This window comes from Drosophila montana, unplaced genomic scaffold (genome assembly GCF_035044405.1).
Source record: "Drosophila montana isolate Dmon_TW-CO22-7 unplaced genomic scaffold, ASM3504440v1 contig_2081_1, whole genome shotgun sequence".
NCBI classification, from domain to species: Eukaryota; Metazoa; Arthropoda; class Insecta; order Diptera; family Drosophilidae; genus Drosophila; species Drosophila montana.
This window is the reverse complement of record NW_026996991.1, coordinates 1,300,859-1,372,947: the sequence shown is the minus strand read 5'-3', so window position 1 is coordinate 1,372,947 and position 72,089 is coordinate 1,300,859. Positions and strand designations below refer to the sequence as shown.

The 72,089-nt window shown below is 41.3% G+C and overlaps 2 protein-coding genes and 1 long non-coding RNA gene across 5 annotated transcripts; 2 read left to right on the top strand and 1 right to left on the bottom strand.

Annotated features, from left to right (window-relative positions):
* Positions 1-9,792: 9,792 nt before the first annotated feature.
* LOC135426645 (glutamic acid-rich protein) lies at positions 9,793-10,830 on the top strand. Its single transcript, XM_064679871.1, has 3 exons — positions 9,793-9,997; positions 10,052-10,364; positions 10,417-10,830. Exons 1-3 carry the CDS (start codon positions 9,861-9,863, stop codon positions 10,735-10,737), a joined length of 771 nt encoding a protein of 256 aa, XP_064535941.1. The 5' UTR covers positions 9,793-9,860; the 3' UTR covers positions 10,738-10,830.
* Positions 10,831-38,016: 27,186 nt separating this feature from the next.
* LOC135426685 (uncharacterized) lies at positions 38,017-43,596 on the top strand. Of its 3 annotated transcripts, none has more exons than XR_010435931.1 (2): positions 38,017-38,131; positions 43,157-43,596. It is a non-coding gene; the product is annotated as an uncharacterized LOC135426685 (long non-coding RNA). The 3 variants fall into 3 exon arrangements; XR_010435932.1 differs by having other exon boundaries at positions 38,018-38,131; positions 43,073-43,596; XR_010435933.1 differs by having other exon boundaries at positions 38,029-38,131; positions 43,066-43,596.
* LOC135426789 (cuticle protein 16.5-like) lies at positions 38,145-38,586 on the bottom strand. The gene is made up of 2 exons (XM_064680083.1): positions 38,581-38,586; positions 38,145-38,507 (listed from the first exon to the last, which is right to left on the bottom strand). Exons 1-2 carry the CDS (start codon positions 38,584-38,586, stop codon positions 38,145-38,147), a joined length of 369 nt encoding a protein of 122 aa, XP_064536153.1.
* Positions 43,597-72,089: the final 28,493 nt, after the last annotated feature.

The following is a 72,089-nucleotide window of genomic DNA, read 5'->3' as shown; positions in this document are numbered from 1 at the left end:
GGGCAAGTCACATGTTGCAGCAGCCAGCCCAACTAAGGAACTGGCACGCGGGCGTTGCCAATCGATTCGCCAAACGCAATGCACATGCCACATGGCTGTGCACTAGTTTTAAGATGTTTCTGCCATTGTTGGGTTATTAACTGGGCAAGAAGTTCAGGACCGGGTTCAGGCCACAAACAAAAATTTGTGGCGCAGCTAATGAAAAGCAATCGCACGATCTCAGCGAACTCTCGATCCGTGTGCGGGGCACGGGGCTGGTTGCGGAGACTCGGTGCGTGGCGGGGCTCGCAACACGTAGAGCCCAATTTTTAAAGCATTTCGCCAGCTACTTGTTGCGGGTCAGACAGTAGAGGGAGGGGACCGAGTGGCATCATCAATTCGCTGGCTGCCTCTCTCATAATCCCATGTTTGTTTGCATTAGGCACCACAGACAGGCTGCAATTATGTCGTTCGGTTCTGCAACATGGGGCAACGTAGCGACGTTGCGACGTTGCTGACAGCGCTTCAGCTTCAGCTAAAGCTACAGCTACAGCTTCGCAACTTGCAACTTGCAACGTGAAGTCGTCCAAAAGTCGCTGCGGTTTTTGGCATTTTGATTGCCGCAGACTTTGTGGCGCATATGAATTATGGTCCCAGTTTTAGTTTTAGCTTTAGTTTTAGTTTGTGCTGTCGAGGCACATTCCTCGGGTCTGCACTTTGGCTTTGCCCATCGATTGGGATTTGCGATTGCCACTGCGATTGCGTTTGCGTTTGCCATTTGCCGATTGTCGGTTAGTGGACCATGGGAAAAGCCGCCTGCCTTTAAAGTAAGTTCACGCGAGCGTTTCAAAGCGCGCTCAAAACGCGTGAACGAGCCGCGCGGTTTGGCTGCTTTTTCAGATTTATTTTAAAAATTTAATATTTTTTATATATACATGTAGAGTCTACCCAACCTGCAAACACAGAGCCTGGCCAATGTATCCTTCAAATTAGTACACGCGCGCTATAAAACGCACACGAAACGCTTCAACAAACAGTGCGCTTTGCTGCTTTTGGTATTATGTTTATAATTTTTGCGGTTTGTAATGTTTTTTATGCTACGAAATTAACACTTGGCTAGATGCACACCTACGCGCACACACACATACACACCCCTCTGCCAGCCCACACACACGCATGCATAAATTATGCCAAAAACACAGTCAACCCTCGGCTGGGTCTTGCGGTTTTTTTGCGCGTCTCTCGTTAATGAGTGAAAAGTCGTGTTAACATTTAATTCACATGCTGCTGTTGTTGTTGTTGCTTTGCATTTTTGGGCCAAAATGTTGTGTTTGTTGTTGTTGTTGTCGTTCATAATTTATGTGCCTGAAGTGCGTTGCGCGTTTTGGTCGCGTTTTTATTTTTATGCGGTCGCGTGTCGCCTGCTTCTTGCGATTCCTCTTTGGGTAATTGAATTGCGCGTGTTGTATTTTTTCAGCTCATTTTTTGCCATTTATTAAGAGCATTTGCTGCTGAAATTAGCTTCAATTCGGTCCCTTTTTCTGTTTGAGTGCATTTTCAGAATTTATGCTGAATATGATTAAATAATGAAAAATCTATATTTAATTGCAGTGCATTAAAAAGTATTTAAAGCACAAATCAAGCAGGGATTCTGCCTGAGCTTAAATTTAATCAGGTTCTAACTGACAATAGACCGTAAGTCAATAAACCGTAAATTGTGCCTATTAATATATTGATTACTATCGATTTGAGTTGGCATAAAATTTCAGTCAGACAACAACCCAAAGGACTCGAATGTATAGCACAATCATCGCAGGCTGCGCAAATCTCCATGGAGACAATTTAAATTGAGTACAGGACACAGAACTCAGAACAGGACTAACCACAGACGATGTCTTGGCGCGTCTGGGACAAAAAATTGTCTATAAAAATGGTTAAAACAAACTTTACCCGCATTTGGATAAAAACGCTTCGAATGCTTCTGCCCGACTGAATCTACAGATTTCGCATTTAAATAAAGCCCTCGAAAAGTTTTTGATTTTCGCGCGGTAAATGAGTTTGCAATTTATTTGCGAATACATTCTTTCATTTTCCCAATGCAAATAAATTGTAATGAATTTACAAAAATCATTGGCAACAGCAAAAACAAGAAGAACAACAAGATAGACATCGATAGATAAGCGCAGACATTTTCCTCTCTATATAATACGCTTTTAATGAGCTTTCCGGGCAGGTGTGAGTGTGGGGGGATGGGGGTGGTACACGTCTTACGGTGCCTTTTGTCTGTGGCAGCGTCCGCGCGCTGTCAATTAAATTAAATGCGAGACTTTTCTTAATTTCGATTGCGTGTCCTACCCCAGCCCCACTTCACCCCCAACCACCCTCGATTTGTGTGAAGTCATGCAATGACAATACTTGATTGCCATGGACACGCCAGGAGCTGGGAGAGAAATGCGTGCTTCGGTGGCTCATCAAATCGGCATTGCATTTGCGTTGGAAATCAACTTTAATTATTTTCTTACATGCAGCGTGTTTTTGTGCGTTTCACTAATTCGTTTATTCCCGTGTATAGCATGCTTTGAGGCGTCTCTTTAAGTTCTTAGCTATTGGATCTTTAAACATTTATAGAACGTTCCACTCATAATGCGATTTAGATTTTCATCTATAATATTTAAATGTCGTCATCATAAATGGGACACACAAATACGAATATAACTGCAATTATGTGAGAGAATACTCTATTGCAATGAAGTCCGAATACCCTAATAGGATCAAAATACTTTATGTTTTAATAAGAGAAGAAAACAATTATTTGTATTTTTTCATACTTTTTGCCATCCGATTTAGACTGTAGACCCTTCTTTGATTAGTTTCTATAATTCAAAAGAATGCAATAATTATTAAAAATACTTAAATTTACAAAAAGACAGCAAAATATATAAAGTCTAGTTTCTTAATTACACTTTTAATGTCATATATGCAATTTAAAATTTCTTCTTTATTTTGGACGAATAATTTCTTAATATTGATTTGAATATACTCCAGTTAACTGCCCACTTACAATATTTATTTATTTATTTTGTTTGCTTTATTTTTTTAATTTTTAATTTATTATGGGAACAACTTTAATTAAACTTATATGAATATTTACAATACAACTTATTCTAACATAGAAATATACAAAGATAGGGTGATTAAAACGTATGTTGCAAGCTGCACAACATAGTCGCAATGCCCGTTTACTATGACACACATCAAATTAAAATGCATTATAATTTTTGTGAAATTATTTCGAGTGCTTCACTGCGCCCTTTCAAAGACTTTCAGTCAGGTTTCTTATTTTCTTTTCTCTATTTTGTAAGGAATGCCGAATTTTGGTAAAAACACAGATATTTTTTGTTAGAAAGGAGTACGAGGTTAGACGCTGTGTCTGAGCTGCTTTTTCTTGATTTTGCTCCGCATGCCCATAGGAATTTGCAGTCAGTAGCAGCAGCCGCAGCACAAAGTGGAAATTATCGCCCCACACATACATTGAATAGAGAGACGAGCTGCAGAGTGGGTACACTCTCGGCTGAGGGTCGTTGGATTTGGAGTGTTTGCATTGCCTGAACACAACTTTTGCCCAGGTCCAAGTACAATTTAAGCGGGAGAGGGGTATCGGGCGTAGGCGGCGCTCCTTTAGGCGTCTGCAAATCTCAAAAATGCACACAGACTCCGCTTCATCCGTTTCCGTTGCGCCGTGGCTACACACGGGCCGTAAGCCAAAACCCGTAAGCCGCAAGCTGTACGCCGTATCCGTATCCATGAGGTGCTCTGGCGTCGTCTGGCAAGGCGATTTAGCAAATTAAAAGGTTTTTAATGCATGGAGTGCGCTTTTACTTATTTCATAATTTGAATGCCAACTGCCTGCGAATGCGGCTGAGCGAATGTCGTCTTCTCTTTTTGCTTTCTAGACTTTTGGGGGTTCTCCTTTTTTCCTCTGATTTTTTGGGGCCAGATTTGTCTTAGAGGCGCGCTAGGCGCATCGTAATTTCCGTCAGGTGGTGCGAGTTTTTTCGTAGGTGAAGAATTTATGAGCTGCACTCACAGGATATGAGAAATACTTTTTAATTGTGCAATAAATTGAAATGTCTAACACCCCCGACCACAGATATAAATAAATATATTTAGTTGGTTGGAAATGAGTTTTTAATTTCGCAAAAGGTCTGCAGTATTTGTGCAGCACTTTGAAACATTTTAAAAGCTTGTATAGGGAAGGTTGGGGCTGACTTGAGCTTTGTTTATAATTGTCCCTGTAAGACTTTAAATATGTAAATTTATATGTTCAGTTTGTGTCTATAATATCTTTTGCAGTGGGGTGTTTTATTTATTATCATTTTCTTTAACTTTCTCAAGTTAATTATATAATAAAATTATCTTGTTTGGCATCTCTTAATTTCCTAATCGAATAGCAACACACATGCAGACAGCTTATTCCGCACCTGACAATATTAAGTAATCTATGCAAAAGCCGTTGGCTCACACCCATCACCAAACCCTCTTCAAACCCAACCGCAAATTCCAAACACTTGACTGCGGCGCGCAACGTACGCCAGATCGGGCATTGTGGAAAATGGGAAATTGCGAACTTTTCGCAATGCCTGTGAGCATGGGGGTGCGTTGAGTTGGTGTGTAAAAAACAGAACAATTGTCACGTGTCGTCGTCGCCCTTTGGCGTGTTGTTGTTTTCAGCCTGGAAAATTGTTGGCAGAGCATATCAAAGATTTTCACTTGCGCATCGGAAAATTGGCAAATGGCAAGTGGCATTTGTCTGTCGAGGGTTGGGAAAACAGCCCCGCCCCCTCGCAAAGTTGCCAATTTTGCGAATTTTGGGTTATTAGGTTTTTCCTTTGTATTTGTACCTTCTGGCGGGTGTTGGTGTTGAGGCTTATGAATGTTCAATTGCGTGTTGTTTTGTGGCCAAGTACAAGAATTTAAATAGGCAGACGGTGAATGCAATAAATGACAGTTGAAATTTTTGATAAATGTCAACGCGTGTGGCATGAAAGAAGTGTGAGCAGGAGTCGTGGAGGGGGCGGGGGTGTGAGTGTGGTTGTGGATGGGTGTGTGACAGTCGTAATGATTTGATTGCTTGGAAAACTGCCAGCTAGAGTGAAAGAAAGTGCCCGAGCGGCATTTGCATATGACTTGAGGGCGGCTCTTGTCGCAAATTAAGCCAATTTGGGAAAAATTTGCATGCGGGAAAATGAAGCTAAGCTTGGTTGGGTGGGAGTTAGCTGGTTGAGTACTTAAGTGCATGATTCGGGCATGTGTTTAATGGGCTTGATTAAATCGGGCCAAGTGAATTATTAGACACATAAGCAACACGAGTTAGAGTATTTCTGGGTTTTTCTAAGCCAAATAGAAACGAAATATAATTTCCTTTTACTTGATTTACTGTGCCTGTGGCTAGCTGTATAACGAGCTGCTCAACTGCATAAATAAACGAACCCCAGTTGCAGGCATGCATAGAACCCGTCAAGGCAGCAGCCCCCAACCCCTAAAGTGGAGGCTCTAACTTAAAATTCCTGAGTCAACAATAATAGAAATAATAAAAGCATTGTGCACAATACTCATAGTGCACGCATCCCTAGTGCCTCACCCTTCAAGTGAACCTCAAGCAACGTCGCACTCGGGTTTTTGTTTATGACGCAGTAATATTGAAATCTGGATAATTGTGCAAAAGGATGTGAAAAACCGCAAATACTTTGGGCCCCAGCAACGCCCAAGCAGCAGTTCCATTCAAACCGAAGGCGAAGATATCTTGAGCACAGTTTTAGTGCGACACAATAAGGGCAGCAAGGAGTGCTCGCAGGATCCCAAGAACCAGGCAAAATGGTCAACAACTGAGCTAAAGTGGAGCCGAGTGGAGCGCAGCGAGCGGGGTGGGGTGGATGGGTGGGTTGGGGTGGTTCGGTAGAGCGCTGCCAAGCAGAAAGTGGTCAACATTTTTGCCAGTGCTATGGGCAAGAATAAAAGACGCCAAATGCAATGCAGCAAAGGTAGCAATCATAGTGCCATAGAGTCCACAACAACAGCAACAACAACAACTACTATTATAACTACTAGCAGCTAGCAGTGAAAAGTAATAATAATAACCTCCTCCTGACTTTTGTAGCCGCTTCTCAGCTTCTGCTCTTGCGGTAATAAACCAAAGACATTTCATTTGAGCTCGTAAACTCGTAAATGCGGCTATGCAAAAAGGCAAATTAAAAGAGCAGCCCAGAATCAAATTAAATGAAATATTTTTCAATAGCTCAAATAACAAAGTGCATGTTTCTGGAAAGCAAAAGAAAATCAAACTATGAGATCATATAGTTATACAAATCTTCAAGTTAATGTTTTGATAACAAACAAGGAAACCTAAGAGAAAGATTTAGAAAAGTTAAAGAATATAAAAGCCCTGATTGGACCTATTAAATGATTATTATCTAATGATTTGTTTACATTTTTATGAAATTCTTTTATTTCCAAGCTAAAGCTTATTCAAACTCCCCAGATAAGCACTCCGAATATTTGCAAGCCCTGAGCCCGATGTTTTCTGCAATGCACCCAAACCCCAAATCCTATTCAAAATTTCAGCCAAAAATAAAAATGTACAAAACTCAAGTGTACAAAATTGAACAACAAAAATTGCATTTGCTTTCATATGCAGCAGGCGCATAATTCAAAGCACCTTTGACCCCCCAAACCCGCTGAAACCTCAGCCAAAATTAGCTACAGCTATCCGCAGCCAAACCTCATCTCGGAACTCGGGTCTCATCATCATTTGCATCGTCTGACACATCTCAAAGGACTTTTTTGTTCATAATTAATGCTCACACAGGGCAAATGTTCAAAGATATTGCGCCCAACCCTGGTCTGGCTGCCCTTTCTCCCTGCTTAATGCCTTTTGTGCGAATGTCAAAAGCAGCGACAGCCGAAACAATCAAAAAATAAAATGCAAAAGCGCGCAAAAGTGCAAAAATGTTTACCTTTATTTTTGACTGAAAATTTTTTGATTTCTTTTCTGTTCTTTTTTTGTGGCATATGGATATGCAGTCCCAGGGACTGCCCCCTAATGACAGAGAGCCACACTTTCTTCGCATGTGGAGGTCGCCGGTTCTAACTGAAACTGGAACTTGTACGCCTCTCGGCTGCCCGCCAGCCGGACTGGCTGGCTGCCTGCCTGCTGCTTGGCTGTCATGATTTATTTACTCACGGCGTGCGCGTATTTATCAAACTCTAATTAATCGGTGATAAACCGATCAAGACGCTAAATGCTGAGCTACACGAAGCCGCCAACCCAGTCAAGAAACAAGTTTCAGTTATTCCAACTCTCAAACTCCCAACTCCCGACTTCAAGTTGCCCGCTTGCGGTTTCTGTTTCATAGTGTGCATCCATTACCATGTGATTTGCTCGGTTCCAGCTCGCATCCAAGTGCCGCTTTGCCCATTTTGCGAGTATTTTGTTGTATTTGCTAAAGCAATTTGCTTTACTCCCCAACAGATCCTCCCCAGCTGCCTTCTGGCCCATCTGCTGTTACCTCTGCGATTGGCGATGCAATCAATATGTGCTCGTGTCCAGCAAATAATAGACTTCAAACTGGCATTTTAAGCGTTTCTACTCATTCGCTCTCTCTCACTCTCCCTCTCTCCTCTCACTCCCTCCCGCTCCCTCTACATGGGTTTGTGGTGGGGTTTGGTTATGGGTATCTCATGTTTCCGTGTGCTAAAATTTTTCGTTCAAATGCACACATAGTCATACCAAAAATAGTTGAGTTTGAGTTGTGGCAAGCAATCGCATAATACAGGGTATTCTTTTTGTATATGTTAAGAAGTAGGACAGAAAGTGGGTTGAAGTTAAGTTAGTTAAGTTTAAGATGTATTGAAGATCCAGCCAAAGCACCCCGTTTAATACATATAAGTTCTTTGTAACCTCGTTTTACGAACTGTAAAGCATATAGTCAAGTTATCTAAAACAACCAATCCATTTATGGACTTAAGAACTGTAAGCTAAACACCCAGTATATGGGATAGATACTTAGAATCTTTATATATATAAAATAGTAAATCTCTAAGAAAAGCACCCTTGTTAAGAAATTATTTCTAATAAACTTTATTCCAGCTTTATATCAATATCACATTTAACATCACTATTTGAATTAAGTCTTAGGAATTACCTCGCTTTTAGGAGCAGAGCACTTAGAGGAGCACCCTGTTTGTGGCATAGCAATGACCTCTAATCCACTTTGGCAAATCAATTTATTAGCCATGTATGACTTATGCCTTTTTAAATGTGCGCTTGCATGTGTTGCCTCTAGTTTAAAGTTGAACGTTTATAGGTTGCCCCATGCCACCACAGCGCCCCCTCAGCCCCTGCGACCTCCTGTTACTCTCTTCTTCTTCATTCGTGTTGTTGGGGGGCAGTCCGCACAGAAGAGGCGCAACAAATTTATGTTAACATGCACTGCGTAGCGCCCTCTGGTGTGTAATTTGGCGTTGTTTAGGCATCACGATTAAAGTTTTCGCCTTGGCCATGGCCAAGACTCAGTCCCCAGTCCTTGCTTAGACCTCAATGCGAGAGTGGGGGCCATAAAATATGTGTGTGTCTAAAAGCGGATGCATGGGTGTAAGCCATGATTATCGCGGCTATAAATGATATGTGTGAGCTGGTCTAACCAAGTCGAGAAACTGAGCCCAGTTCAGGCCACATTTCGTTGTTTGTTGCCCCGTTTAGTGTCCGACATGAGCGTGTGAAATGCGCAATGGGCGTGGCCAGCGGTCAAGTTCTACGCTGGAATCGCATTTATTTATGGTTTTGTAATTACAAGTAGCCGGAGCACAGCCTTCGTAGACGGGCTAAAATATTGACTGAGCCAAAGTCAACAAACTGTAAAGTTGAGAAATAAAAACATATACAGAGAATGTATATCAATTGCGCTGCAGGCGCCACTTGTTGCCAAAAAAAGTTAAATAAACAAGTAAAAGTGCTCTAGTCGAAAGTGCCCGACTGGTAGATACTCTATAGCCGAATCGAGCTGTCGTAACTTAAAATATTTACTTATATTTCTATTTCTCTCACTATACAAATAAAATATATTAATAATATGAAGACTTGTTTTGATCTGTTAATTGCCTCTGCCCATTGCCTCCGTTGCACAACTTTGATATACTCTTTTACTTTATATATTTTTGCAAGAGTATAAAAATTGTTAGTTTTTATGGTGCAAGTTGTGGGCTGCATGTCTGGGATTCTGGTCGTTTGGGGGCGTCACTTTGAATATAAACGTTAAGTATAAAATTGAAAAAGCCATTTTGCTGCCAATTTAGCAAACACTTAAACCAATTTTGCACTTCAATCCACTGACGCACACAAAAAACCTCCAGTCCAACACACACCCATTTGCACATCCCAAAAACTGAGAGCTAGACAGAGCGGGACATGCAGGAGGAGGCTTCTGCATTGGCATTGACGCCAACAACAAGGACAATCCGAGAGGTCGCTTGACTTGGCCCGAAGTCGCGCCAGGCGAGAGCACCGCAGGGCTCGCCTCTGCCACAGCAGAACGTTGCCAACAAAGTGTGAAAATGTCAAGTCGTAAAGTGTTCATGGGGCACATTGGAGCTGGCATGGGTTCGGGATGAGACTCGAGCTCGGATGGCCGGCAAAAATGCAGTTACAACGATATGGAGCTGCTTTCCAGGGAGTTGTATGTTACGGTTGCATCTTGTTGGCATTGTGAAAACAATCGAAACATCTAACTTAGTTTGATTACGAGCTGCGTCAAGTTTCGACAAGCTAAAGCATAAATTGTTGTGCTTTCATCTTGATAGAAGCTCTGGAATAAAAATCTTTAAGAATGTCGTGCATTTGCCAGTACATAATTAGTTCTTCATCCTCGATAAATGGCGGCGGCGAACCTATTGCATTTCCACTGTCCAACGCGAATGAGAATAATGCAGCGGGTCCCTTAGGGCAAGAAGGGCCCTGCGATGCGTAAGTCTAAAAGAGATACTGGGCCAGGTCTAATAGCTGAATGAGATCCCTCAGCTCCATGGAGCCTGTCACAGATGATACCAAGATATCCGTCTGTGTCTCTGAGCTAGCCGATTGCCGCTCTGAGAACTGGCTGCTCAAGAAGAAGCTGGAGGAGCATGAGGTGACCATTCAGAATCTGGAGCATCTGATGACCACCATTATGAATAAGCAGCATAAGATGCTAGCTGAAGTGTTGCAGCTGCGCAAACGTAATCAGGAACTTCAAAATGAGTGCAACCTACAGCGCGAATATCACGCGATGGAGCGCAATGCGCTAATCAAGGAAATCTACGATCTGAAGAACAGAGATCAAATGTGTGCTCTGGTGAGTCTGACACTCGCCCTTAAAATGATTTATTTAGTCTAGTGCCTATCAGAGTGCTGAGGAGGATGAGTCTAATAGCTCGATGAATAGTCAGGAAGAGTATGGGGAGCAAATCGAGACGGACAGCGATGAGGCGAAGTTATGCTACGAACATGACAGCGATGGAGTGGAGAATGAGGAGGATGGAGACGATGGAGAGGATGAGGGCTCTGCAGGCTCATCGGCTGAGTCCTCGACTCCATCCTCACACAATGGTTCAATGTACTCGGCCGATTCGGATACCTACGAAACCGATGAGAGCGAGGATGAAGAACAGGAATCTCAGCATGAGCAGGAGGAGTACAGCACTGGTACTGAATCTGAATCCGACTAAATAAATTGCAATTTGTTTTAGTTGAACCATGTTAGCATGTCTGGTTGGATTATATTATTTACTCGAGAACATATTAAATTTGTTCTTATTTAATTCTGGTGCTGTTTAAACTAAATTGATTTAAGATCAGCATATCGACAACATTTCTTATTTAAAGCTTTATCATTGTTTCCCAGCCGCTCGCATTGAATAATCAAAATCACAAAAACGTGACAATCGCTCAAAACAAACGAAATAAATTTCAAAATAACGTGACAGTGCGACAAACAGGACGTCACAGTGCAAAGCACAAGGCATTAAAAACTCGACGCAAAGTATTTGCATATCAAAATGCGGAACAAAACCTTTGCCAGACTCGCAGCTTCCTTCCAACTCTCTCTGCAACTCTTGGTTGATTGAATGACTGACAAATAGAGAGAAAAAGTGGTAGAAAGGAGGCGCAGAAGGACTGGGAAGCATTTAAATCACTGGCAGAAACGTGTTAAGTGCTTACCTATCGCAAAAGTTGAGACATAAATAAAAAACACGAAATAACCCGTCTTCAAAGTAACGAGAATTGAATACCCTTTCAGAAATGTAGACGATGTGTAGTATACTTCTGTAAAAGTCATATCGTTTGGCAGCCTGATCTTTGTCGGATTTGGCAAATAGCTGTTAGCATGGAGAAGCTCGTAATTCCTGGGTTTGATTAAGATATCCCTAAAAATGAAAAAGTGTTTGTTAAAAGGTCTCAACATTCAATTGTTCTTATGTCTACTGTTAGATATAGTGATTCGATCCGGGATGCACGACTATATGAAATAAATAAATATAGCTATATCGACTCAGTTTTGTGGGTTTCATGAAATTTTCATAAGGTATACAAAAAATGAAATAGCAAAACCAAAACGCAAACTCCAGCCGAAAGCTGGCTTCACAATCACCTCACATGTTTGTCTGGGCATGGTATGCTGTTATTTTGCCCGCAGCAAGTGGCAGATAGAGGCGGTTAGAGAGGTGGGTACTCTGTGTCTGTGTGTGTGTGCGTGTGTTTGTTGCTGGGGCAATTTATCAAGCCGCAAAAGTTTTTAGCACAAATGAGTCGTGGCAAAACAGCTAAAGGTCCTGCCTCCGTTTGCCGCACAGGATTAATGAGTCTCGTGTGTTTTAGGTAAATCAGTTGCCTGCCCCGCCTCGCTCTTTGTCCCTTGCACATCCTCGAACCTGGGCTGGCAACACGTACTAATAATCCATCATCACTTTCAAGTGGCAACTTGTGGGGCTGCGGAGATCGCTTATCGCAGTTGCCAGTGTGTGCTGGTGTGTGTATTTGTGTGTGATGTGTCAAGTGTGTGGCCTGTGGCTTATCGTGTGTGGATCGGAACATGGTATAAGAGTGCCTTGGGAGCGCAAAGCGGAAAGTTGATAAGGTTAAGATTTAGTTACAAAATATATATAACATAAATTTGAAAAAATAATAGCTAAAATATAAAAATGAAATATTAAAAAAAAAAATCAATATAATTTGTTTGTTTTTTTTTTTAATGTTGAAGTTCATATTATAGAGATCTTGTATGTTAAATTTTAAATTCTTTTATATATTCTAAATATAAGTTTTAAAGTATTCACGATACGCACATATCGTATAAAATCTTAGCCTAGCTCAGCTTACCCCAGTCTCATCGTAGTTTACACAAAGGCGCAATAAAAACAGACCTCCTTTGTACAACAATTATTAATGACCGGAGAGTGCGACTCTATGCATATCGAGTCAAGAACTGTATGCGATATCATTTATCAGCTGAGAATTTGTTAAAAAAAACTTGTTGCAAAACACAAAAAAGATTTTCGTGTCACGTGAGAAACCGAACTTGAATTTGACTGGCGTGCGGCTACCGGGGGCTACCAGCGACTGAGACTCCGAACCGGGCTCCCAGCTCAAGAGATGTGAAACCGAACAAGGCATAAAAGGATGGCGACTAAAATATTAATATGCGACGTGAAGCGCTGCGATGCGGCAACCTAAACGCTATGCAAATCGCATCATAAAAGGTAAAAAGATACCGAATTGTTTTCGTTGTTGTTGCCGTCGTTGTTGTTGTATTTGTTGTTGTTGTTGGTCAGCAAAGGTGTTGCTTTGTGGCTCCTTTGTGAAAGGTTGCCACCAAGCCAGCAACAGCAACAGCAGCCGCAGCCGCAGCAACAAGTAGCACAAATTGCATGTGACCAACCCGCGCAGTGGTTGAGAAACTCTGTTTGGACTTCCTTTTGGGCTGTGGGGGCACGGCCAGCGAGTTGAGAGATTAATGGATTTGGTTTCTGAACGACATTGAATTATATTGAAAGGCTTGTTAAGAGCGGACATATGAACACCGCTACTTACAGCTAGCTGGCAACTTGACGGACAATGAAGTTGGCTTCAGGCAGTGCGGCTTGTTGCCGTTGAAAGGTCAACTGATTTGAGATGTTTTTTTTTAGAAAGGGAAGGCAACAAAATTGATCAGCTGTTGGGATGAAAATAGTTTCTAGCAAAGTGACTTGTAAAGCTCCTTGTAAATGCTCCTGTTAAGTTTATAGCTCGCATAACTTGACCAGAGCTGAAGCGATTCTGACTAAACTAAACTTAAACTTTTTGCCTAAATTCCCTGCTTTCTTTTCCATACTACATGCAAATATCAATCTGATATGTCGATAAACCAACCGATTTAATCGACAAACAAAATGCAAAACGTTTCTCCGGATCAACGCCTACCTATTTACTGGAGCGTATAGAAATCAAATGGGACCTTATAAAAAATGCCTGCCGAGAAATGCCGAGCGAAAAAAATTCGCGTGTTCTAAGCAATTTCAAACCAATAATCGTTGGGTGTCCTTTAAATTAAGTAACCAGAGCCATGCAAGAGCCAAATAATAAACCGCATGCAGGCCTTATGAGCCTTATGTTGACATGCCCGTCAATACGGCAGACTTTGACGATGATATGTGTGATGGCAAATGCCAAATGTGTGGGTGAAAGGGAGGTGTGCGAGCCGATATTCCTGGTTTTTATTTCCATTTGAATATTATTTTGAGAACTAATCTAAAATTAAAATCATTTTGCGGCTGGCAAACAAAACAACGCTGCCGCAACGATAAATGGTTCGATAGATGGAGGTACACAAAAATGAATTGATGGATGAGCGAGTGTATACGATATATGACGATTGATATCAGCCCGCCCTTCAGACATGCACACATTTATGCTCTAATGAGAATGACAAACCAACAATGCAAATATTACCAAAAAGAAAAAAATATATAAATAATAAAAACGAAAGAAATAGAAAAACTCAATTAAACAAACACACGCAGACATTCGGCTGGGTCGTGCTGGCAGTTCTTGTAGGGGCTGTTTTTTCGGTAACTCTTTCCGGGGGTGGCGCTAATAAACAGTTTGATTTTAATCAATGAACCGCAAAGCCAAAAAAAACACGAAAATGCCATCTAAAGGTAAGTGATACGCAGGGCAGACAACATTTATATATGCATTCCTTTTAATTGTAAACCTTTTCCGGTTATGCGAGAAGTTTCATTCGTTTCATTCGTGCGATTAAATAGCTTTCGTATTTATTTTTTATTTTTGCTAACACACGGCAACTAAGCAAACAACTTTCTCTGCGAGGGGGTTAGCTACAGAAATTCCTTTCTCCAATTTTTTTTCGTATTTTTATTTTAAGGGTTTGCTCATGCATATTTATGCCACTTAATTTTCGGTATACGAGCCGAACACAATTCGGTTGACTTGTAAGTCTTTGCATTCAGTTTTATTTGATTTCATTTGTTGGTGCTCATGGCGAACCCCCAACTGGGCGTAATTAGAAGTGGGCCCCACCTACCCGTTGACTCGAGGGCCCATGCATATTTATGAGTATGGATTTAATAAATATTTTTATATATTTGTCTGTTTTGTCTATGGCTGTGCTGCATAGGTGCATTAAACAGCCAACAGACATTCATTTTGGAAAGGAATGCTCAAGATATTCGCGGTGGCTGCCAACTTGTCGGCTTTCTAGCTTTACAAACCTTTTCTGTTTCATAATCAAAAACAAAATGCATTCAGCTTCAGTCTCTGCTAGCTTACGCATTGCCAGATGCTTGATTAAATTTATATTATTTGTAAAATATAATGTGAAGGTTAAAAAAACTCTTAACTAAACTCACACCAGTTCAAAGCCCTCCTCAGCTATGCGGAAATGGCAGCAAGCAACCTTTAAGTGCTAATACGAAAACCCAACATAACCATATAGGGGCCAAAAAAACACATGTTAGCGCAGCGTCTACAATTTTGTGTCTAACGAGGCGAACGTACGATAAATGCGCCTTAGACTTAGAATCATACTCATTTCGAGTAGAGAAAACTATTTTCTAAATTAGAGAAAATAATATACTAGAACATAACGTAAGTGGCGAGCAGGCGAGTGGGCAGAGGCAGAGGCAGAGGCAGAGGCAGAGGCAGAGGCTAAGTGCAACATGTGTTGCACCTAGAGTACCGCTACGATTACGATCGTTATCACCAAATCATCAGCGACGGGGGTTAATAGAGCTGTACGAACTGCAGGGCCGCAGAGAAGCCAAAGTGCGATTTCGATTAACGATCTATCCAGAGATCAGCGAAGCGGCACACATGGCCCCAGCTGTGGAGCTGGGGGCAAGCCCAGGCTTGCCACATTATTTGCAGATCTCGCACCTTGGCTACCAAGCAAGCTGGTTCGACTCTTGATCGATCCGCTGCGCTGGCTGTGCACTTGACCACACTAATCCATCTTTATGGCAAAAATGTTGTGATAAAGCCTTGGCGATCGATCGCTGTGCCATACTCCGATTACGCTTAAGTAGACAGCAGGCTGCTTAACCCGCAGCTAAAGCGGTTGACTTTGACGAGATCGCAATGATGATCGTCAGCCGATCGCGATGCCAGCTCAAAGATCGTTCAGCAGCAGCCGCAGCAGCAGCCTCAGCAGCAGCAGTTGCTCTTGAGGATCATCTCGTTTTGGCTGGGCGTCATTTTTAGTAAATTACTTTAATAGTATAAACATAATCATTTGTATTGCGGCTGGCTGCTGCAAAAGAGATCATCGTCAGTTGGCTCGATCCTCAGATCGCCTCACCTAGCATATGGCACTTTGTGCTGCAAGTTGGGAGAAGCACGAGCAGCAGCAGCAGCAGCTCGTGCCATGGCCTGCTGGTAATTTCTATCTAGTTATGACGCTGCGGTCCACCCCAATCACAGTTATCTATCTAACAGTGAAAAATTGAAAATTGTACATGTGGCCAACACGAATGTTGATGTTAGCTTCAGCCTGGCCAGCTCTTCGATGGCTGTGTACGCAACGCTCAAATGGCTAAGGCCTAATTGTAGAGAGCCTTTAGAAAGGCTTCACATGCAGCCAAATTGGCGTAGCTTGTTAAAATGAATGCCACGGAAGCCGAACAAAATTATTTCGTCAGGCTAAAGTGAAGGGCTACTTTCGTGTTTTCTTTTTACGCCAGAGAAATGAAACCTAGCTTGTAGTTTTTATATTCCTCAATTTCCGTTATGGTATGAAAAATGGCTTCTGAGGAGTATGTTTCAGAGTATATTTAGCATTGTTTAATGTACTTAGTCTTCTTTCTTTAGATTTATTCGACGCTCCCCTTTTTTTCTCTATGGACGCTACTAAGTCTTTTTTCGGGCTTAACATTCATTTTTTAGACTCTTCTACTTGAATTTTCATTCCTCAAATCTTTCTTTAAGTTTCTCACTCTATACTTTTCTCAGTCTTCCCTCCATCTGTCTTTATCTCTATTGACTCTTAGTCCTCCGATCTGTAGAATCTTTTAAGTTTCTAGATTCTACCTCTTCTGACTATTTCTAGACATTATTTTGACTTCTCTTTGTGGACTCTACTTAGGGTTCTCTCTGTAGATTTAACCCAGCTTACCCTCTCTAAGCCCTAATTAATCATTTCCCTCTAGCGGAAAGTCTTCCGATCTCTAGAATTGCCTAAGTCTCCTCTCTAAGCTCTATGTCGTCTTCTCTCTCCAGTCTCTACTTAGTCTGCCTTCTCCGCCTGCTTTCTTTTAGCCAAGTCGATAAAGCAATTTGCGTCTGCTCGCTGCGAGTTCAATAGGTTAACTGAACTTTGCCCGGAGCGAGTTCTACAAATGCGCCAACTGAAAACGCAGCTGTCGGCGTTGCTGCACCCTCCGAAGATTCAAAGGTGACCCTGGTGAGCCCGGGGTGCCGCTTCTGCAGCCTCATTTAAATATTTAATCAAACTAATTTGCATATATCGTTTACCTGAGCAGACGCGATCGATAGACAAAGACATGTGATCCCTCGATCTGACGCAGGAGGGTTCGTTTCGAGCCCTACATGTAGTTGGATGCTGTAAGCCCTCGATAAGCAAGGGTTGATATATGCATTGTCCTTTGGTGAAATAAATTTCATGCGCTGCGCTCAAAATTTTGTTTATTTAGCAAATAAAAAATGCACGCAAATTTGAATAAAACAGCATGGAAAATGTGGCCAAAAGACTGAAAAAGGAAAAGCGCGAAAACCACGAACAATTTTGCATAATTTATTGAAATTTCGTGGCACACAGACAAAGGACTTGCACGGCGCACCCAGCAAGGACCCAACGCCAGCGCCAGCACCAAATTGCATGAAATGTGTTTCTATTTTTTGGCGCTCTGCAGCTCCTTGCAGCTCCTGGCTGACTGGCTGCCTGGTTGGTTGGTTGCCTGCCTGACTGGCATTATCCTTTGGCTTGTGTGCATTTATTTTTCATTTGCATGAATTTTTCATTGTTTTCACAGACGTAGCGTACTGCACTTTACGCTTCGCAGGATCAGGACAAACACGCGATATTTGTCAGCGGGAAATCAGCTTGAAAATCAACTGCTGCTGCTGCTGCTGCTGCAAAGCTCTATAGATACAGATACCGGGTGCTCATATAGACATCCATAACGGCTTGTCGTCGTCTCTCCTCTTAAAAGCGTTTGCCTTCGTATCCAAACAAATATTTTACTTTTATAATGCTGCAAAATCTATAAACGCCTCTTGGACCTGCGAGATTATTATTGCCGCAGTGGCTGCTGCCGCCGCTGCTTCTGCTGTTGCGGATAAAATGTAATCAAATTTTTATGCAATTTGTTGTCACTTGTTGGTCGAACAGGCTGATAGAAAGAGGTGTGGGGTAGGTGCTCGGGGTTTACTTGAAAGCCACTTAAAGTGGTCTGTGCATATAGACTTTAGCTGCATTTACTTTTGCATTCGCCACAGGCGAAACTCTAGGTAGGGAACTTAAAAGCTAAGAATCAAATGTTTTATAGATATTAAATATACATTTCTTTTCCCCAATTGAAGCTTAAACTAATGCTAAAATTAGTAATGGAGTGCAGGCTAAAATAAACCTCGTTATCCCACCCTCTAATTTATTTGCATAAAAATGTTCTCAAAATGTTGCCAGTCAATAGGCCGCTAATTTGACAAAGCGATGTCTGACTTTAATAAAATACTTGGCAAATTTGTTTGATTGCAATTAATATTAAAAGCAATATGAAAAGTTAAAAAGAAACTCTGGATCATTTTTCATTAATTAGGAGAAAATACAAAAATAAAATTAGAATAAAAAGAATATACTATTTTAAGCACAAATAAATTTATGATATCTTATGATAACAATTACGTTGGGTATAAATTTAATACTTTATCCAAATCCAACCTGCTGGCTTTAACACGACCTTCGGCTAAGACATTCAAATATTTCAAGACGCTAGCTTGGATAAAAAAATTGACCTTATTGTGAACTCAGAGTTTAGAGAAAATACATATTTTCTGGTACAGGCAACTTGAGATTTCCCATGCAACTATCGCGTATAAGGATAACAGCCATTTTGGCTGCATTTGTCAGGGGGTGAAGCATGGAGTCTAGGACTCTCAGGCTAGTTGAATCCTTTCTGGCGAACACAGCGATAGAGGCAACGCATGTGCGTACACACACGCACCCCCCACTACAGCCCACAGCCCACACCCCACACCCGCCGCGAGCAGTGTAAAATCAACTTAGAGAGAGGGTGGCAGAGGCAGTTGGGGTGGTGGCGGTGTTGGTGGTGGTGGCATTGGGCGTCGGTGGTTGCTAAATGCAATTTATCATAAAAGCCAGAGATAGAAGCTTGAAATTGAAGCGCGAAGCGGCACGGCTGTCCTGGCCTTGGGGGTGGGGCGAGTCAAAGTTCGCTATAAGCTACACACACAGCAGGGTAAACATGCCACACACCCACACACACAACACACATTCAACAGCACACACACACACTGCTTTTCTAATAAGACGCATTTAGCGTCTGTCGAGTGGGGGGCAGAGAGCAGGCCAGCGTCTAAGCAAATAGGAAAAAGTTATGGAGCTGTAATAAATTGGATTAGTTCGAGTTCGAGTTGCGAGTGAGCCGCCATTTTGTGTGTGTTTGTAGAGAAAATTTATGCGCACATAAAAAAAAAGTGAAAAGGAAAACAGTCAAGAAAACGCACTAAATATTTTTTTGACTGGCACACGCAGCGTTTCATTTGCAAGGGATTACCAGAAGCCAGCGGAGTGGGCGAGTACTCGACCTGAGAGCCCCACTTCTGCTGCGGTGGAGTACGCTGAAGCACAGTGAAGCGTGCATTTGTAGGCTACCTGTGCGCTACGTGCCAAATCAAAATCAGCTTTTCATTAGATTTCAATTGTAAATTTCCGACGTGGCACTCGCATTTGCATATGAAAGCGTTTCATTTTGTGCGTTTTTCATAGTCCTGCGTAACATTTGCCACCTTTTGCCTTTGTTGCCTAAATGATTTCCCATTTATTCGATTTCCAGTTGCCTGTCATGTGGAGTGTGCAGCATCCTTTTTTTTTTTTTTTTGTTCTGCCAGCATCAGCAATTGGTTTCATATATGCAAATTTTCTTTTTGTACATTTTATTTCTATACCCTCTCCCGCTGGTTGATTTTTTGTTGCATTTTGTGAACGCAGCTGCCTGAGATTTTTTGTTTAACTACATCTATATTTTATTGGGATGTTGTTTTGGGTTTGTTGTTGTGTGTTCTGGTTACATGTGAATGTAATGCAGATGGCAAATGGAATCCTCTTTTTGGTTTTGCCGTCGGAATTGTTTGATAAGTTGCATAGGAATATCATCTACCACAAGCTAAGGTCACAAATAGCTGGCAAATAGCTGCTAATATATTTTAGAACTATTGGGAAATACTAATAATATACATAAGTTAAAAGTAAGAAATATGAATAAGAAATTCGTTTCCAGATATACTCATTTTTGTTATGCATTCCACCTTCCACTTTCTTTATTAACCCTTTCCGTTCTATTTGAAAACTTTCTCTTCAATTGGAATTCATTGCATAGAATTATTTAATTCATGTAATGTAACTCATTCTACGCTGTAAACACAGCTCCCTGGTGACAATTTCCGCACTTGGTCATGCCTCAGTCTCCACTTTTATTACCTCCAACACCCCCAACAGTTCGCTGTGGACATCTATTGTGTTCCCTGAGGCTGTTAATTTATTTAACTACCGCACGCCTTAACCACGTGTAGCCCATATATCAAAGCTTCGTTTGCCATCAAATGGATTTCATTTTGAAATCCAATAACTGCCAAAATGAAAATGAAACATTTTCGCTTGAGACACGGGAGAGTGGAGAATGTAGAGACAACCCTTTCGCATTGCTGGCACAACGCGTACAACTACCCAAAGTTGACTCGGCGCTTAGCTTGCGGCGTGTGTATATCGTAAAATGAAACAGTTTTCAGTATATAATGTGCTTTATGTATCTTTGTGTGTATGTGTGAGTGTGTGTGTACATAAGCACAACGCCGACACACGCTGCGTATTTCGCACTTTACGCAATTTTTCCCCGCCAGCGCGAAAAAGGGTTGAAAAGTGCGTATGGCACAATGTACACCCCATCCCACACATACACACACACACACACACACGCACACTGAGATAGCGTGGCGTTGCCAGACTGTCGTCGCTGGGCTTTGCTTCGCATCAGCAATTGCCACCGAGCCTAAGCTGTCGCAGCTTCCACGTCTCGAACCCTTTGCCTGCTCCTTGGGGGACAGCAGCGTCGTCCACCGCCTTGGCGGCCATTATTATTTTGCTTTGCAGCGCTTGTACAGTTCTTTTAGCCTACCAACCCCCCCACCCCCGCTCGAGCAGCCCCTGCAGCGTTTTCTTTGACGTTCTCGTAATTTTCTTAAAAATATTTTGGTAGTAAACTTTTTAGATTTAAGCCCTTCGCTTGGCTGTCTATTGAGAGCTTTTGCGGTTTGCACTGCTTTTGCGGCTGGCCCCCCTCCTCCTCACGCCCTCCTCTGTGGCGCTGTGTTGCACGGCCTGTGCGAGTCGCGTTTTTAATCTCATTTTATGAAATGAAAATTTTTCAATTTTTCGACAAGAGATAAACTTTTTCTACTTGAATGCGTAATTACTCGCCGCGAATGAAATACTGCGAATTTGCGCTGCTTTTCGGTTGACTTTCGGTGGGGCAGACGGCAACGTCGGCGTCGGCGCCCGCGTCGCTGCTGCGGCTGTGGCCACTTTAACCGTTAACTTTGATTTTCAAGATGGCGTCACTGGCCCATAACTGTTATTAGGATTATGAAAATTATTAAAATGTACTGAAATAAAAGCAGACTTATGATGTGGTTTACTTGTCTGTGGCAAACCGAGAGGCGCCGCAGAGCAGTTCGGGTGGGGGTTGGGGAGGATGTTGCTCTCATTTCGGTTAGTCCTTTTTAATGTCAGTTGAGATTAGCTGGATATTCGCCAAGAGCTGGTAAAGTTTCATGGTTCACGGCACAGCCTTAGCAAATTAACAATAATATTTGAAAATGTACGGAAACTAATTTGAATTTTCAGAAAATCATATAGGAAAATATGGGAAAAATAGGAAAACGCATAAAGAAGTTTTTGGCGTCTTACTAACAAATGACCAGACTTTTCTCTCTTTTTAAGGAGTATTTTGCATATTTGCCTTTATTTAGACAATAAGCAACCCACAATATACCCCAAATAACTCGACGCCCCTTCCCAAACCGAATACAGAAACAAATGCACAGGTTCTTAAAGACACATACACATAGAATACGAACTACAAGTGAGCACGTAGATAAACAAGTGCCAGAGAGCATAAAAATTGTATGACGTTAAGATAAGTAAAAATTAATGAGGGACCAGGACCACAGCGTGCAAGGTTCAGCTCACTGGGCAGTGGGTAGCGAACAGGGTGTCTGCCCAGAGAGAGAAAAATAAATATAGGAATATATCCAAAAACTTTAAGCATAAATTATATCAGTTTTCAATTTTTTACTTCAGAATTGGTTGGCTTAATCTGTTACGAAACTATGGGCTCGCCCTTTTCCCACATGCAACGAAACACCCTGTATTCCAATTAGAAAACAATGGCCGCACATGCAAAAGATACGAAGAGAAAAATGTGAAAGACCATGGAAAAGTCCTCAACAGGAAGCGAAAAAAATGTAAAAACAAACGTAAAGCGGAAACCCAAAAAATGTCTGAAGATGTTAAAAAACTTTTGCTTAACTTTGTTTTTGCTTAATGAGCAAATACACACACACACACACAGTCAATCACACACACACATTGAGGTACTTGGTGAGCGCATTAAAAAATGCGTTAAGGGCGCGTTGCCAAGTACCAAAGAGAACAAATATTAATGTCTGGGCCATATACGCATACCCCCCACCCCTCACACACACACACACACACATACATAAATATATATAAGCCCAGTGCGTAGTATGCTTAAAACTGTAGAAAAATGTCTAAGGTTTGGGGGGAGTTGACGTTCGAAAATTACACTTGCCGCAGGGGTTGGTGTTTTTTTTTTTTTTTTGGGTAGAAAATGCCCAGATATTGTCTGGCCAAAAAAATGGTAAAAAATTAGAAACGAGCAGATTTGACGCACGCACATGTCGCATAACCCCCGGCCCCCGGCAGGGCAACCCCTCCTGCCCTGCCCCACACACGCACTGGCTCACACTTTGCGCCTGGCATAAATTATGTGGACTCATTTAATGTTTTTGGCTGCTGTTGCGTTTTGCTTTTGCTTCTTCGTTTCTCTCTTTTTACGATTTTCAATTTTTATTTTCGGTTTTCTTTGCCGCCCTTCGAGCAGCATTTCTTTATTTTGGGGTCTTTTACTGTACAAAAAGCAGCGAAATTTTTGTTGGTAAAATTAAAATAATGTGTCCCCTGTCGCCACCAGACGTGGCCAGCCGCCTTACCCCAACTTGAAATGTTCAATAAAAGTGTGTGTGTTGAATATATATATGTGTGTGTGTGTGTGGCGGGTGTGTGTGCAGCTTCATTGGGCGTATCCATTAAGCAGTTGGAGCTTTTAGGACTTGCCTGCTCCAAGTCTATAATTCAGCATTAAGATGCAATAGCAAAGAACCCAGTGTGACCGAGTTTGATTAGCGCAGTAATCTATAAGCTCCTTTATAGATAAAATAATCAAATAACATCCATTAAATCTTCACGCCTCATTCACAATGGTCAGACACTCATTAGGAACTGGTTCCCCCAGATTTATTTACCAACTGACCAGCGGTCATTTAACAAGCTAAACAAACAAGCGCCCTACCCCTGGTCACACAGTTACACACCAGGTAACCCCTCGCTTGTTATAAAATGTTCAGATGATAATGCGATTTTTATAGCACCTCAGTTCAGGGTCAGTTTGCACCCTTGTTTGACCAGACCAATTGGTCAGTTTTGGTCAACTGGTTTAACTGGTCACCCGCTGACTTCTGAAGTGGTTTATATTCATTTTTTTTTCTTTTTATAGTTTTATTTGATTTGACTTTTTGCTTTGGGCAGTGCATAAATTAGCAGTGATTGTCATTTTAGAGAAGGGCGATTTTATGGCGGTTGTTGGGCAATTAGCAATGTGAGTAATTGATAGTTTAGGCGTGTTATTTAATGGACTTTTCCTAACTAGGGCTATTAGGCTTCAAGTGGGGATAACATGGCATTGTATGTTGAGTAAGAGGAATACGAACAGGTATGGACTATATGGATCACGATCTTGCTTTTTGAACCTGGTTTTCCACCTCCATTGAATCAAGGTTGGGTTTACATTGACATGCATTTGAGTTTACGGTTCGAACCAGTTCAGCTTAAGGCCATTTTCAGACATGGTCCTGCAATTTTCATCAATCAATTCACATAGTTGTCGCACCAGAGATCCCATACGCACCTCAACCCTAATCCTGCCAACTGTCATATATCCTAAATTCCACAAAAAGAAAACCCTTTCATGCAAATGTAACGGAATTTTTTGCAAAATTCCCACACATCTGCAATGCACATATCCTCAGCTTTGCATGTCCTTTTCCAATTTACGGAACTGCAACCCTTTTCGCAGGACAACAAGTCATTAATAAAATGCTTATGCATTATCCTTACGCAATTGCCGGCTCGTTGAGGTCTCATTGCGCCCTTGCACTTCCTGAAAACAAGGGTGCACTTTTCGCATATTCGCAAACATCCTTGACACGAGCAGAAGGACAACAAAGCGCCGCAGGATATGGCAGCAAGAGAGAGAGAGATAAGAGGGAGAGAGATGGGGCAACAAGTGCAAGCGATGCAAACAGATTTCAAATGTGAATTCGCATTGTTTGCCATTCAGCTTTTTGTTGTGCTGGGTGTTGCCGTTGTCCCGATGTGATGTGTGTGCACACACGGAGGCAAAACCGCATGCATTCACAAAGAACGGAACGAATAGTTTGAATAGCTTAAGTGAGTGCACATTCCAAATGCAAATTTTTGCGCAATTCTGGAAAAGTCTGTCAATTGCATTTGTTGTTGCACATTAGCATAAAAATTGAGTAAACAATTCAGCGAAAATGATGGGGTGTTAAAAGGGGAGGACCGTTTAGAACATTCTTCAAATATCTAAAATGAAAGACGAGGATCAACTTCAAAATATAAGTCTCAACCGTGTCGCAGAGTGTAGGCTCTACTTGGAGGAAGAAGAATCTCTGTAAATGACCAGCCATTACTTGGGATAGGAGGCTAGATCCAGGCATCCCTTTATTAAGGATATCGCTGGCTCGATATGGTAAGAGTTCGAAAGTTTTGCATTTTGAAAAATGCAAACTCTATGCTAAAGTGTAAGGACTTTGCATCGTTAAAGTAAATTGGAAATTATTATTCGTTTATGTTATAACCAGGGAGGTGGGAAATAATATTACTTGATATTATAGCCAGTCGTCAGTCATATGAGCTGCATATTACAGCATTTGTAGCTGGGTTTCCGTTTGCCATCAGAAAGTCATTTGGTATGTAATTATGAGGCTCACGTGAGCAACATTCCAGGCACCTGGCAATGTACTGCCGGGATTTCATTAATTTCCAACCTGCTTCGGCAATGCCTAATTTATGCAAATCAACAAGAAATGTTTAGTGCGCCGAGTATAAAAAGAACAACAAAACTAAACTGAACTACAAGGCATGGCAAAAAGTTGGGTAATTAGCCGACCTCTGCATGTCCTGCAGGGACATGTGGTGAGCGTTTGTCGTGAATGACCAGCACTTGGCGCAAGTATTTGCTGAGCCGGCACGCTTGCTCCTTCGAGTCCATTGTGCAACTGGACTTGGAGGTGGGGGCCGTGGTGGGTGGGGGTTGGTGCTAGCACATGTACTGCCCAGCCTAATGACCGCTACGCACTTCCGTTTTCGCCTCAAGGACTCTCATGCGTATATTTTCGTTTTTCTTTTGGACTCTGATAAATATTCAAATTAGGTGCGCGCGCAAAGCGCCAAAAAGTGTGTCGCATATTAAAAAGTCATTTTCCAAGCAAATGATTCAACATTTTCCAAAAAAAAGTCTACTAGCAGTAGAGCGAGAGAGAGGCGAGAGGCGAGGCCAACACATGCTGTTCGACATGAGCTTGACCGGAAGTGGCATACGTGACGGAAATGCGTGATTTTTGTTATGGACTCCATTATGGTAGGCCCTACACATAAGTTTATTCGTATATATATATATATATATATGTATATATATATATCTGTACTAGTGGCTTTGGGCATATGAGGAGGGGGGAATGTGTGTAGCTGCCAAAAAGTGTAAGCATGAAATATTGTTTAATTTTCTTGCTTTTTACTGTTTGTAATGCTCGCGTAGTTATAACTAATTTGTGAATTTAATTATCATCATTTTGCTAGCTCATTAGCTATTAAAATTGTTTATTAACAAATGAAAATGAGAGGAACTGAAATTACTTGAACAAATTGTACGCAATAAAATCTCGAAGAACTTAGAAATTTGTGCATTTGTGCAAATGTATGTAACAGGCAGAAGGAAGCATCTCCGACCCCATAAAGTATATATATTCTTGATCAGCATCAATAGCCGAGTCGATCTAGCCATGTCCGTCTGTCTGTCCGTCCGTCCGTCTGTCCGTATGTATGAACGCAAGGATCTCAGAACCTGTAAGAGCTAGAGTCTTGAAATTAGCTGTAGGTCCTCCTAATGCCCGCGCAGATCGAGTTTGTTTCCGATATTCGATAACTTGCCCCGTCTCCAAGTAATCGATAAAAATCGATATCGAAATCCTGTTTTTTGAGCAATTTCGGCAAATAATATGAGCTAGAGTCACCAAACTTGACATGTAGCTTCTAGAATAGTATATATACATCAAGTATTTTTCATTTGATACCTATCGCCTGTCGGAAGAAGAGGGTTCAGGGGATCCCCTAGTCGGGAGCTCCCGACTAGAACCTCTTACTTGTTTTAATATATTTTCTATTTCAAATTAGTTTCAAAACTTAATTATAGTTTTAGATTTAAGGCCAAGCCCTAAGCAGAAATAACGCCGATTCCAATTCTGAAATTTTCCAGCAGCATTTGCTCTAGCACGAACTTCCTTTCTTCCTTTTTTAGCATTTTGCTATTAAAATTGTTTATAAGCAAATAAAAATAAAAATAGGATCTGAAATTCCTTGAACAACCTGTATCCAATAAATTCTAAAATAGCTTAGAAATCAATTAGTCGAGTTCTTATGTACTTTTAATATCATTTGCAATTTATATTTATATTAAATTTAATTAAATATTATATAAATATTTATTTATATAATATAATTTATATTTTTATTAAATATACTTTAATATTACTTGACTCATCTACCCCTCAAAATTATTTGCCCAAGCATAAACCACAGTATTAGTGGGTTTTTTTTCTGACATTCTGACGTTCTCCTAAGTATATATGTTTTTTGCATATGCATAAAACTTATTTTCTTTTTATTTTCGTTAGGGCTTGTCTTTGTTTTAACTGGAAAATGCGATGAATATTAATGATTTCTGGCATTACGAAATCTTGTAAAAGCCGCTTTTGGCTTTTTCTCTTTCTGCTTGCCGTTTTTCGCTGTTTGCTTTGCCGTTTCTTTCATTCCAAGTTGTCTCGTTCGCGCCGCCTTTTTTCTCGCTAAACGTCAACTAGAAAATCCTTGAATATCATAAATATTCCCAACACTACCCAGCGCTGCGTCTGGCCGCATTTGATGTTTTGATGTGGATGTGTACGTAGGAAGAGGAGGCGGAGGACGTTGACGAGTGAACGGCGAGCGGCTTAAGGAGTTCTTTCCAGTCCTGCCCACAGGACACAGCTCTTTACCCTCTCCATGCCTTACCCCTCACTGTAAATTTTAATGATTTTTGTGTAGTTGTTGTCTTGGCACACACGCCTCGTCCTGGCTGCTGCTCCTGCTCCTGTTCCTGCTGTTGTTATTTGTTGTCGTTGCGCTGCGCTCTGCTGCTTTTTTATTGGATTTGCCAGTGAAGCGTCAAGCGGGCAGTCGGCCTTAGAGGTGCCAGGACTTGTGCTCTACCATCTCCGACTCCTGCTCGTCCTGGGCGCTCGGCTCAGCTCAGCTCGTCTTTAGCGTGTGTGTGTTTGTTGGGCTTGTCATCTGGCTAAGCTCTAAAAATTAATGATGCGCAGCCCATTCGAGTGCGCCTCTGTCCTGTCCTGACGCTGTCATTGGCTGCCAGGATGCGTATCCTCGTGTATGCAAAATTTTCACATTCGCCGACGTAAGCCGCGGCTCATTGATGAAAATTAATGAGTGTGCGTGTTGTAATCGCTGTATGCAAAACACACACACACACACACACATAAATGTAAATAAAAATACATATATATATATATATTTTTGGGCGATTTCATTGTCGATACAGTACATATTTTTTATTTTAAATAACGGAAACTTGTTTGTCCTGGCTCAGGATCTGACTCTGGCTGCGTCGCACAAACTCGAAAACTAATTTGCATAATTACAGCCCGTAATTTTTTTTCTACAGACTGGCAAATACACACGAACTGCTTGGCTGTGTGTGTGAGTGTGGCATAAGGGACGCAATGTCCTTTTTGTGTGTACATACCAAAATTTTTTGGGTCTACTACCCGAGTGTACTTATTACACACACACACAAATACACATACACACAGCCACAGATACACACATGCACAGCCGCACGCACTTTTGATTTTTAAATACGAATAGAGAATAGAGTATGTTGCGAGAGTGCGTATTGCTCAATTCCATTTGCATATTTACAATTAACATCTAGCTCACGCACACACACTCACACACACACACACATAGACAATCGCAGCCATTGTTGTTGTGTAGTGCAGGAAACTTGAGAGAACTGAGAGTCCTTCTGTTGCTATTGAGAAACGTGTCTTCTTGAATGAGAGAAATAGACAATAGAACTTTTCAGCGGTCTCACTATTAAAGGTAGGAATTAAGCTATTATATGTTATTGGAATAAATTTAAGGATCGAAAAGTAAAGCTATTGTTCACAGAATCAGCTGTCTTTATAAAGTTGGCAGCTAGTTCAATTTGAGAAGTCCAGAAGGTGCTCTAAAATAGACTCAAAGAATATATTTAAAGAAAGAATATTGCTTACAGATCCAGCTTCCTTTATAAAGTTGGTGCCCGTTCAATTTGAGAACTCTAGAATGTTGGCTAGAGTCAAGTAAAATTAAATAGTTGCTGGTTCGAACACATCTTTTTTTGGGGGCTTAGTTTGTATATCTCTTTATATACAACTGTTTATCCTGACTGGCTGAATCACTGATTAGTGATCAAAGCACAGCCCAAACCGTAAGAGCTAGGAAACTAAAATTTTCCCTGTAGTTTCCTTATGTGATGAAGGTGCACGTTAAGAAGGGGCTTCGTGAAATTCCACCCGCATATGTGGAAAAATCGTGAAAAACGTTTGCATGAAACTTTTTATTTACCATTCGATCGGCCTAAAACTCATTTTTAAAGATCTATCTATGTTTCGCACTTTTTTTTAAATCCATCCCTTTTGGGTGAAATGGGGGTCAAAGATTTGGTGGGTGACGTTTCGTGTTTAAATGTATTTCCAAAGATCTATACGAAAAATCATTTGGGACGTATTTTACACTTTTCGCAGAATCCAAGCTTCCTCTTTGGAGAACGCGGTTAAAAGATTTTTTGGGGTAAGTTTTAAGTTTTGTCCGATTTGCATCAAACTTATTTTCAAAGCTCTACGTAAGAACTTAATGAATACGTGTTGCAGCAATTTAGGAAATTTTGCCTGCATCAATGGTAAACTGAGAGAATACGGTTATATGAAAGTTTTTTGTTTACCGTTCGATCGGTTTAACGATCTTTCAATGAATTTATTTTAAACGTGCCACGGGCAAGTCATGGGTATACCCGCTTTTATTCTATATAGGCATAGGTCAAACTATCCCACTTCCAAAACTCGGTCAAAGTTCAACCGATTTCCACGAGGTTTGGCTTTTTATTCATGGTTTGGCCTCTAGATCAATTTGGCATATAAATCTGGCAACATTATTCTTGGTCAAAATGCACGTAGAAATGTTACCTTCAAATATCCTTTACAGACATAGGTCAAAACTCAACCGATTTCCATAAGGTTTGGCTCTTTGTTTTTTTATATTATACGTACTACTTTACTACTACGTTAGTATATAATAATATGATATACTAGCGGGTATAACCCGGCCTTGCCCGTGGCACGTATGTTATAAAATCAATGTTCTCAAACAAATTTGAAATGATTTTGAAACTAATCGGACGGTAAACAAATAACTTTCATACAAATGTTTTCCGCCAATTTACCACTGTTGCTAGTGGAATTTCCCAAATCGCTGAAATACGTAATTATTAAGTTCTTATGTAGAGCTTTGAAAATAAGTTTGAAGCAAATCGGACAGAACTTTAAACTTCGCCCAAAAAATCTTTAAATCGCATTCCCCCCGAAGAAGTGTGAATTGTGCGAAAAGTGTGAAACACGTCTCAAATGATTTTTCTTATAGATCTTTGGAAACGAATTTGAGCGCGAAACGTCACCCACCAAATCTTTGACCTCCATTTCCACCAAGGAGGAACGTATTTTTCGAAAAGTGTGAAACACCCCTCAAATGAATTTGAACAAAGATCTTTGAAAATAAGTTTGGGGCCGATCGGATGGTAAACAAAAAACTTTCATACAACCGTTTTCCGCCAATTTACCACTGTTGCGGGTGGAATTTCCCAAATCGCTGAAATACGTATTTATTAAGTTCTTATGTAGAGCTTTAAAAATAAGTTTGAAGCAAATCGGACACAACTTAAAGCTTCGCCCAAAAAATCTTTAAATCGCATTCCCCCCGAAGAAGTTTGAATTCTGCGAAAAGTGTGAAACACGTATCAAATGATTTTTCTTATAGATCTTTGGAAACGAATTTGAGCGCGAAACGTCACCCACCAAATCTTTGACCTCCATTTCCACCAAGGAGGAACGTATTTTTCGAAAAGTGTGAAACACCCCTCAAATGAATTTGAACAAAGATCTTTGAAAATAAGTTTGAAGCCGATCGGATGGTAAACAAAAAAGTTACATACAAACGTTTTTCGCGATTTTTCCACACTTGCGGGTGGAATTTCCCGAAACCCCGTCTTAACGTGCACCTACATTGCATAAGGTAACTACAGTGAAAATTTCAGCTTCCTAGCTCTTACGGTTTGGGCTGTGCGTTGATCACCAATCAGTCAGTCAGTCAGTCAGTCAGTCAGTCAGTCAGTCAGTCAGTCAGTCAGTCAGTCAGTCAGGACAAACAGTTTTATATATAGAGATATGTAATTATATTTAATAATTATTACTCAAATTCATTTTCCCGGATTTTTAATAACTCTCTCAATAATAATATAATATGTAATATTTTTTCACGTTCTTAGACATCTCTTATGCATAAATTTCAAGCAAATCTTAATAATCAATTATTAACTGGCTGTAAATGCGAGTTTATCATTAATTTTGCTTAGCGACGGAAATAAACTTTTTACAAACTTTTAACTTCAGCAATCGCAACCCCTCAAATTTCTGATATACATATATTTTTTTCGAACTAATTTCAAGATGTGCTCTGGCTGTGCATTGGGCAGAGTTTGCTCGTTTCTTGCTCATTACACGGACCAACAAAGTTGACGTCGTGCAGACTTGGGATATTTTCCGAGCTGCGAGTTCATTCCACTCATTAGCATGTGCCCCGCAATTTCTCTTGGAGTCCGGATACTTTTTTCTTTTTCGTTGCGTTTCTCTGCGTTTTTCTTTAATTTTATTGATTTTTCTCAAATGCCCTGGCACTTTCTTTTGCTTCCTGCTAGCTTCACCTACTGCTAATGAGCTGCACACTTGAGTCTCTCTCTCTATTCTCTTCTTTTGTTTGACCAACGGCATGCATACCCTGCCAGAATCGTTCAACTTTGCTGACTGCTGATTATAATCAGCATAATGTGTACTCTCTTACACTTCAATAGTTCACGCCACGGATCAGTGGAGCTCGGAGTTGGATGCTGCCTGCGACTTCAGGTGAATGCGTAAAGGCGACTCGCCACGCAATGCCGCAACGGGGACTTTTTAGAGCGGCTCTTTCTTATAGGCTCTAATACCCATAATCAGGTTAACGTTAACGTTTAGTTTACCCACTGATTTGCTGGCACTTCTGCTGAGAAGCAGCTGCTGCTGCTCCCTCAGTGAATGTGTGAACATTGCTGCTTCCTAGTTGTATAATATCCATTCAAAATGGTTAAAGAAGGTATAATGGTTTTGTGCGAATGTATGTAACAGGCATAAGGAAGCCTTTTCGAGAATATATACTTTTGATCAGGACCTCAAGCTTAGTATACCTAGCCAAGTCCATTCGTCTTTATGACTATGTGAATGCATCGATATTGGAACTCAAATTGCCAAAGACTTAAAATGTATTAATCTCATATGCCATACGCTGAACGAGCCTATATTTTTTCTTTGATATCTCCTACAGGCTTCATTATTTTAATGGAAATCCATTTGTAGGCCTGGTTTTTTGAGCATAACTCGAAAATTGGGAGAGATAGATAACCAACTTATATAGTCTATACAGAATATAAATATATTTTATTTTTATTGCACACCTCACCAGATTCGACAAAACACGTTCTTCAAAGTAGAGCTTTGTGCTTTGGAATATACACACAGCTGCCTGCAATATTTATGCTCTGAAAATTTCATGAAGATCGGACTATAAACACCGAAGTTAATGAAGAACACTTTTCCCATAGTGTGTAACTAAGATATGAAAAAGAAGATGGACAGCCGCAACGTAAAGTGCCTGTACAGTATAAGGAAGCTAAAATGTTCATTACGGCAGCTTCGCGTTCGGTTCAGGGTATCTCCTAGTTGGAATGTAGAGCACTTTTGCATGTTTTTCTTGGTCTTCCGATTTGGCCCCTCGGGCGATGCTAGTGGAACAGATTTTAATCAAAAGTTTTTGGCCGGTCCGTTGTAACCCGAATCGAAAGACCTTTCTCCCGCACGTTAGCTGTTTATATAATTATGATATTTGATTTAATGACGACTTGCTTCCGAAACAATCCAATCAAAAAATTTGATTGAAGTGGGCGGCGCGGAGACCCCAGCGGCGGCTAGGCGTGAAACTATTCCAAAGGTCAGGACATCGCATCCAAAACTCGCGCACTTGTTAATGGACAACAACTATCTGGAATAGTCTGCGCTTCGAATCGTTTCAGCTGATTTACTATAATGGCCAACTAGTGCAATTTCCCAGTGAATTTATAACCACATGTTGGACGTACGTTCCACACACACACACGCACACACATACACACAATGTATCCGCGATATTAAATTCTTAATTTGCAATCATTAGCAACCCGTGAGGCACGGCACCAAGGCGGCAAATTTAATACCCATATATTGTACACACGACCGAGGCTCTGGTTCTGGATGTGGTTCTCTGTTCTCCGCTTTTGATTTTTAAATTGAAAATAATAATTTTGCGCACTCAATTTTCAGCGATTTGTCAAAACATTGTTTATTGTCCGACGCAAGAGCCGGCAAGTCGCCAACTCGCCAACTGGCTGCAAGTCGCCAGCCTGCAGATTCCCAACTCCAACTCCAAATCCAAACTCCCATCTTGGGCTCATTCACGTCCTTCTGCGCGGCGGCGCACTTTAAGTTAATTGAAATATTTCAACGATTTTTGCCCCTACCGATGGCTCAGTTGCCTGCGGTTTCTACCTGCCTTCCTGTCCTGTGTCCGTCTTCCAGGTTCCAGGGACTCTTCAACTGCTGCGGCTTGGATCAAAGCGGTTTCTTTTCCATTTTTACTCTTTGCATATTCACTTGGCCCTGGCAGCAGCCTTTTAATAGAATTCAATGCTTATTTCTATCGCATGCGATTTATTTGCTACGTATTTGAGTTCACGAATCTGGGATCGGAGATTCTCTCATCGGATTCAATATTGATTTTTATTGCCATTTGACCGCTAGGCGCCATATTGCCTTGCAATTGAGTGATTATGGCGCTGCTTCTTCCTCTTCTGATGATCCCGCAAACTGAGCGATTATTGATATGGGAAAACGTTGGCTAAATAGCTTTTAGGAAAACTAGACAACAATTTGTTTTAGTAAATTACTGCACTTCGTGAAGAACTTTGCCAGAGGATGTGGGAAAACTGTATGCCACTGGCCAAAGATTACTTTAAGTTTGTAGATTGCTTGAAGCTTTCATCATATAGCTCAATATTGCTTAAAGCAAAGTCAGTTAATTTTTATTTTACGCTTTCAAAGAGCTTTTGAGACCGTACAGCATAATTATTTCAACCAATGTGATTTTGTACAAGCTTAAAGTCGAGCTTTAATAGAGCTTTCAGGTAAAACATACTTTAGAAGAGCTTTAAGGGAGCTTTTAAAAGAGCGTTTTACAAAGTTATTTTTTAAGCTTTAAGACAGCTTTAGGTGAAGATGCTAGAGCTGAAACTCCTTGATAGCTGACATGCAGGGTTTAGTTAAGTTAGCACATATATCATTTCAAGAAGGAACTGAACAGATTTTTACCCTTCTATATTCCGACTATTGACAACTGTCAGTGCTTTTGCAGTAAAACAAAGAGAATTCATGTTTTATAAAGTTTCTGTTAATACTTTCTACGAGCTTCTCAGAAAAAATGATAAACTGCCTCTCTTTTACTGAAATAAATTGCCCAAATGTCCCGGCACACTCGGCCATTGGGCCTGCTGAGCACTTTTCTGTGTAATCCTGTGAGCTTTGTTGGCTTCTGCAACAAATTTTGCTTGTTTTGTTTCTGACAACAGCTCAGCCTTCGCCTATGCCAACTGTCGCACAGTGGGCTAAATATTACACACACACACACACCCTCTCTCTCCCTTTCTCTGGATAACTTCAGTGTATGACTGTCAGATGCGTTTGGCGTCCGGCTCGAAAGTTTATACAATGTGACGGCTATGGCCAAGACGACGGCGAACGCCCACAGAAAAGAAAAAAAGTTTTTCAGAGCGCGTAAATCTTTTGCATAATTCAGTGCCTGCTGCTTCTTGCCCGCCCTGGCCTGCTGTTGGCCATCCACAGAGCACGCTTTAAGGCGGTTTCAAGTGCCGCACTTACGTAGGAAGTGCCCCTCCCTGCTCCGCTCCAGCCCTCAGCTGAGCTGCTTGTCACACCAATAGCCTGTCCAAAAAGCAACCACGTGCCCAGCCCTACTTTGGGTCCATTCAGTTGGCCCCCTGTCTGGCAGCCCATGCCACAGACGCGGGGTTTCATGCAAATCCTGTGCGCTGTCCTTCATTGGCACCCACCCTTGTCCGCAGCTCTCCTCATCCGTGTCTCGTGCGTTTTATAGTTAAACATGCCACCCATTTAATAATCATCCCTCCTCGCATTGTCCCCCACTCACATGGAAATGATTTCTTTTTTTTTCAGCCGTCTTTTTCTTGCTACTTTCTCAGCTTCCGCTGGAACATATCCGGGACGTTTCTTATCCATTGTTGTTGTGTGCGTGTGCGTGTGCGTGTGCGTGTGCAGACTGTTGTTTAGTTGGGTCTCTTCCTTGATCCTGGTCTCTGGTCTCTCGGGGCGTCATTTGTATTAACGAAGGTGAAGGATTTTTCAATTCCTTTTTTTACTGCTACCTTTATGTCTACCTCTGCCCGATTTTTCTTCTTTGTTTTCACTTTTTATTATTCCAACCATCAGCTGGGGGTAAATAAGTTTTTGACTGCTCGCACTATGTGCTTGTCCCACTGTGCCTCTGCCGGCTATTCATCTTCATCTACGCCACGCACTTTTTTCCATTTACAGGCTCTCTTAATGTTAATTTTTTATTGCATGTAAATATTGCAAGAGAAAGGCAGCTGGATAAATGGGGCTGGGGCTTATAAACGGGTGGAAATGTTTACTTTGAGAGTGTGAGAATGGGTTGTCTTTTAAGTAAGTTTCTTGTAGTGTCAATAAGTAGGAATTATTTATGTTCTTGGCTAGTCTAAACAAGACGCAGAAATGCTTCAGCCATTCTGAGGAGCAGCTGCCTTTAATTAAACAAGAAGCAGAAGAGTTGTACAAAGAAAGATTTAAAAAAATGCATACTCATATTATTTACAATGAGAAATCACTACAAATGAAACACACCCAGTCAAGTACTCTTCATAAAATTTAATAATTGTCAATGCAAGACAGATTTTAAATAAAATGGTTATCATGCCAAAAAAAAAAACATATTATTTATTTATTTTTTCGTCCTATTCCTTTTGGAGCTCCTTTCAACTCTTTTAAAAAAATCTTATAAATAATTTTGCCGATTCAGCCGTCAACATTAGATCACATGAAGCCAATGCCACTTATCAAAGGATCTCACGTGCAATTTAACGAATTTGCCAAAACACTTACAAGGAAAATAGTTACCGAAAAAACAAAACAAAAAAGCCCAAACGTTAAACAGACAATAGACAAACATGGTCATAACTACGCAGCTGTAGCTACGAAAATCCAAAGCCTGTAATTTAAGCCAAGTACCAAGTAATTCCACATCCCAATCCCAATGCCCAGCCACATCCAGAGCTCTCAAGTGCAGGCGCTGCGCGTGCGCAGTTGCCGTTCGGCGTTCGGCACTGCGATAGTATCGATGTGCAGGAATCGATGCCTGGCACGAAATGAGACTCTCGTCTGGGCTTAAATATAATATTTGTATGCGTTATAAGCACATGGAAAGAGGGAGGGGCAGCGGGTGCAAGTATTGTTGGCAGCAGTTGCGGAAAGGCTTGTTAGACGAGGCCATGCGTTCGGACTTGGCCCCAACTGTCTGTCTGTGCTAAACAGGCATTGAGTTGTGAATAAGTGGCTCCCCTTTACACTCAGTATGGGCTAAGAGGGGGGAGGGGGGGAGGGGTTCGCCGTAGGTCATTTGGCTTCTTAAATGCAATTGAACGGTGTTCGTGCGGCATTTTTGGGCAACACTTTGCAAGTGATTCTTGTGCCTGCCTCGGTTAGCTATGCTTCCTGAATATGTTGAGTGAGCCGGGCAGGGTTGCCAGATTGGCCAAATGGATGAGTATTTAAATGAAGGAAATAGGTCATAAGGTTTAAGATTTTGAACTGGGTAGTTAGAAAAAAAAAATTGGGCAATGATTCATTTGAGATAACTGCATATATTGAGAATGATGAAATACGCACGTCCCAAACCGTAAGAACTTGCATAAGGCTAGGTGGAAAATTCGTGAAAAATGGATTAATAAATTACATTATTTGAGGATGTCTTTCTCCCCTTTCACTTTAGAAGTCATAGTAGTTACCTTTCTCTGATGTAAGATAACTACTAAACATTATATCGATAAATTCCACACGTGCAGGTGGAAAATGCGTGGTAAACGGGTTGGCAAATCACATTATTTGATCTATTTTATCTATCTATACCTTCTAGCTAAGTCACCCTTCTATTATACTTTTCTCAAGCATTGGTATCTTTGGACACCCTGGCAACACTGCTGTCCTGACACTGCCCACTTCAAGATTGATAATAAGACAGCGCCGCAAAGAGTTCCCAACAAATATCCACTAAATGGCTGAGCAGATGATCGCCCAAAGCTCAAGCGCTGTCAATTTCATTGTTTTCCGGTGTCTAAATTGTAAACCCTGGCAACCCTTGCCCGCCCGCTACGCTTCAAGTGTTGTGGCTTTCACTTTGGCACATCTTAGGCACCCATTTGGCTGTGTGAGAAGCAATTCTGCCCCGCACTCCACATACGATCGCTGAGCTGGGATTCTGTTCGGGTTCTGGCTCTCGCTCTGGTGCTGTGTGTTCGCTTTTTATTTTGCGATTTGTTCGCGATTTGACGGCGAATTTGTTACACCCACAATTGTTGTGGCAGTCACCTTTTGTTTTTGCCACTTGCGGCACTTTTGCACTTGAAATGCGATCGCCATGGATTGGGCCAAGCGAGTCCACCCTCTGGCTGCCTGCGCCGTGTCTTGGAAATGATTTATTTGAGCACGCGCGTTCGCCAGCTCGCAGAGGAGGCCACACTCCAGAGCTAGGAGCTGGGAGCTGGGAGCTGCTGCAGTTAAGTTTCCAAAACATTTCTTATCGCCAGGCAATTAATCCGTGTGATTGGCCATTTGACGCCCACGCGCTGTGGAACTCCAAGACCGAGGACTGAGCACAGTAAAAGCTCTCTCGAGTGGACAAACGCGGTACGAGTTTGCTGTTTTGTTAGAAGTTCGCTTGAATTAAAATTATGTAGGTAGTTTATGGAGCTGTCACTGTATGTTATGTTTAGAATTTTATGAGTTTTTCAAAAAATAGGGAGACAATTGCCATGAGAGAGGCATATTTTTTAATTGTTGGTCAAGTTTACCCAAATTGAATTAAGAAAAATATATTTTCTATAAATTTAAGTATAAAAAGTTTATTAAATGATCAATTATGCAAAATGGAAACAGTGGATTGAGGATCGTTTAGTGAGTTGCCCATTTACTTCTTCTTCAGGAAGGGGCTGATGACAGCTGGAGCAGCATAGGTAGAGATGGGTGCGCCATAGGGCGAGGCAGCATAAGTGGTGGCAGCGTACGGGGAGGCAGCATAGGTGGTGGCAGCATACGGGGATGCAGCGTAGGTGGTGGCAGCATATGGGGCTGCATAGGGTGCGGCATATGCCGGAGCTCCATATACAGAGGCTGAGTAGGCGGCGGGCACAGCCGAGTAGGTCCGGGCATAGCTGGCCAAAGGAGCTGCAGCAGCATATGTAGTCACTGGAGCGGCAGCGTAGGTGGCAACTGGAGCAGCCAGGTAGCCTGCCTGAGCGACAGCCACACAGAGAGCCAAGCAGATGAGGAGCTGCAGCAAAAGAAGTCGCATTTAAATCAAATTAAAGGCAAACATCTGGAGCAATTGCCAAGAGTTAACTTACTTGCATGTTGATTGTTTTGGTTTGTTGGTTTGTCAGCGACTGATGCCTTTAGCCAATCAACTGGACGCTTTTATAGGCCAGGCCAGCAAATGCGTAGGTGCGTTGCGGCTTACAGAAACGAGTTTTCGGCTTAGGGAATGCCAAACTAGAACACAATATGAACGCAATGGGATTTATTTCCATTCAAGCAAGGCGGATGCTGTCACACAGCACTTGACGCGATCTTCGGCTCTAGATAATTGTAGCCAGTTAATTGTCACGGGAAGGCGTAGCAAATGGATTAATTCTATTTCATATGCGGTGTTCCTCAAGTTTCCTTCTTGCTGACAGCTCACTTTCAAGTTCAGTTCGTTAACCCAATTTCCATGATTAATTAAACTGTCTATATTTAAACTGTGAATCGTGTTGATTCTTGGTATATGAAAAAGTGAGAGCCGTGGCCTTCAAAGAAGAAGATGCAATAAACCACATCACATAACATCACACACATCACATAATCCATAAGATAAACTCTAGTTACAGGACTTGGGATTTCCTTTCAAATACAGAGGGTTATATCTTAAAATGTATGTTATTATTGTAGTTACTAATCCAATTCCAATCCAAGCATTTATTCCCACGAACATATCAATTCTTCCCAACATCTCAATAACTCACACCTAAAGGATTAATTCTTCTTTCTTCCGGGCAATGCACCAATCAAAAGTCGAGCTCCTTCCCACATCTCCCTCCTCCCATCTAACCCCAACTCGAGCTGGTTGCTTTGTTGAGTTCTTTAGCTGAGCAAGTGACATGTTGACATTTCACGCATTTGACAGTTTAGCAGTTTAGCAATTCGCCTGGCAGAAACCACTAACAAGGTCCAAAGCACACACCAAACGCAAAGAAAAGCTGTTTTTCCAGTGGGTTTTCCACGACATTGCAAAAAATTTGCAAATCTCAAGCACACGTCTGCCAAAAAGGGACAGTTCGTTGGGCGGGCGGAGTGTTGGGTGCCGGGTGTGTGCACAGCTTTTGGTTGGTTGCACACTCACACACACTAACACACACACATTCGCACACTTTCACCGCGTGTCAACACCGTAGAAAGACTCCGTTCGCAACCGTCGCTCGCCGTCAGGCCTCAGCCCTCTGGGCGCGCCCGCATTTCGCCTTTTGCCAAAATGTTTTTATTGGAATTTTATTTTATTTCATTGGATTTTGATGGTTTCATTGTGTGTGTGTGTGTGTGTCCCAGTCGTGTAATGGAGTCACTGCGGCCACTTTGGCAGCCCCCGCCCCCGACCCAATCACCCCCTCCCCGACAGACTGCCAAACGATGCAGGCAAAATGCGTATGCAAATTTTCCTCGTTTGCCCCACCAAAAAGAAAAACCCACAAGCAGAAATTGCGCTATACGGATTTTCTTTTTTCTCATTTTGGCAATGTTGCGAGGGGTTGCTGAGTAGGGGGGGGGATGCTGCGGGGGCTGTTTAAGCGGACTCTTGGCCGTGTTTTATTTGTTGTTATAAATACACACAACACAAGGTTCACATAGGCATTGAACATTTGACATTTGCTGCTAATGAAGTCAATTGCTGTCATTTATCTTGTTATTTTTGTTGTTGTTATTGTTGTCGTTGTTGTGGGTGGGTCTGCGGTGGGTGTGGGTGTGGCTGTGGGTGTAGTGGGTTTAGGTGGAACGTGCGTTGCAGCAAAGCATGTAAATGAGATACTCGCAACATGTTCAACGCTCTGTTAGAAACTAAGCTGAGATTTGTTATGTCTATGGGGAATTTACACTCAGAGAAAAGCCAACATACCGATGCTAGAATTTATTTTAATTTGCTGTTGAGACAGACCAAGGATCAAAATTTATTTTAAGTAATGTGCACAACGATTTTAATGGCAAAAAACGGGCTCAATCAGAAATGGATATTTTGTTATCCCTACCCTATACCTGTGCTTAAGCTTGTATACTTTTGCTGGAGCACATTTTCTGCCTGCTTCATTCTCATTTCTTTATATTCCACGAATATTCCGTTCTCGCAGCTTGCACTGAATTCCACTTTTGTCACGTTTCGTGTGTTTTCACGAGTTATTAAAAATTTGCGAGCAGAGCCATTAAACCCCTGTTCATCAGCATAATCAAGTGCAATTGCGCTGAGCTGCAGCGAGTGCCACAGCCACAGATGCAAAAACAAATGAAAATACAGATGCACACAAAGATACAGATACAGATGAAGATACAGATGCACACAAAGATACAGATACAGATGAAGATACAAACTCAGATTCAGCTACACACAGGCATATGGCACACATTTAGCTGAGACTCGCACCCTGAACCCGATGATCTGGCCTTTTGCCAGTTGTCTGGCATGTGTTGCCAGTTGGCGTCAGATACAAAAGACTCTTCCTCTCTCCCTCTCTCTCTCGCTCTCTCTCTCTTCTTATCTCTCTCTCGCTGTCTTGAGGTCGAGGTATTTAGATCAGGCAACATTATACGCTGTAATCGCTTTACAGACGGCCGCTGCACGTTTCGAGCAAATTGTAGTTGCATGCGGCAGACATGCGACTGGGGCAACGTCACCCGTTAACCCCTCTACTCCTCTTCGCACCACTCCCCCCTTCCCATCTTTCTCAATTGCTTTGCATTTAAATGATGCATTTTTGCATGCATGCTTTGGGGCCACGCTTTGCGCTACATTTTATTCGCAATGCTACAAAAATTGACCTTGTAAGATTGTAAATTGGGCGCGTCGGTTGAAGATCGCGTCTAGAATTATTCTGGAATGTGTCTAGCTAAAAGTGCGTAAGCGTGGTGGGCACTAAGCGTGGTTCCCAACTAGACTCTATAAAGGAAATTCCATTCAAACGAACTCGCTCGAATTCGCTCGTGCTGCTGTCTTTTGTTGCAAATGGACTCACTTAAAGCTAGGGGTCTGACATTTTTAAGGGGATTCTCTCAAGGATAACCTACCCAAACGCTCTTAAAGGAACTCGCTCGTGGCCTTTAACAATTTGAACCCATTAAGAAGTTATGAAATAATTACCGCTACAAATTACAACTTAATCAGGAATTGACCTACAACACGAATGCGATTAAAGTAAAACTGAAAATAGGCAACGACTGAAAGGATGGGGTGAGGGAGAGAGAGCTGGATGCGGGGTAACGGGTGACAAGCAAAGGTCACTCAATGTCCATGACGACTGCAAATGGGAATGAGTATGAGAATGAGACAGACGACTGCGTCTGTCGAGGGCGACAACCACGAACCGGCGACCAGCGACCGTCGACCGTCGTCCGACTGACCGCACGAACAAATGAATGGGCAACGGGTGGTTCGGCGGCAAAGGTCAGTTTCGGTTTCTGTGACAACAACAACAACAACAACAATCGCTGGGCAAACATAATGGGTAAATACATAAAAACTGTGTACAAGGGTGTCGAACGGAACCCCCTTTCAACGAAAAAAAGGGCTTGAGCAAAGGGTTAGCGGGCCGGCCAAAGGCAACTCGAATTTATTGTTGTTTTCGTTTTGTTTCTGGCAGCGGCTGCAAATCAATTAAAGCAGTTGCAGACCGGTTCGGTTCGTTGGCTTATTAACAGGTTGACCCAGGTCAGGCAGCAGCATAGAGACCAGGAGCTGGGGGGTTAAGATATCAGCAGGGCCATTAAACTAAGCAGCCGGAAAGACGGCAGCTCAGCGAGCCAATTGCCTTTTGAGCGCAACAAAAAAAAATAACAACGGAAATGCTTACTTTAAAGAAAAAGCACAAAAAAATGAAGTAGAAAAAAATGGCAAAGCAAAGGAAACGCAAAGTCCTTGTCGAGGGGTTGGCCGGCAATAAAAATTGCGTTGTCTTCTGCATAAGTAGTACAAAATATTTTGCAAGATATTTTTATTGCATTATTTTTGGCATTTGATTTTGAAGATTGGCTACGGGTCGGCGGGCAAAACAGCACCTAATAATATAAAGACGGATAGGCGAGGGGATCTGGCAGAGACGGGCTGCCCCAGGAACGTGTGGCAATTAGAGTAGCTGCTGCCTGTTTTGTTGCACGACTTGTTGAACACTCGCTGGCTGCAGCAAATGGGGCTACTTAGAACTCAGATATCCTTCAAAGGTTCATTCTGAAGGCTCTTCAAGACGTGCATTGGGTGGGATATATGGGTCAAATGCTGGCCAGATCTTTGAACCAGGTCATTGGGAATTCCTTGGAGTACCCTGGAATTCCAAGCTCAATTTCCCTAACTCTCCCAACTCCGGCTTTGCTTAAATGTCCAGCAAATGATAGCTCTGCCACTGAAAACTGGAACTCAATTCGCTGGATCTTTCACTCCCTCGAAGCTGCATACCACTGAGAGTAATACACATAACAATTGCTGCATGCAGCATCTTGCCATTTCTTTTATATACCCTTTCCTTGGCCCCATACAACAGCGTGTCTAATTTTTGATTATTTTGCAATTTACATATTGAATTACTTCCATACACGAGCACGCAGTTATGGAGGTGGGGGAAGCGCTACATGTTCATCCACGCTGGCAATAAAAAACAAATCAAATTTCAGTTGAGTTTTTCCCAAAAGGAACTGGGCACAGCGCACGGCAGGAGTGCAATTGCAGGCAATTGTGGTGCCAAGTAGAAGATGGAAGAACGGAAGGTGGCGGCTGGCAATTGGAAGATGCTGTTGACGCGCTTCCCACACGCCCGTGAAACCCACAACACGATCAGGCGAGACCCATCGGGACAACAGCCACAGCCACAGCAACAAGGTGATCATGTGGCGCTACAACGGATCCCTCGTCATGTTGCCAAGCATTGCCAAAAAGTCAGTCAGTCAATTTCCAGGTTCTTCCACTCGTTCTCTGGATCCAAGCACCTAGGCTGGCGCTCGCGAAATAAACGATTATCATCCATTATGAGCTGTTTTTCCCCCTGTAGTGCCTGGACAGAGGCAGAGGCAGCTGCTGTCCATATAGTTTGGCTGTGTGTAGTCGTATTCTTATAAAAATGTTTGTTTTACTACGTGACCGATAAGTTTGTGGGTTAGGGGACGAGTTGTGGGGAACGGGGCGGGTTGAGCTGAGCGCCGGGCAGCTGATGCACAGAATGCGATACACACGCGATGTTTAGTCCTGGGCATTGTCTGCACTTATTATTGTTGCAGTTGTTGTTGCGGCCACAGATGATCTACATGAGGCAGCAGCGGCTATGTTGCAAGCTGCAAGTGCTGCATGGGGCCGTTGTGGCAGGCGCTTGCAGAAGCAACACGTTGGGTTACAAAGTTCAATTGAGTTGACTTCTTTCCCATTCCTTTTGGCTCAGTTCAGTTCATATGCATTTGCATTGGTCACGTTCTGGAGCGTGTAATATTTTTGCTTATCTTCCAAACAAATATGTACAAATATGAATTTGAGTGGAGCGACGGTGGCTACAGTTGAATCGAGGGGGAAACACGGAGCTAAGCGTGTGCTAGAATAAAATATGTGGGGTATCCGCGCATTTATATGCATGGCTATGCAAATATCGACTAAAGAGCGTAGATCTTAGCCCAATTATCAAACTTTAAAAGAAGTTTAATAGCTCTTAATCGATATTTATTGATTTTGAAGAAAATAAATTGACTCGATATTCGATAGCCTCTACAGTGCCTGTATTGCCTTGGGCTCTTCAGTTTTGTCAAGCAAAGGTAAAAACCCCAAGGAAACCTTTTCTAATAAGTTGTGCTGATAGACATCCTTTCTAAAGCCTGTTATTCCAATAACAAAGGGCATCTACTGTTCTTGCTCCCTTAAGTCTAATTCTTATGAGTTCGATTTATATGCAAGGCGCCACACTTGGATCCCAAAGCACCAACTAACCTAGATCTATGTCGCTTTAAGTAAGTTTAACCTCTGTTATTTTCAAATATTACTGCTTGTTTCCAATATGCTAAATTTTAGTCAGAGTTCCTTATGCGAAAATCCAGCTAAGCACCTCTCTGTTAGGTAGCTGCTCATCAACAGAAATGACACTTATAATAGCTTCCGCTTTGCCCACTCTTCTGCCTCTCCGTTGAGCACGCCCAACTTGGAGCAGGCAGCCAGATTGTATGACAATCAGATAATAATACCTCTGAGATACAAGCACACAATTCCCTTTATAACCTAGGCATATACCCTGGCATTGAGCCCAATTGCGTTGACAGGCGCCGCATGCTGCCCCCCCTTACACCCACTCTCCGCCTGGTCCAGTTTTGGGCCCAGGCTTGCAAATTTATGCTGGGAATATTTATGACACGCAACTTGTACACCCGCTAAACACAACAACAAACAGACAAACAAAACGTCACCCCATGCGCGCCAGCAGCCAATAAACTAAACGCTACAGCCCCCTCGAAGCAGCCAACCCCCGCCACCCAACTACAACCCCCCTCCTGTGACGGTCTGCGGCCATTGTCGTGTGCCAAAAAAGAAATGTGGAAGCTTGCGAAAAATCGGCTTTACCCTAATTTAGTTTGGCTTTCACTTTCATAATTTTTGGCAGCGACTTTCACCCCAAGTGAGCAGCGGGCCGGAGCCACCCTTAGGGTTTGGGGTGTTCCATTTCACGTCATCGCTTTGATTGCAATTCAATTGCGAAATTGGCAAAAACATCAATTTCATGCCGCCGCAGAACAATCATCAAGTGCCGGCCCATTACGTAATCAGCAACAATGAGGGGGTGTGCGTGCGCGTCTGTCTGTGTGTGTGTGTGTGTGGTATAACAAGTATTAAGCAAACATGTTGCCCATATCCTGTCACAGGCTCAACGAACCCCATAAAGGATACTTAACTCGACTTTACACAATCTGATTTTCGGCTTGCAAAAATTTTTCCGCTCAACATTTTTCCAACGTTTGCCAATTTTCCAACTGTCTCTGGGCTCGTCAGGGGTGGGTTCTTGTTGTGGTTGTAGCTGTTGATTTAGTGATGGGATTTGTGGGTTGCAACCCGAACATCAACAAACGCCGCCCAATTGTTGTTCCAAGGCAACCAGGAAATATTGATAAACGTTCGAATTGCCACAAAAAAGTTAAATAGAAAGAAGAAAATTTGCATTAGAATGGCCAACAAGTGATTGAAAGGCGCAGGGGAAGGGAGCAGCAGGATTGGAGTGTGACCAGCTGCCAGTTGGTGAAAGGGCTGGCTGCTCATTTAGTGCAAATTTTGGCCCAATTAGCTGTTGAGGTCGGTTAAGTGCCACACAAATTGCAGCCAGGCGAAAGGTAATTGTTATTAGGTGACGTTTCATATTATGTCCGTGAGCGGGAGTCTAAGATTCAGATTGCTTTTGGCTATCAAAGTGGATGTTGGCAAATTAAAGCTAATCTCTGCTTTTTATTAGCCTCTTAAATGGTGGCTGTTGGTCAGCAATAATTGAACACAATCGGATACTGTGCGAAGAGCGTGCAACTTAGATGAATATTTAGTTATTGTTATTAGCAAACGATTTAAATAGGCTTGTTAGAAAGCCAGCTACTTAAACATTCTACTACTTATATAGGGCCCAAGAAACTCTGGCCTGAGGTTCAAGTTAATAACTTAAAAAAAAGATAGCAAGCCAACTTCTTACGCTCTCTACTATAAAGGTCCTAAGATAATCTAGCCTTGGTTTCCAATCCTTTGCTCAGTATTTAGGGCTAGTGCACTTTGTCATCTAAGGAACTACGAAAGTTCGAGTGCGAATCCCATGATAAGAAAAAGTGATTTGTTCCTCTAATGTTGGTCTCCAAATGTATTACCATCAAAAATGTTAAGAATAATAACGTTTTTTTAACGGTTTTTAAAACATTCAATTAAGGAAACTTAAGGGATCTTCTTCACAGAACTTTCCAAGCTTACAAAATTTGAATTGAGGATCAAAAAAGATTCTTGCATAACTTTTGAAGCTTTCCAATGCTTTTTTCAATAATTAAGTAGGTGTATATATTCTATATCTGAATAAAAGATTTAATGAGAATCAAGAACACGATTCATGGATCGTCTTCTTTACCTTAACTAAAACTTCTGCTAATCGATTTTAAAAATTTTAATTTGAGATGAATAGATTCTTGAATCATTTTTGAAGCTTATAGGCTATGTTCTGTACCTCAACAGAAGATTATAGGCGAATCGGGAAAATGATTTAGAAGTATAAGAAATAATTATGATATACTTTACATGCCACATAAAACTAGTTTATATAGTAGGAAAGCTGGCAAAGCTTATAGAGCTCTCAAGGAAATATCCCCCCTACATTGAATATCAATAAGCCCCACCGAGTATTTTTGCTCATTTAAATGCCAATTGTATATTCGATCGAGCACACATTTTTTCGCATATAAGCCACATGGTATTGGCTGCTGTCCAACCCGGAGCTGCTCTTCAGCTGCAAGGAAATACAATAAAAATATATTTACAAGCAAAAGTAGAGGAGAGGGCGGCAGGCAGCAAGCTTAAACGTAGTTGTCAAAGCGTCAGCCATTCAAATGGAGCGCACATTTGGTAGCATCTAACCACACACACACACACATACACACAGTGTGTAACCCCATCCACCAAGGAAGGCCAACCTCTCCTTGCCTGCCGCCAACCCGCAAAGCTGCCTGGGAGCCCAACAGCAGTTGGCTGCCATTAAATATTCAATTCAATTCCCAATGAAGGCAGAGTTTTTATTTCCTCTCCACATCTGACTCCTCTCTCGTCCCGTGTTTCCTTTTGCTATCCTATCGTATCGTATCCAAACTGTCGACTCTATTCGATTTGTATCCGAATGTCATTTTTTATTTCGCATCTTTTGCATTTTATTTGTTACATTTGCGCTTATTGTTGCAGAGAATCCTTCGTTCGATACGTACATAGAGCCTCCTCCAGCGTCCCTTCTTATATATTGAAAGAGAGCGGGGGAGAGAGAGAGCGCGCGAGAGAGAGAGAGAGAGAGAGAGAGCGGCTGGCATTTGGCTACGCAACTCCATTGACAATCCATGTGGCCATGTGTTGAGGATGTACATTTCGGCGCCCAGCTCCAGTGCGGCTGGGTCCTGGCCAATGGGAATCGTGCAAGCTGCCATCGGATTTAGCCCACAATTTTTGTTTTTTTTTTTGTTTTTTGTCCAACCATTTCTTTGTCACTCATGCGATATCTCGAGTGTGTATATAGAGCAGGGCGCGGGGCGGGGTGTATGGGGCGTGAGATATGCTTGGGTAAAAAGTTTTTCAATTGATTTTATGCTATTTTTCGTCTTCTCTTTATTTCCGACCGGGCACGTAGCCCTCTGATAGCGAGGAGTTTGAGAAATTGGTTGAAATCAATTGGATTTGCGCGCGGCTAAAGTTTGACTGACAGCAGCGGCCGCCGACCGCTAGATGGCGCCAGCCCCCACCTGCTCCAAAGACCCGCGATTACCATTAACATTTTCAATATACTCGCCACGGGTTTGGGGGCCATAGGCGCAATGGGTTTTTGTTTTGCACTACGAATGGCAGCTGATTTGGGATTTACATAATTTTATGTGAATTCCGAATGCGCCTAAAAGCCGATGAGTGCTCGCTGGAAAAACTATAAGGGAAAAAAATGCAAATAAACATATAATTGGCAACTTTTGCAAGCTGATTATCTGATTTTCTTCTATCTAAAGAAATGAGTTGGATTTATCAATCACAGTTGCATTTAAATAAATATATTATTTCATACAAGTATATCTCCGCCTTCTTTTATTAAAAAATTTATTTGTTTATTTATTTCATTTTTCCAATAAGTTTCGATTGTGTGCGCCACGCCTGCACTTACTTAAGTGGAAATCTGCCACACGTGCCCATCAAATCAAATTTGAAACGTTGCCAAAGACGCAGCTCGAGTGCCACGCCCCACCCCATGCCAGCCCATCGCAGCCCAGGCTCAATTTTCATGTGGCGGCGGTTCACTTAAGAATAAAATAACAACAAAAATGAAAGTGAGGGGTTTGCCTGTAAATATGCAAATCAAAATCTCTTCAAACTCTCCCCCTCTTCAGTTTTTCCCATTTTCTTTGAATGTCTGGCAATGCTTGACACGTGACTATTAAAAATGTACAGAAATTAGGTGTCCAACAAAATGTCCAAAAGAGTTTTTGCCGTACACAAAATATTTTGGTATGTGAAAATTTGAAAATGGGAAAATAATCAGCCAGCGTTAGAAAATTTGTACTCTGTTTGAAACAAGTTGACAGCTCTTCCTGCAGATTTTCCGCTTAAAGTTTGGTCCAAACGCGCGGCTCCGGCCAAAAGGAAATTGGTCATTAGGTGCAGCGTGGCTGGGCTTCAAGTCTGGGGCCGACTTTACGTGGCTTTCGGCCATTACGGGTGCAAAATAAAGTAAAGAAAAAACCGTTGGAAAAACTTGCGCTTTTCCGCTGTTTAACACTGAAAATTCATTGTGCGGCGGCGACGACGGCGGCAAAAAAAAAACGTGGCAAGCAAAAGGAAAAGCCCGGTCCAGCCTGGCAAACTGTTGTTCAAAGTCAAGGCAAAATCTTAAAGTAATAAAGTAGCCGTCGCGGCGGCGAGGTCAACGCCGCGTGTGAATGACCTTTAAGTGACCTGCTTCTCTTGGCCAATTGCCGGCTCTTTCCTTCGCGCTTCCTTTGCCGGCAGCTGCTGCTGGCCTTGGCCGAAAAAAAGAAATTAAATTAAATTAAATTAACAGCTTGCTTGACCAACCGCTCGAGCTGTCACTTTAATGTTGGCATTTTTTTTGGGGCGGTTTCTTTTTTCTTTACAAAACCTCCATTTTGTATTCAAACATTTTTTAAATGTTGAGTGCCATTCCCCCCGCCTCCTAACCATCTCTCACGCTCTGTTTGCGCCCCTCTTTTGAGTGTCATTTTTCTGCAAGTGGGCCCCTCCCTCCACCCCCTGCACTGCTGAGTGCAGTTTTCAAGTCTTTTTGTAATAATTTAATACCTTTGTGAATGCTTTGGGGCGCTGCCGAGTGGCTCACTGAAGGGTTTTTTGGCCAACTCTTTGTGAATTCTTTGCCAAATAGTTGGGACAAAAGAGTGCCGACCACTTGCCGGGTATCCTTTGGCTCAAAACTAAATACTTTATGTAAATAAAATCATTATTTGCTTTGGTTTTTCCATAAAGCTGGCATTTAGATAAATTACTCGACTGTGTAAAATAATATTAGAAAATAAAAATGAATATTGGAATTATTACAAATTGTTAAATTTAGCGTTAATCAAATTTAGGAGATTAAGCCTTTTGCACTTAAATCAAGCACAATCAATCTACTGGAGTTAAGATTTCTAAGGCTAACTAACATGCAATTTCCAGTTTTAGGAACTATATCCGAAAAGTCTAAATATCCAAAGAACAAGAACCAATCACACAGAACGCTTTGCTCCTTCAAGTAAACATTATAATTATTAAATACCATGTTTAAGAGTATTGAGTGTAGCTTAAAGCAAATGAATGTTATTACCAATATTAATCTATAAATATTTTTAAGCAATAATAAATGTAAGCTTTACATTCCTTTTTAATAATCTTTATAAATCACACTATGGAGATTTAGTCTTATGTAATTGAGCTTCCCTTTGAATCACATGGCGTATGCGTAATGTACGACAACTCGTACGTCATATGCTCGTTTATGCGCTATATGTAAAAGCATTGGGCCACTCCCTAATCTGCACCATGTATAAGTACATATGTATACATGTGTGTGTATGCATTCTAACATGCGGAGGCGCCAGCTTGAACATAGGCGACTCGGACGTAAAACGAATATGAACCCATTTCAGTCATACGCATTTAAAATGAGTGTATGTATATGTTAAATGGGTATATATAAAGTGTATGTGTGTGTGTGAGTGTGTGTATGTGTGTGTGTGTAGTAGCATGCTAAAATAAACCTAAACATGATGCAAAACACAGCAACAAACTCATTCGTTTTCTCATTCGTCGTTTCATGGGTTCTCGGCAACACATTAAGTCCAAAAAACGAATGGATGAGAGTTAAAATGAGCCACACACATATATAAACACACACACACTTACACATGCACATACACACTGCAAGTAAGCATAAGTACGCAGCGAGTACAGCGCACACTGCATGAATAAATCACACGAAATGCGAACGAACCGAGCGAGGCTCACATTCACATTCACACTCACACTCGTACTCGTACTCACACTCACACTGGCTTACCCACTCGTACACACAGTCATCTGCTCTCTACATACATTCACTCTTTCAGCAGCAAATGCCCCACCCCGCCCACACTTAAAAATCCCACAACAGGCAGCAGCAGCAGCACCAGCCGCAAACAGTAAAAATACGAAGAAACGTCTAGAGAGAGCGCGGTGTGGTTGGCATGGGGCGGTGTGCGGGCAGCGAGGCAGACAGCGCAAGACACGCAGACGACAAAAAAGGCGGAGTCTAAAAACTGGGGAGCACGAAATAACAACAACAACAACAGCAACAGCAGCAACGGCAACAGACACGAAAAAGGAAATAAAAAACAAAAACATGTAAGACACACACACACACTCGCATACATACATTCACACATTAAAAGCGCCAACGCCAACTCGTGTGCAACAAAGCAACAAAAACAACAACAACAATACACACACACACACACATACGGCCTCGCATGCGCTGCGATTGTGTGTATGTGTGTGAGTGGAGCTCACTCGCATCTCTCTCACAGCTGAAGCGAGCGAGCGCACCAAAAAAAAAAGTAGAAAAAAAACGAGCGCAAATGCTGCGCTGACGTCGCTGCTGGCGTCGCAGTTGACGCTGACGTCGCGTGTATGACGAGCACTTCGCAAACGCATTGCACATTCATACGTGAACGGTGAGGGGGGTAGCGGTGGCGCTGCCGCCTGATTCGTCTGCATACATACCTACATGGGTGTATATATGTGTATATATATGTAAATACATGTACATATGTATGTATATGTCCTCAGCTCCTACTGTTTGCAGCAGCAGCTCTTTGGCATTCGCTTCGTCTTGGCTTGGAAAATTGTTCATGTGTTTTTATTATTATTGAAGGGAGTAGCGGGAGGGTGCCTAGCGAATAAGGCACAGGGATACGGATGTAGTTCCGGCGTAAGCTGGGACGAGGCAAAGTCCTCGCATATTTCGAAATTAAATTTATGTTTGTATGCGTGGAAAGCGGAGTTAATTGCTAAAATACTAAAGGAGCAGGAAGATAAATGCTCTGGGGGGCAGGCGCAGTCCTTCGAGAAGGATGGCGGCAAGTAAATAAAGAAGCGTCTGCAGATGTTGACTAGGCAACATAATTAGAAAGCGAAAGCTTCAACGATTTTTTATTTATCATATTATATAAAGCAAAAGGATTTTAAATGGATTTTAATATATTTTAAAACTCCTTTATTTATTCATTTATATAAAGCAAAAGGTTTATTATTGAATTTTAATATATAATGTTGTTCGTAAGGATTTTTTATTTATTAATTTATATAAAAGGAGTTTAACTGTATTTTAATATATGCTTAAGATTTTCGTAAATGTCATATATTTATTTGTTCTTATATATGTTATTTATATGAATATTATAATAGTTATATATTATAATGTCTTATCTGATTTGGAATTGTCCTATTTTTGTTGCATTATCTTAGATTATCTTATGTTATGTTATCTAATCCTGTGATCCTTACTAATTTGCTTTCTGTAGTATAAAAAAAATAGGTATTAGTAGAGTTTATAATACCTATTAATTTAGATATATTATTAAAGTTAGGTGTATAATTTATGTACTATGCATTATTATAAAATGGGTTTTTAAAAATTCCTAACACTTCAGATGGGAAACCCATTCCACAATCTTTTGACATACTCTAGAAAAATTTGCACTTCTCTTAAGATAAAATAAATTAAAGCACAGAAATACGACTAAGTTGCCACTAAAAATTCAGCATAGCAAATGCTTCTTACTGAACTGCGAAAACAAATTTCGCAAATACAAAACGGAAATGTTTCCGACTCCCAACGTGGAGCCGAGCCAAAGACAATGGCAAGTCCTTCACTTGAAAGGAGAGCCGAATGAAAATAAATTAAAATACATGCGACTTAAGGCGCAAAAAGAGAGAAAAGGAATACGCAAATCTGTGCATTTGTAAAAGGAAGTGAAATCCTAAACAAAATATGCCAGCCGACGGAAACATGCCGGACTCCCGACCCGGACTCCGGCTTGTCCGCAGCCCAAATCGAACCTGGCTCCCTACAGCGTCGCCTTCCAGTGTTAAATGAATGGAAAACTCATCCAACTGACGACGTTCTGTCTGTGCGGGAAAAAAGCGCTCAGTGCGCTAGTATGTGTGAGAGACGGCGCAGTCGTCAGAGATAGAGAGAGAGAGAGAGAGAGAGAGAGAGAGAGTGAGCGAGAGGGGGAGGGAGGGAGTGGGAGCGAGCGAGAGAGCGCACGCAGTCGTCAGCTCACGGAGCGTATGAGTTATTTATTTGAGCGCTTTTCTATTTGGATGTTGCCTCCAGCTGGTTTTCTTTTTATTTATCCGCACTTTTCTTATGTATTCGTGGAGACATATAGTGAAAGGGTTAAAAACCCTTGATCTTTTTGCACCCCACCCCCGCTGCTCAACCCTCTCTCTAACACTTACTTGAACTTTTCTCGTATAAATTATTGATTAATTCACTTGGCTGGCCAAGCGGCTGATGGCATAGGAATAGTTTCCCTTAAAGCGTAGGCTCTTTAAGAGCTGCCCACAAAGAAAAGGGCAAAGCTGCTTACAAACTTTAAAGATGCCACCAAGAACTCTTGAAGTTTCTAGTCTTAACAAATTTGAAATTCTCTCTACAAATATATTTAAATATATTTCCCCCAACTGAAGCTAGTTTTGTCTTCGAATTTCGACATGGGGTGCATCTATAAGCTACTTAATTTTTAACGCAAGGCCCTGAGGGGTTTTAGTCCCAAAAAAGAGCTCATTATGTTGGCGAACCCTTTGCTCGCCCGTCAAATGTATTCAGCGCCATTTTGATGGGCACCTGCGAGCACTTAACCCCCAACCCCGAGGCGAGGCACAAGCCCATTGCTGATTATCTCCTCTTTGAGCCTTTGAGTGATTTAGTGTGATTTCTCATACGAATCAATGACAGTCCCGGAGCCTAATTGATAATGTTACAAGCCATCGAATCACTGCCTTTTTCCTTTCCCCAACTCATGCCCAAGTCAGTTGTGTGCGACGCGAATCAATCAGCTTGGCATTTGGGCAAATTAATTTCTCACATTTTTCTCTGCCTTCGCTGAAAGTGAAAAGGTTTCCTCATTGATTCTACCCCCTTCCCTCTCCACCTCTCTATCTATAGGTAGGTGTTGTTTTCTGCACTTTTCAAGTTTTGTGGGTGGGCTTTGGGGTAGCTGCGTTTATTGTTTGTCAAAATTCAATTAAATGATTAAAGTGCCCCTTAAAAGTTTTGGACTTTAGTTTGGATTTAGAAGACCTGGTCGGGGAGGGGAGAGGTGGTCTCGTTATGGGCCCAGCTAATTGTATACAATTTTGGGTGCTTAATTAATGTAATGAATCTTCCACTTCTACTTGGGCTGATTATGTAATGCCTTGGCAAATCAATCAAACTACTTATTATTTAGGAGGCACTTGCTTATCCCTTCTTCCCCGGGCTCTTAAGCCGCACTTAATATCCATCAAATAGCTGTCTTTAGCGGCTCACTTACATAATAGCCCATATCACCACCAACAACTATGAGTAATATCTCCGGCAACAACAACAGCAACAGCAATAAACGTGCCGTCGATCGCGTCGATTGATCATTTAGCAAAAGCCAACTTCAGTCTTGAAGTTTGAGCTTTATTCCCCTCAACTTCCCCACCCTTTCCCACTATCTATGCACCCACTACAATTTCTCGCCTCTGGTAGCTCCCAGGCATTGGCTACGAGTACTTTTTGAGGTGTTTTTCCATGCTCTGTGCCACAATTTGTTGCCTTCACCCCCTTTTTTTCTGACGCTTGGTGCCTGGCCAAATATTTAATTTATGACTTTGGCGATATTTTCGCCTTTGCATTTAGCTGAAATGTTTTGTGTGCCATTCATTCGAGGCGCTACACAAGTTGGATATAGGCGAAATTTTGGAATTTAGAGGAAAATATATCAAGTTATTATACATTAAATATTAAAAGAGTAAGGAAGTATGGGAGGTATCTATACAGATACACCAAAGACAATTTCAAAAGCTTTAAACATGTTTAAACAAAATTATTGTGAGGCTACCAGTTCAAATCTTTTCTTTGGTTGTAGCACTTCGATGCATAAACGGATGAATTAATATGAGAGGACCACTCGGAAATAGATTTTTAAATATATATGATGTCTAGTAAGAAGCTATCGACTTATAAAAGTTTTGTTTAGTTTGCATGACTGCGAAACTTCGACAACTTATCTGACAGATAAGTAAGATAGAAAACGATAAGCAAAATTCACAAAATACTCAAAAATGCATTAGATTTTGTGTAACATAAAGTTCCCATATAGTATCTATCTTTTCCAAGTATACCATTTACATTGCATACAGCCGAAATATAAATATTGTGATAGCTCGATATAATCTATACTCTACAAATATAATATAAATATAAATAATCTGATTCTTAAAATTCTTATCTTATTTCCAAGGCCTTTTTAATGTTAAAGTATTATTATCCTCGCTTTAACCCAGCTACACATATTCTCCACATAAACCAACTGCGCAAATTTTACTTTCAAGCCCCCTTTTCCATTTGTAGGGGCTTTCGAAAGTCAATATAACGCCCATTTTTCCGAAGTGCTCTACTTTGGTAGTGCTAATTTACTAATGAGACTCTGATTTGTTTGGCATTTGGCTGGAAGTTGGATCGTGGGGCATATATACATATATATGCTTGTGCTATAGAGGAAAACTTCATCGAACGAGGAGAAACACTTTTGATGACTATGATTTATTTGGCGAGGCATTTGATTTGGCCAGCTTGGGCCGCAAACATTTACTTAGCCGGCACTCGTTAGGGCCAAAAGACAGAGAAGCGAACTGCAGAGAGAATAAATGAGTGCAGACAGAAGCGGGACTTGAGACTAGAGATTGGAATTGGGTTCGGGTTCGGGTTTGGGCTTGCGAAATCGATGTAGCAGTTGGACATCTTCGAGTTCGTTAGACAAACTCGACTCGCTGTTGTTGTTGCTGTTGTAGCTGTTACTCTTGTTTTTGTCTTGGGAAATCTTTGTCCAGACGGCAAATTTAGCTGTAAAATGTCATTTCGTGCAGACAAGTTAACAAGCCAAATAATAATGTTGACGGGTTGCATGGACCCAGTGCCCGAAACAGAGCTCAAAAAATTGAAACAAAACCAAACCAAACCTGAGCCTGTGCCTAGTTAGTTCTGCCAACTAGTTCAGTGGGTCAATCTGATTAGTGCGGGCCACTCAATGCAGCGCTTAGTGACGTAACAATAAATTATCGCCAAGAGATTATGAGTTATAATGCCCCCATCCCCCTCTCGCCCTATCAAAGTTTCGCTTGGTCCATTGAACTTTCTGTTGACATTTGCATTTGGCGTCTAATTACTTGGCTCCAACTGTGGCTAAAGTTCAGGCGATCCTCAATTGATAGATCAATAGCAAACACGCCATGATCTAGACAATATCTCTGCCACATAAAATGTAAGTAAGTAAGAGTGGCTTGCTCAAGCCTGCCTGACTATGAGATACCCCGTGCGCAGCTTCGGCACATTAAGTAAATTTCATTCTTAAATAAATCCTCTGTTTTAAGTCTGATAGTTATGAAACGGGAAAAGCGAAGGAAGGCTTTCAATAAAGTGAAATACTCTTTGTGTTTATTAAACGAAAACTTGCATAGCTTTTTTTTTTTTATCGTTAAGATAAACTAAATGAAATATTTATCGATCTTTGAATTAGCTGGGTAGTATTGATAATTTGAAATATCAAGACCTAGTACACGAAAACTTGTATTCAAATTTTGGTCTCGATACGTTCTATCAGACAGGCAGATGAACATGGCTAGAACATCTCTATTAATGCTGATCCCGAATATATATACTTGCAGTCTGAAAAGTCAGCTTCTCCCTGCCTGTTACATAGAAGAGCTCAGTTGGAATATACCCTACTTTATAAGTTACAGAGCATAAAAACGGGCGATTCATTTTCACGCTTTGTTCACACACTGAGCAACTAAATTTCTCACACAAAAACAAAGAAGAAGACTTGCCCCCAATCGCAACGGCGGGGCAAAGGCGCATAAAATATAATAGAAACATTATAAAGATCAGACAGACGAACAAATAACTGAACTACAATTCGTCAATTGTATTCAAATTCATGCAAATGGACAAGAGCAGAGCTCGTCTTCAGTTTCGGCTGCCTTCTGCGGCTTCTTCTGCTTGTTTAGAGCCAGCACCCTGAGGGGCGCGGTGGAGGTGGAGTGAGGAGGGAGGCGGGGGGCGTGTTAGCCGGTAATGTGCCATGAAATTGATCTTCACACTTGAAACAATTTGAAAGCGCGCTCACATGCTGTGCCCGAAACTCGAACCCTTTTGGCAACTGGCAAAAGATACAGATATTCAAAGATACCCAGACTCAGATACAGATACAGATACATTTAGAAATGGGTTCGTGCAACAGGCGGGCTGTTGCCTGCCTGCCTGATGGTCGATCTGTCCCGATCTTGATCTCTCTCTCGCTCTGTTTGTGCGATCTGTTAAGCGTTGATCAGGCGCATATGTTTGATGTAAGCTGTTGTTGTTGTTGTTGTTGTTGCTGTTGTTCCTCTTGAGCCGCTAATCACGCGTGCAACATGCCGCTTAAAGCAAAGATACAAAAGTTCACGGTTCGCCCTCGATCTTTGAATTACGCTCAATTTGATTTGTTTAGCCAAAATTGCGAGGAATGTGTGTCAGCCTTAAATAATTAAAGTAAAGTCTTTGAAGTGGTTAAATAGAGTGGAGAAAGGGGGAGGGAATTGCGCAGAAAAGCTGTTGTTCATATAGTTCGTCTTTAGACATTAGCTAAGTTCATGAGCAGAAACAACCATAGAGAATAGGACTGGGAAGCTTCGGAGACGGACTAAGGGATGGATATTCATGTGGAAGTCTAGGATGTACCACTTTGAATTTTTTGAATGACCTGTTGGTTCCTGAATCTATCTATCTCCATATCTACATTATACAATATCTTTCTCTTTATCTTTCTCGCCCTTCTCTCTCTATCCCTCTTTCTCTCTCTGCCTCTGACTCTGTCTCATGTTTACCCCTTTATCTACCTGTTTAACCATTAGTGATTATAAATCTGTCTGTCTATCAGTCTGTCTATGAGTCTATCTATCTTTCTCTCTCTCATTATCCACCTATTTATCTTTCTATCTTTCTATTTATCTATCTATTCAGTATATCTATCTATCTACGTCTCTCTCTCTCTCTCTCTCTCTCTCTCTCTCTCTCGCTCTCTCTCTTCCTTTCCCTTTCCCGCCAACTATACATACCTGTCGTCTCTATTTCTACCTCTTCTGGTCATTTGTCGTATTTCATCGTACAACAAATTCTGATAAGACGATAAAACGTTTCGGATAAGGCGAACGAAGCGCCAAATTCCAGACAAAGGGCAGCCCCGTGGAAAGCAGCCGACACAAAACGTCGCCTGGTATTGATGATGATCTGCGGCAGCAACATGCAACGGCAACAGCAACTTGCAACTTGCAACTTGGAACAGCAGCAAACACCAGCGCCGACAATTAGAATCAAATTGGTGAAGAGTAAAGAGTTTAGCATATAAAGGGGGGAGGGGGTGAATTGTGCTGAGTTAGGGTATTAGGCATTGCTCGGTGCACTGCGCTGCGCCGCATGACCACATGCATTGTGCGTCACGATGCGGCACATTCACATGCCAGTTGCACCTTCCACATTTGTTACGTGCAGCGTGGCCGATGACGTTGCTGATTTGGATCTGGATCTGGAAGGCTGCAGTTGGTTCTGATCTTGATTTCGATTTCGACGACATGCCTTCTTCTTGTTGTTGTTGTTGTTGTTTTTCTTGTATACTCATTAGCTATTGAAGATGGGTAAAAGCGGGGATATTATTCAGGCAAAAGGAAGCTTTTTCGACTTTGTCAAGTATAAATATATATTTGCTCAGTTCAACAAGTCGATATATCTGAAAGAATGCCTCGAGACTACATTTAAGTTTTAAGGTTTAGTTCCTTTTTCAAATGGTCGATAGCTGAAGATATCGATAAATATCGATAACAAGCCAAGCTAGATTGATTCTCATCTTCAAGCTCTTTAATTTTTATAATTTTCTGACTATAGATACAGATGTTATTGAAGAATGTATTTTAACTAGTGCACAGGGTATCCCGCCAGTCAGGCTTATGATCGTCTTGTTGCTAGTTGCTGTTGTTGTTGTTGCTGACGGCGACGCCCCGTTGCTGCAGCTGCAGCTTCAACTCTGAACTTGCAACAAATTCAAGCGCCAAATTTGAATGCCCCACCACGACGAAGGCGCAGACGTAGACGAAGACGACTACAATGAGGATGCGACTTGGGCCAAGCGAAACGTGTTGTTGTTGCTGTTGTTGAAGCTGTTTTTGCTGTTGTTGTTGTTGTTGTTGTGTATGCGATCGGTTTGCTGCAGCGGTTGCCTGGTTTTCAGTTCCAGTTCCAGTCCTAGGCGAGGCTTTTCGACTCTTTTGTACCATTTTTCTTTTCGTATGACACGACAAACACAAACATGATCTCGTTGCAGTTGCAGTTGTTGTTGCTGTTGTTGTTGTTGTTGGCGTGCCTGTTAGTAGATCACTTCGCTTTGTGTGGCTTTATCAGCTCGACAAGCGCAACATTTATTGCTGCAGGAGTTAAAAAGGAGTTGAGCGTTTAGTCGCAGCTTCAACTCCACCTACACAACTACCCCCCTCCCACTCTCCCACTCTCCTCCCCCACACTCGCAACTGTGGCCTTCTTGACCATGTGATCACGATTTATTTGCCTGGCTTGTTGTTGTTGTTGCTGTTGTTGCTTGTATCTAAATACCCCGCGTGTTGCTGCTGCGGAAGCAACTGCAACTGTTGCTCGTTGCTGCTGCTGCTGCTGCTGCAGCTGTTGTTGTTGTTATTGTTGTGTCTACCTGAAATTCTCTTGGTGTGCCCTTTTTATTCTTGTTGCTTTTGTTGCTTTGATCGCATTTCGGCATGCTGATATCATTTGGTAGCCCAAAAGCCCATTTTAATATGCATAAGCAAAATAAAGTCCGAATCATAACTTATAAAATCGCGCTCAAATATGATGCAATCAAGAAAGAACAGTTATATTCAGGATGGTTAAATACCCTTACATTCATATATTAAAAAAATTCGTATATTTGTATAATCAACAAAATGTTTTCCTCCCGCTTTAGTAAGTCGCCATTAAATGAAAAATATTCCTTGTACCCAAACACAACACGTTGTCCGATGTGGATAAGTTGGCAGCATAGTAAAGCTCCTAAGCTTTTCATTCAAGCCCTCTATATCCGACCACCACGATATTTGATCAAATTAAGATATTTGTGCTTTCACCTATCCACATTTAAATCGTTTCCAATATATTTATTGTTAATAATATATTCCATTTATCGTATTTATCCGATATACATCTACTCCATTGTTATTTCTTTCCCATAAAATGATCAAATGTTACACATTTTATACAAAAAAAAAATAATTATTCGCTCGTTAGGTGCATAAAAAACACATAAAACGCCTTCAAAAATCCTATAATTACCATGAAATTGTATATATTTTTACAGTTATATATATACCTAGCTAAATTGAAAGGTCGCACACTAAAACCCAATACAATTGCTTATTTGCATATTGTCTGAACTTAATTCTCCAAACATTAACTTTATTCCAACTGGATGCCAACTTGATTCCAACTTGATTCTAGCCTTGCGAATTAAAAACGAATATTCCACAACCTTTCCACCTGATTGCACCCGGCATCTTGAATCTAATTAGCATAGAACCTTCCAGAGGCGCCTGTTTTTTTGTCGATTTTTTTTTCGTTAGCAACTTAATCAAATCAGATGATATAACCCGTTAATAACTGTCCCATTAGCTGTAAGGCAACACCAGCCAAGCTCCAATCAGACGCCTGAAAGAACCGCTAGCCGAAAAAAAACCTGTTTCTATTCTGCAACGATCGACGGCGGCAAATGTCGGTTATAATAATTTCTGACCAATTAGAACGTAAACTAATTGCTCAAGCGCCAACTGGAAGAACGCCATCCAATTAGTCAGGCCGACAGCCGAAAAGAAAGAAGAAGAAACGCCGCAAGGAGCACTCAAAGCCTCAGCTCTCACATGTGCCCAAACCAGCTGTAAAAGCCACACAGCCAATCAGCGCTCAGCAAAAGCGCTCAAAAAACTCAAAGCTCGGCTTGAGCCGAGCCTCGTACAAAACTCAGTTTCAGTCGCTGGGCGAATGCGTAGCAAAGCAGACGCGCAGGCGCACGAGTCGTGCCGAGATCCAATTGGAATATCGTAGATCCCAACGAATCACGTAAAACGGAAAACGAAAAACGAAAAACGTAAACGCCGTCGTTAAAAGCCCGAGTAAAAAGCAATGATTAAATAAACATTATTCAAAACGGTTAATTATTAAATAAATACTCATAATAAATATTAAAAAAAAAATTATTATAACAAAAAAATTGTTCAAGTGCAACTGAAAGCGATTAGCAGCTCGTAAAAAAAGTGCACTAATAAAAAAAAATAGAAATAAATTAAAAAAAGAAACTCACGCGAAAATTGAATTCAATCAAAATTAAAAATTGAATACGCAATAAATGCAAATGCATGGCACATTGTTTTTTGCATGAATCATTTAATAATTTTTTAATGTAATTAAACAGATTCCTAGAAATTAAATAGAAAAAAAATAACAAAAACGAAAACAAAAACAACCTGTGTGTCTTTGTGAGGGTCGCGCATGCAATGCCCAAACAACTGAAAAACAAACAAAAAATCTAGTAAAAAATTATTTATTTTGTTGCACATTAACATAAATTCTCACATGGCGCATTTTGCATATAAAGCAAACACACAAATTAAATTAATTTTTAAATATTTCTTAATTGAATTGTAATTGCAAAAAAAAGAAAAACAAAAGTCTCCCGTGTCGCCGTTTCAATGCACAAGTTCAACAGACACGCCTCCAGACGCCCACCTCTTGAATATTCCATGCAACTTTAAGTTGAAGGTAAGTTCAATTAGCTGTCTATAAGAAGAAGTCGCGGGTGGGCCTCTCCATCTGCTTCTTCGGCTGCCGACTCCACCTGCTGATGCAGCTGTTTTGGCATTGCACTTGAAGCAGCTCTCTTTAAAATATGCACAGCACGCAATCCGGCGCACAGTTGTCATGGACTCAGCCATATAATAATCGCTGCAACGTCTGATTTCACCTTTTTACACCAAGAACTAAGGCTATGTGCTATGTCAAGGCTCAGTTTCAAGTTCTGCCCAAAGAAAGTCTTTAAAATTGGTAACTAGTTTTGTTATTTGTAAACATCTTCAGATGGCAAACATAGCACATTGAGAGCAGTAGGACTTAGATAGGCTAAGTTGAAAGATATTCTGAATTAAACCAAGATATATTTGTGAGCAAATTTTCACAAATTAAATGCTTAAATTGATGCTGTAATTATAACATCTTTAAACTTTGATGTCCGATCAATACCTCACAAGCAATAACAAACTTTTGTTCGCAGATTAACGTAGTTCTCTGATATATTATTTTTCAACTCAATCCCCGACAGATAATTTCTATTTGAGCAAATGAATATATAAATGATGTTTATGCACCGAAGACAATTGGCGAGGTGCCGCCGATATATATCATAAAAGAAATATATTAAAACAAAATTGTTTTCATTTTTGAATATATGTGAAATATTTTTTCAATTTGAAATCATTTTATTTTGCGCTGGAATCGATCGGTTACTTCTGATCTCTACCAAGCGAATGAATGAATAAAGAAGGTATGGTTACAAGTAACTTATATGATAATAACATAGAGGGATGTTTATAATGAAGGGGAAGGATGTATTTAAATGATTCGCCTCATAGATACATAGGTCCCCGGGGTGTAACCTTTGGTGGCGCCTATCTCTGATGTGTGAATTATTTATAGTAGTATGCGTATGAATTAGAGTTGAGTTTGATCAAAATGAATATTTGAAATCCAAAAAGTATTTTTTACAAAAATGCAAGGTTCTTTCGCTGTTCAGATAGCTACATATATATATTATAGCACGTCGTTCCATCCAATTTGACTGCTTACAGGAAATATGCTAAGTATAAAGAAACAGGATGAAACACACAAGGACATGGCTATAATGACTATATTGACTCGCCTGCGGTTACTGATTAACATAAATATATAATGGTCTCAGGGATGTCTCCTATCATGCCTTACACACACGAGGACTAAATTATAAAGGAGCTGCTTCGCCGCAATTGAAACTTAAATTAAAGTACTGGAGGAATTGTTAACTCAAGAATACAAAATTCAAAAACTCTTTTAACTTAAGACATATTATTTCACTTTCACAAATACAGTTTGGTTCTCCGAATATGTGAGAATCCTCTTCTTTTTTTTTTGGGTGTTTATTGTATTGAATCAATCTGTATCCTCTTCTGTAGAACTCCCTTCAGTTCCTCATTGCAATGGTGTCAAGAGCATTTTCACAATTTTCAACTATTAATTTTACGCAAAAAATGTTGGAATAAAAATATTCATAGATATTTGCACAAGTTTTTGTTGCGCCTGCGAAGGAAAAACGTTGCCGAAAAGCGAAACCGGTTCAGCTTGGAGGTTAGGAGGGGGTTAGGAGGGGAGAAGGTTTTTCCAGTATAGCCGGCAAATGTCGAAGTCCAAGATGCAGAAATAAGGTCGTGAAAGACAGGGTGGGAATGGGAGGGGGGGGGGGGGGGTGGCGTGCAGCAAAGCTGCTGCTGAACAGCTGAAATCAAAGTTGAACAATGAAAACTACGAGTGCAGGCAGAAATGGATACAAAACATTGAATTGTAACCGCAGGGAATATGCAACAATTACTAAAAAACAAACAAAATAAAAAAAAAAAACAACAACAACTAAAAACCGAAGCAATACAAAAAGGTTATCAAGCTGCACAAATCAAAAACAAATCGCCAAACGAAATGAAGCAATAAAAAATAACACAAGCGACGCTCTCTGTGGTCTCTCTGTCCGTCCGGCTGTCGCTCTGTCTCCGCGCCCAAGGATATGCAAAAGGATATGACAGCATGTTGATAGTGGGCTTGGTTGGGGCTCTCCTCCGCCTTGCCACTTGTGCCACAATTTGCCGAGATGCCAGATTGAAGCGCACAAAAACAGTAGCCAATTCGCCCTCGAGATGGGCCCAAACCAGATGCAGATACATTCCCAGATACAGATACAGATACATTCGGAGCTGCTGCTGTGGCTGCTGCTGCTGTTGGGTTTGGCAGGTTGTTTCAATGGGTGTGCATAAATTTAGTGTACGACCACTCGAATATTAAGATTGACATTCGCTTTGCTTACACGGGGCTTAAAGTGTTAAAAAGTGTGCCAAAAACAAAGAATTCTCACTTGCAATTTCAGTGTTTAAATTTTAGTGTTGAGCAATGTCAAAAACAACGTTAAAAAATTATACAGTGATAAAAAGTGCATAAAGTGAAAAGTTCAAATTATGTTCTTCAAATATTTTGATATATATATATATATTAATATTTTCAAAATATTTATTCACAAAAGTTCGAAAATTAGAGTAATATTAAATTCTATAATAATTTAATTAAATAATTTAATTTAGTCAAGAGAAATGCAAGTGAACACTAAATAGAAAAAAGTTCAATAAATGCCAAAAAAAAAACACATTTAGATAGATTGTAGAGAGATTGTCTTGAGGCTCGTGCAGAGACTGTGCAGAAGGCCTATCTATAACAGTCCCAAATGAAATCCAAAACCATTTCATAATAATTACAGTGTGCGCAAAATCTAGACAATCGGCAGACAGCGCTTGTCGATCTTAAATGGACACGCCGAGTCTGAGCTGTGGGCTCTGCTCCTGTTCTGCGCCTCATTAAAAACAGTTGCAGTCGCAGTCGCAGTCGATGCCTATTTGAGATTTGCTAATCGTAACCCAAAGCCCAAACACAAACGGACAAACAAGCGGCCAGTCAATCACGAGCACCAGACACGAATCACCGATCAGAGAGATCTCGACTAATTTCGATGATTATCCGGCGCTTCCGAAACAGAAGCACTTCCTTGCCAGACGAGCTGACGAGCCACGCCTGCCACGCCCACACACACACACACACAGTCTGAGAGCGAGGGACTGACCTTATTTGTGTTATGCAGCGGATTAGGCAACCCTGTCCCTGTGGTCACTAATAGCAGGCTTCCTCCCTCGCTCCCTCCCAGCCTCTCTATCGCTCTGTCTCGGCGACGAGACGATGTTAATCTTAACTTTTGGCTAGCAAAGGATTTTGCTTCTATATTTTGTTGCTAATGTTCATTTGATTTCGCTTCTCGTCTGGGCTGGCTGACGCGACGAGGAGTCCGGCCTGCTAATCCTGGCGCTAGGATAATCCCTCATTTAGACGCGGCTCAGTCACAAGTCTAGACAATGGGCATCGCGATAAGCGTCTTGTGCCAAATGTAATTTTGATGATCATTGCCTTGATCATGCTCGTAATCATGATGATGCAATGGAACCCTTGACAAATGATGCGCCACACACAGAAAGACACACACACACACATATCCCTGGGCCATCAATTCTAGGTCAGCAAAGGCCGCCCATATATATATATATATATATATATCGATGCAAACAATGGCTCCCAAACAATGGCATAGACTTGGACTGCGCCGCGGCGCCACTTTAGCGGGTTCTCTGTGTGGTTTAGTGGTTCGTTCGGTGGTGCAGCCGCAGTAGCCTCTAATAGAATCTGACGCCTGCGGCTGTGGCTGCGTCTGCGGCTGCAATCGCAGCTGTGTGGCAAAATCAATAACATTGCGATGATTGCAAACAATAAAGCCATTTGGGATGGGGGGCTCTCTATAAATAAATATTATTATTATTTATTTGAATTTATTTCCATTTATTTTCATTTATTTTTCATATATTTTCCATACGCTTTACAAGATTTGCATAGATCTTCTTTGTTGCTGTGGCTTCGATTGTCCGCCTGATTCTACAGCTCAATCCCCAGACGGCGGCCCATTGTTTCCAGGGGGGGTTGGCAATGGGCGGTTGGGCCTGGCTCTTGTGGCGTGGCTCACATGTGTGGCTGCAGCTGGGTGTGGCGCCCCCTCGACATAGCCTTGGCATGAAAACAGATGGAAAAAAAACAATCGCCTTGGCCATAAGCACAAAATTGGCAGCTTGGCATTTAATTTTTTTTTTTCATTTTTAGTTTCAGTTACACATAAATATAGTATTTAATATATTAATATAAACACGGTTTGGGGCAATCGAACAAAATAAATTGTAGCTTAATTTTTTGTACCCAACCTAAACTTTATGCCAGGCCTTCTGTTAATTTGCCCAGCTTGTTATAAGTTGGCAAAAAAATAAATAAAAAAAAACCTACAAAACTTATCAAAGTTCTAAAGCAATTTTAATTGCATTTTCCAATTGCAAAAACAAACCTCAATTAAAAGTTTGTCTCAATCTGCAAATTAGCTGAGCAGCTACTGAAAACAGCGCTTGACTTAGTTTTAGTTTAATACAAAGGATATTTGACGAGGAGAAATATATCAAGGCGTGCTCCACGAGCTTCAATATAATAGTTTTAATGTAATATTTGAAGAGTTTATTTTAAGTTTTTAAGTACGCAAATAGGGCTTAGAATATATTTACTGTCTTTTCTCTAAAACGAAACTAAGTTCTTTTTAATAAGCTTTAGTTAGTAAATCCCCTAATTAACTTAAGAAAAACTCCTTACGGTAGAAATGGCGCAAAAAGCATTAAGATGTGTCCCGAAAAATCCTTTTGTGTTCTTTTCCATTGAAATTCATAAAATTTTGAGAAGAAAGGAAATTGAATTAAAACTAATAGAATATGATATCTCAACAAAATAATGCGCAGCCATTTGAAGCCAAATAAACAAATCTGATAAATTACAAACATTTTCTTAAACCCAATCGGCAAATGAATGTGAAATCTTAATTATATGAAAATGGGAATAAAGAAAAACAAAGATATTTAAGAAGTAAGAGAAGAAAGCCAAACAATTGCTGACCATTGTGACCGGGCAGGTGAAAAAAGTACAATATACCGAAATATTATAAAAAAGGGAAACAGAAGTCGTCAAGGTGGACAATAATCGTATAACAGTAGGCATAAGAGGAGAATGAAGATATGCCATGCAGTAGGCCGCGTGCAACCCCTCGCCGTAAGAGAAAGAAACTCGAGTCGAGGCGCCGGCGATAATATCAGCTCAAGAAGGTGATTCCCAGTGCATATTATGACAATAGATAAGCATCGCTTAAAGCAGCAAAAAATAAGTATAAAAAATGAGAACGAAAGAAAAACCAAACTGCGCTTAAAGGTGGCGGAAAATGTAAATTTTTCAATGAAAACAAAAAAGAAAAATCTTCTATGTGTCTGCCACAAGGCTAGAGAAAAGAAAAGAAAAGGAAAGAAAGAAAAAACGTAATAAGAACAACTTTCGGACAATAAAGGTTAAGTTAGGAAAGTTATTGTTGTTGTTGTTGTTGTTGTTGTTGCCGGCCAGCGAGCGGGCTGACCGTTTGGACACTTGGCCAACGACCGCGCGAATCGATTTTTATCTAACTTGAAGAGCGCGAGAGAACGAGAGAGGGGGATGCGGTGGGGCGGGGCGACTGCGCGGGGGTGCGAAAGTTAATGAGGCAGTAGAAACAAGTCACGGCCCGGTCAACTTTCTTAAAGCGCCTTAAGACACCCAAAAAAAAAATCAAAACAATAACAAAAAACCAAATTTAAATTAGCCTTCCACCTCGCAGACAAACTCTTTCGTATGCTCATGTGATCGGCGCACACTCTATAGACAGGTGTGTGTGTGTGTGTGTGTGTGTGTGTGGGTGTGTGTGTCCACATACTAAGCACCACCGAAAAAAAAGACAGTATAAAAAATAACTGAAATTATAATTTAAGCGTGTGAAAAACGCATTCAATTGTGTGAACTGAACAAAGTTTTTCTTTTGTATGTAATTGCTGAACGTGTTCACATTTGAGCAGCTGGAAGCAGTTCGGCAGTGTGCGAGTGTGGGAGTTTTGGGTGTGTGTGTCTGTGTGTGTCTAGTTACGGTTTCATGTGGTCTAACTGTATAAGTAATGATCGGGTGTGTAATCTAAAGCGAACTACGCGAATGTCCAATGGGAACCAAATTTGTATCTGGAGCTTGGAATATGTTGCACAATAGTCGCCAGTTTTACTCGGCTAAGTACCTGACGGACCTACGCTACTTAAGAGCTAAATATTGAGCAGTAGAAAGCAATTTTTATGTTTGTGAAACCCAAAAGACAAGTACATTATTGCTATTGAACTAGGTTAGATCCCAAAAGTCGCTTTTTCTTTAAATGCCAAGATCAAAGACTGAAAAGTCCGATACATTGAGATATGGATATAATATCTTCTAGATACTATAGCTCATGTTCATGTAGATCAGTTGTTGAATAAGTTTTTTTTTTTTTTTGTAGAGCGGTTTGGCATTAGAACTTTAATATTTTTAAGCAAGTAGACGCGTAAGCCCTTTCTCTATCTCCTTGAATGATCTATTAATAACTTAATCCTTATTCTCAGAATTATTATATGTATTATAAAAAGAAATAACTTAAAACTCTTCCAATGACCTTAAATTAAATTGCTTTTGAATTTGAACCTTCGACCTGCCGCTTGTTGGCTCGATATAATAGGATGTCTCCATTATTACGCTGGGATAGCTAGTCCAAGGTGACACCTTCAATTATTTGAATGCAGCGCACACACACAGCGTCAGCTGGTCCTACCTGAAGGACTCGCTGTCAGAAGTGCTCTGCAAGCCACATTGCGTATACGCCCCATCGACAACATTCTAAATGGCATAACGCTTAGCTACGTGCACAAATGTGTGTGTTTTGTGTGTGCTATGTGTGTTTGTGTGTGTACATAGAGCATGACATGCCAAACGCAGTGAGTCTGCAGCGTAGGGACTGGGGAGTGTTTTAAGCGACTGGGAAGGGCTTAAAGCGAGGCGCCCCCTCATTGGGGAGTGGCGCGTTGGCAACGTATGAATGCGCGCATAACTCTTATATGAGTTGGCTGGTATATAACGGCACACACACACACACACACACACATGCACGCACTCATACTAGCATAAATGTTTACATATATAAAGCTCGGAAAACTCAACAGCAGCAACGACAAAGTTTTTGCGTGGGTGGAAAAACAAGCAGAAGAGAAAAAAAATAAAGAAAAATCAACAACAACTCGAGGAAAAACTTTTGCACACACGCGCGAACGAGATAGATGACGACAACGAAGACGACGAACCACGATAGCACAGAGAGCGGGGGCGGTGTAAACGGCTGTGTGTGTGTGTGTGTGTGTGCGAGTGCGCAGCAATGAAGTCCCTGAAAATGGTTGGAAAAATGTGTATGAAAATGTGTATGTTGCAGAGTTGGTAACGCGCCCAACACACACACACACACACATACAGGAGCAAACCCCTCCTCCTACCCCCAGCCATATAAAGCACTTGTGGTGCCTGGCAATTGTATTGGCGGCCTGGCTGCTGTGTGGGTGTGGTGGATCAGCGGCTACGGGAGGGGGAAGGGGTTAGCCAATTCGCTGGGCAAGACACAAAACTCTTGAAGCAGCGTGCGCACATTTTTAGGGTCTGTTCGATGTAGGCACTTTTCAGGACTTTCACTTTTCGCCCAGGGAACAACTTGGGTGGCTTGTCGAATTATAATGAGTTGTGCGCGGGGGGAGTGGGAAGTCGGGGGTGGGCAGTGGGTCCTGGACTTGAAGCCACATTATTTGGTCGGCACAGGAAGTTTGTTTTCTCAGCAGTCCATTAGGCGACTGATAATGGTGTAGGGAAAAGCTGGTTAAAAGGGAGCAAAAGGGTAGGGGGTCAGTCGGAATGAAGAAGGGGCATATAGGGAGGCGTACAAGGCAGTTTAAAGATGGTCAACTGCGGTATCCAAATGAATATTTTAAAGACTAGATACAAAATAATCGATTTGTGCTTTGACACCTACACATAAGCGCAACTTATTCAAATTATCCGCAACTCTCTCTCGCTCTGCCTAACTCTTTCTATCAATGTCGCCCAGTCTGTGCATGTGTCTCGCAGTCAGCTCCTATCTGAGCAGCTGTCTCGCCTCATTTGATATCCTTCCTTTAAATAGTATACATAACACTCCCTCTTACCCAATATTTTCTCATATACATCAACTAGTCAGCGCTATACAATTCGTTTGCCAAGTCCTTATGCAAGGAATCGCAATTACTCTCTGTCTACTTTTCATTACGGGCTACATGAGCAGGGGCTGGAGTGCTCTTATATGGTAGAGAACCTTATGCTTTCGGCTAGGAATGTCAAGTCAAGCAGCTTGCCAGACAGTTGGCATACCCGGGAATCCTATACTGCACCCCCCCCCCCCCCCCCATGTCACTCTCTATCATTTTTTTGCTTACAGTTTATTCATTAATATTGTTGCCAAAGCATTTTTCATTCATTTTTCTATGCCACTTGGCTCCCAGTTGCCAGTCGTGTACTGGCCTTATCCCTGGACGACGCCAACTAGCCCCGTTGCCATGGCCAACTCCGATGGCTGTCATGTCCGTTTCCTTGTTGTCTTAAGTTGAAATTTGAGCTCAAAAGACAATAGCAGCGTTTTTTAAATAAAAACAAAAAACAAATAACTCCGCTGGCTCTGTGGCTGGGGCATATCCCTGGCTATTGCCTCACAGAGATATGTGGACATTTTGGCTTGGCTGCCGTTGCCACTCACCAGCTCCATTAGCCGGTGGTTGCTGTGCGGCTTAAGCAAATGTGCCCCAAACTTGACGCTTTCCTTGGCTTTTCCTTTTTGCCTTTTCAATTAATTCCTTTTGCTCAAGACATTCCACTTTTATGCTGCGTCTTATTAGCTGCTTTCTCAGACAGTTTCTTATTTTGCTTTTTTTGTGCATGTTGCCCTGTTTTTTATTGCCCTATTGTCTGTCTACACGTCTGTCCATCTTCATTAATGAGCTGCCTCCGCCCGCGATTTTACTTCGTTCCGATTGTCAATCTCGTGTAACTGGCAGCCACCGCTGTGCAGGCTGCGATTGATGCAGTTCCTTTGATCTGACTCTTAAGTGCGGCCTATTGAGGGTCGATTATTGGCTGAGAGTTTTGTCGAAGTAAATACAAATGGAAAAGGCTGCTTGGATACCCCAAACACAAATAAAGCCTTAATTATAAGCAAAGGTTTATTAATCTTTTTTTTTTATAAATGTTTTATGTATTGAATCAAAAATAGAATACATTTTTATTACAACAGAGTTGGCTTAGGTGATATTTCGCCCAGCCTGGTTGAGTCGTCAGGCTTTATCGTGGAAAATTTATTAATCTATTATTAGTTATGAGGCAATATACTTCTCCCATTCTGCTATGGCCTATATTTTGTTAACAAAAAAGTTTGAAGGCTCAGACTACGTTATACGTGTGGTTTTGGGGCTTGGATCATTGACAAGAGCTAAGTTGAAGTTATATGAACTGTATCGCACACTTATTTTCATAATTCCAAAGCTTTATCGAAGCCTATTTGCAATGTAATACTTGACTCGAACCTTCAACCTCTCTTTCGTTGGCACCCTTCTCATACACTCATCCCAGCCATTTTAGAACACCCTTCTCTATTTGCTACTCTTGGTTGCAGAAGGTTGCCGGTTCTAATTCCCAGGCTAGTTTATGCGTGATGTTTTGGTGCTTGGGTCATTGCTGAGAGTTTAGTTAGAGTTATTCTAACTATATCCTATACTACGAAGCTCCATCCAAGCTTATTTAAAATGTAACACTAGATTCGCACCTTCAATCTCTCTTTTCTTGAAACACTTCTCACTTCTAACTTATATCGATACATTTTTGTACATTCTTCTCTATTTACGCATACAATAAGCGTCTCCTGCTTAGCCGCTTGTTTGTTTTTAATTGCCAAAGAAGATTGCCGGTTCTAATTCCCAGGCTAGTTTATGCGTAAGGTTTTCAGACTTCGGTCACTGCTGAAAGTTAAGTTATGGTTATTACAACTATATCCTACACTTATTTGCATAATTCCATACATTCTACAGAGCTCCATCCAAGCCTATTTACATTGTTTCAGTAGATTCTAACCTTCAACCCCTTTACTCTTGAAATACTTTTCTCTTTTAACTTATATCGATAGTTTTAGGCACTCATTCCACACATTCCT

What these genes read in the sequence shown, in the direction of transcription:
- LOC135426645 (XM_064679871.1), top strand. Translation starts at nt 9,861, where the DNA reads ATGTCGTGCATTTGCCAGTACATAATTAGTTCTTCATCCTCGATAAAT. An exon ending in CAAGAAGGGCCCTGCGATGC is followed by an intron (nt 9,998 to 10,051) that starts GTAAGTCTAAAA and finishes GAGATCCCTCAG; the next exon opens with CTCCATGGAGCCTGTCACAG. An exon ending in GAGATCAAATGTGTGCTCTG is followed by an intron (nt 10,365 to 10,416) that starts GTGAGTCTGACA and finishes AGTGCCTATCAG; the next exon opens with AGTGCTGAGGAGGATGAGTC.